At 34.8% G+C, this 50,611-nt stretch overlaps 3 protein-coding genes across 3 annotated transcripts; 2 read left to right on the top strand and 1 right to left on the bottom strand.

The window, feature by feature from the left end:
* Nucleotides 1-201: 201 nt before the first annotated feature.
* LOC111988063 (RING-H2 finger protein ATL58-like) lies at nt 202-3,263 on the top strand. Its single transcript, XM_024019819.1, has 3 exons — nt 202-366; nt 1,607-1,689; nt 2,969-3,263. Exons 1-3 carry the CDS (start codon nt 202-204, stop codon nt 3,261-3,263), a joined length of 543 nt encoding a protein of 180 aa, XP_023875587.1.
* Nucleotides 3,264-4,353: 1,090 nt separating this feature from the next.
* On the bottom strand, nt 4,354-9,544 carry LOC111988057 (protein SPA, chloroplastic). The gene is made up of 4 exons (XM_024019814.2): nt 9,311-9,544; nt 7,895-7,954; nt 4,780-4,826; nt 4,354-4,669 (listed from the first exon to the last, which is right to left on the bottom strand). Exons 1-4 carry the CDS (start codon nt 9,485-9,487, stop codon nt 4,582-4,584), a joined length of 372 nt encoding a protein of 123 aa, XP_023875582.1. The 5' UTR covers nt 9,488-9,544; the 3' UTR covers nt 4,354-4,581.
* Nucleotides 9,545-12,486: 2,942 nt separating this feature from the next.
* On the top strand, nt 12,487-48,132 carry LOC111988065 (phosphatidylinositol-3-phosphatase SAC1). The gene is given in 17 exon segments (XM_024019823.2): nt 12,487-12,954; nt 12,957-13,046; nt 13,143-13,259; nt 13,262-13,307; nt 13,592-13,814; nt 18,174-18,250; nt 25,805-25,992; nt 26,134-26,231; nt 27,415-27,548; nt 27,635-27,766; nt 39,109-39,493; nt 39,649-39,770; nt 40,200-40,310; nt 40,527-40,739; nt 41,579-41,767; nt 45,391-45,502; nt 47,574-48,132. Coding segments are annotated over 17 exon segments (2,778 nt in total). The 5' UTR covers nt 12,487-12,662; the 3' UTR covers nt 47,823-48,132.
* Nucleotides 48,133-50,611: the final 2,479 nt, after the last annotated feature.

Genomic DNA, 50,611 nt, shown 5'->3' on the forward strand with positions numbered 1-50,611 from the left:
ATACCATTGAAAATAAGTTCCACAAACAAGATATCAAAAATAAATAGAATTTTTTTTTTCATTCTTTATATAGAATTACAACACCTTTTCTCTTCTATTACTATTAAATCAATCTCTAGAGTTGATTTCTCTTCTATGATTTTCCTAAAACCTTTTCATGTCTATAAAATTTTAAGCTGTATTTGGAGTTCTCCAGTAGAGATGTCTTATGTCCATTCAGATCCATCTACAATGTCAAGATCTTCAACTATACAGAAGTGGGAACAAGCATTTATTGTTCTCGTACCAATCTCCATTGCTTCCATCCTTCTCCTCTTATTCTACTTTTACTACCTTCGTCGTCAAAGAGGCCTTGAGTCAGGATTAGCATCTTCATAAAGCTATAATAATGACATTTCCAAGGTATGATTAATTAGTATTTGTCTCAGTGGCAATTTTAGGAATTTTGTTTAGGGGGTTCATTAAGAAATTTAAATTAAAAAAAAAAAATTATAAAAAGAGAACTTGAATATATCAAGTAATCGACCCAAAAAAAAAAGTTTTACAATTTCCTTCTACAAGTTTTCAAATTTTGAATTGTTGCATAGTAGTTCATTATGAGTATTTACTACCAATATGGGTAGCTATGACAATTTTATTTTGTTAAGTTTGTCTAATATTTTTATTTTTATGCAGTTATTATTATCTATTAATTTGTCATTGTTTTTATAAAAATATTTTAAACTAAATGAATAAACTTAACTCATTGGCTCTATATTAATTATTGACGTACACAACCACACTCATTCATACATAAAATAATACACTACATGTCTACTTAACCAATTAAATGCTTAAACAATCACTAACTTTACAAATTTTCTTCTTGAATTTTTCTGATTTTATGACAAAAAGTTATTATAACATGATAACAATACACACACATGTAATAAACACTCTCTATTTCCTAATTATTAAATTATATAAAGTTATATTATATTTATATTGTACATACAAATATCCACGCACATTATTATTCACACCAATAACATTATAATAAAAAGTAATGTACACAATTAATATTAAACACACTCACACACAAATAATATAAATTTATAATAAAGAGTGACACTTACAGTTCACAAACACTTACTCATACTCTTAGAGTTGAAAAATACTTGTAATAAGGGTGTATAAGATTTAAAGTAGAGTGTGCAAAAATATTTTTAAGAATAAATTAAAATACTATTAAACTAACAAAAAATATATTATAAATATATGTGTATATATATATATATTTTTTTTTTTTTCATTTGAACCCCCTGAGCAAAGGGTACAGCCGCCCCTATTGTCTCTGTTCAAAAAGATTTGTTAAACTATTCTATGCGCAGTGTGAATATATGTGTAATTCTTTTAGGATCACACACTTTGTCACAACTTGATGATATATGTAATTGTGATTGATGAACCATCAATTGCACATGGAGTCATCACTTTTTTCACCACTCACACATATATATTACCAAAGTTGTGGTGAAATGTACGGCAAAGTGTGTGTCTGCATACTTTCTCAAATGTTTTTTTTCTTTTTCTTTTTTTCTTTTTCTTTTTTTGGGTGATTTAGCAGCCTGAATTGGGTTTGAAGAAAGAAACAAGAGAAATGCTACCAGTTGTGGTATACAAGGAGAGCTTCTCCATAGGAGATGCACTGTGAGTAGACTTACTTTATGTTTTTTTTTTTTAAAAGAGTTTTAACTTATAGCATTCGTTCATGATGATAACTCTTTATCATTAAATCAAAACATTAATCGGTTTTTTGGTATAGGCGAGGATTGAATCCTAAATTTTTTATTCAACCATCAAAGACTTTACCAATTAAGCTAACTGGAACCCACTTCTTTATGTTAATTCTTTACAAACATGCTACAGTAGTTAATATATGTAAGAATTCACTAATCACAGTTGCTAAAATAAAAAATTAGCAATACACACCTGGGTAATGCCTATTTTGGGTCTGTATGTTTGTAAAATGGCAATTTGGGGGTTTTACACCCCTAGCTAATGCTCTAAAACAATGTCATTTTCAACACATTAGGGAAAGAAAATTAGTCTTTTATTTTTGTTTTCTTTTTATTTGATTTTTTTGCTTTAAAAAACTCCACAACTCTAACCACCCACCACCAAGAACCATCACCCAAAACCCAAAACACAAAACTCCACTAACAAAAGCCCATCCAATCAGCCAGCGAGCTAGCCAGCCTTCACCTCCAATTGCACACACCCCCCCCCCCCCCAACAGAAAATCCACCCTACTTAGATCCTTCACACCACCATCACAAGTTGTTGGCCGATCAATACATAAAAGAAATAAAATTGAAAATCTCTATTAAGCCAAACGAAACATCAAATCTTATGAAATTCATATAAAAGCAGTTATAAATCCATAGAAACCTACAAATGAAGATACCTTCTATATATATCATTTTAAAATCTTGCAATGAACTCTAATAGTTGAAATATGTATGTATTTCATACAGTATATATCCCCCCTAATATTACTAAGTATATTAACTACTCAATTAGAATCTCTCCAAGAGGTTATCTCCCTAACAACAGTAGTAGTGCAATTGATACTTTAGTGCAAAGGGAGGTTGGTGAGAAAATGGAGGAAAAAAAAACTGAATGAAAAAATTAAAATGTGGTCAAAGAGTTAAGAAATAAAAATAAAAAATTTTTTAACCTCAAACAAAAATCAACATTAACCTAAATTTAAAAAATTGCGGGCCCATCAAAATTTTGTTGTGCACCACCCATATAGTTTATCTTTTTAGCAATTAGTGTAATTCATCTTATAAAAGTTATATATCAATTTAACTTTGCATAGTGCATACAATAACTTTTACCTTCAAATGGAAAAATAATAATGATAATAAATAAATAAATAAAATATTCAACTTCCTCCTATAGTCCTATCTTTTTATTTTGCTAGATGCTCCGTATGCCTTGGGAACTACCAAACAGATGACAGGCTTCAACAAATACCAGTATGTGGCCATATGTTTCACAAGGACTGCATTGGTTACTGGCTCACTACCCACACCACCTGCCCACTCTGCCGCCTCTCCCTCCTTCCTCCCACGAAAACAGTAGTTGAATCAGTTGATATTCAGTTAGAAATTAGTCACGGAGCTTTTGTTGCAGAGAACAATAATGAAATATCTCTTGAAGAGAATTCACAGGCTTGTAATGAAGGGAAAAAAGCTATACAATTCTCTCCACGATAGAAGAATCAAGAGAATTCTTCTAGCTCTAAAGGGTACTAGTCAATTATCATGTTTTTTTTTTTTTTTTTTTGGGTTTTGATTGATTCACATCCAACCCACACTCTTTTATATATATTATGTATAAAGTGAATATTCTTAAAAAAATATTGACACCTTGTGTGAATGTGTGGATATTATTTATATAACCAATAGTGTTAAATAATAATTTTCCTTTATATATTTATATTGATGAAGTTCTAATACATTTGGGCGTGCGTGTGCACTATGAAAAAGATTGAGAGCTAGTCTAACAGCCCACAATTTCTAGGATAATGATCGTTATATATATTTGCTCCACACATCATAACAAGGGAATAATTTAAATGGTATGACCTCTATTCTTTTTTGAGAAACCAAACAGAAACTTTTTAAAAAAAAAAAAAAAAGATTTTGACTAACATTGTTATTTTAAACAAACTTGGATGTCTAAAGGAACAACCTCCGTCCAGATAAGAATAGGATCAAAGAGAAGAGCTCGTCTAGTGAGCTGGTAGGCTACCAAGTTCTCCTAACAATGTATATGACATAACCTGGCCTCATGGCCGGAAAGAGGCCGCTAAGGCCTTGACACCGTTGATAATTGTAATTTCCATGATTCATACTCTCTTTTATGACATGTCGACATGTCGGTTCCTTTTTGCAGAGGCAAGATACGTAGTATTCAATTTCCCTTAAAATAGTTTTAGACTCAAAGCTGACATGAGCCTGAGATTACGCAGAGTCTCTTAAAAAGAGACAAATGAGTCACCACTTGGTTATAGGTCCAAGAACCAAAACATGACTCCATAAAGGTCTTTTTACCAAACTAAGTCTAGAGTTAGGATACAGGATGGAAAGAGATTAGACACCCCAAGCCTACCCAACCATAATCAGCCTTCATATATCATTGCCTAACTGGATGGAGTATAAGCTATCCTAAAAGCTCAAACATGTGTACACTTGTATCTAAGGCCTAGGTGTGAGTCTACATGTCATGTGAGACAAGCAAGGGAAAGCAGATAAAACATGCGATCATGGAAGCATAAACATACAGAGAATCAGACAACTCATGGCATCAACTCTTTCCGCTATGGTTCCTCATGGAAAACTAGTTTAGGTACTTGTCTTAGTTGGTACCAAAGTCTCATCAAACAGACAAAGCTTAGCTTTTAGAGTTTCAAATCATGAAGTTCAATATACAAATTCAATGTGCGTGCTAACAGTTTTCAGTATACAAGGAGTTTATGCCTTTTTTGTGTTTTTCCATCCTTTCAAATAACTACAAAGTTCTAATGCATTATTATCTCTCTCCTCTTTGCTCTGGTGTCAGCCCACCCTGCCCGCAGCTAGGGCAACTCTTTAGCCCGAATCCTTGGCAATCAAAACATCTATGCAAATGCACATTAAAAAAAGTAGAACTTATTTAGGCCAGGAAAGTTATAAATTACATATTCTTCAAATTAAGCAAAGTGATTTTTAAAAATAGTAATGAACTTACTTCCAGCGCTCAAAAATATTTCCATTCTTTTTGTTTCTTCCTGTGCCCTAATGAAAGATGCAAAAGGCGTTAGTTTCACAATATTGCAACAACGGATGAGTGAAAAAGGAAGGAAAAAAAAAATTCATCTTAAAATAGACTGCATTAGTCAAAAGCTCCATATAAACTATATTAACATTTATTTATATTGCAATTAGCTGTATTTTATAATTCCTACATAAGCTAAATAAGGTCATTATTATATTTTGTCAACTATTAAAAAAGCCTTGTAAGAATATTGTTTAATTGTATAAATTTGGTCTTTGTGTTTTGTTTTGGAGCCAGTTTTATAAACTATGGTTTTGATCATTATATTTTTATTCTTGGTGGGGGCATTGAGAAAATAAAAAATAAGATTTCAATTTTTAGAGACTAACAATTTTTCCTTTTAAATTATATTCTTAAAATTCAATTTTTTTTCTCTAAATTATAGGTTATGTTAATTATAATTACAATTTACGTTTTTTAATTATAGTTGTAGTATGATTTTATTCTTGAATTATCTTACTTAATTTAGATTCAAAATAATACTCACTCTTTCAAATGATAAGATTATTTTTTTTTAAAATTATTAAAAAAAAAAGTCTAATTGCTTTTAAAAAAATGTAAACTAATAGTTCAATATGCTATATATTCTTATATTAAAAAAATAATTAATTCTTATTGAAAGTGGTGTCACATTTAATATAAAACTAACAAAATTCTCGATTGTTGCAGTGAGTAATAAATACTTACAGCAAAATTAAGAATTAATTTGACACATACACAAAGTTAAACTTCATTTTGGAATTTATTTAGATTTTATCTCAACTTTAACTTTATACATATATATAGACACACACATTCAACATATGCTTAGTTTTTTCTGGACTTGTGAAAATCCCAGACCTTTTAATACGATGATACACTTCCAATCTATAAATAGGGAGTTAATTTGCCCTTTTTTTTTTCCTTATCTTATTTCCATTTTTTCATCTTTTTAATATTGGCACAGATACAATTTTCTTTCTTTAAATTCAACAAATTCCTTAAGCACAACCACCAGGAATAAGTTATAGGATATCAATTTTCAAACATGGAAATTTATGTCAGTATATATTTGACTGAAAAGGCACTTCGTTCCTCTTCTTTTTTAATGAGAAAAAAGCACTACACTCGGCTATGTATGAAAACCTAATCTTCTGATTAACTAGACTTGGTACCTTTCGCAAGAACATTGAAGGCCAAACATCTTTCCTAGTTCTCTTTTATTTTATTCCTTTTTCTTTTTTTCTTTTTTTTTGGCGTGAAGCAAAGTCTATTCATGATTTCCATGCGCATTTGTTAATGGAAAAGCAATATTAATCAAAGATTTAACATGAAGATTTAAAATGACAACAATACTACTCCTTAGTTCACTTGCTTAGATTAAGAATGATGCTCTAGAAAATGTAATAACCACGTCCAGAAGAATTAAAGACAAAAGTGACAAAACTGATTCTGAATTGATATCAAAGATGGGCCATTAGATTAGGAATATTGCAAGGTGTAGAGAGGAAAAATTCCCGATTTATCACAAGCTGACACATCACGCTACCAAGTCCATAAGATACAGCCAATTACAAAGTACCACGTATCGCTGCTAGGTTTTGCTATCATTACTTAGAAACCAATAGAAATTTGTCAAGTGTCATGCAAAAACCAATCACGAATCAGCGCATGTAAGCGATGACATAAGCAGCTTGCACGTGTAAACGATGACATAATCAGCCTCGCACGTGTAAGTGATGACATAAGTGGACCAATCAGGCTGTGACATGTGTCACCAATTAGACTCCGACACGTGTCGCTCATCCACCCCAAACCCCTATAAATAGAAGCCTTCCTAAAACATTTAGGAGGATACCAAGCCATCTAAAGTACTCAAAAGTCAAGAAGCTCCGTCAAAACCAAGCCCTAAAACCTCCAAGAACTTCAACTTCGAATACGAACAACATTCGAAAAAAAAATCATCCAAATCATCTTCCTAGATCCTAAAGTTTGCTGGAATCAAGCTCAAAAGCTTCCAAAAACATTAACAAATCACAAATCAGTGAAGCTCTACGGATTCAAGCCCCTAAGGCCTCGAAGAACTTCCACCACAAACCTTCAAAGACGAAGAACGCACGAAGAACACGAAGAACACACGATGAACACGAAGAACAAAGAATTTCTAACAAACTCATAGCCAGAGGCTCATTGTAATTCCGTTTCAACAATCTTCGATCCATCCCTCAACCAAATTGAAGGATATTTTGTGTTCAAGTCAAAATCACATTACCACAAATCTAATCAATAAGTCTTGCAAAGAAATCGAATCAAAGGATAACTCTTTTGTAATTTCAGAGAATTGTACAACACAATCATCAATACAAATCCACATTTGCGAAACTATTTTACTTTTTTGATTTATTTCAAACCGAGAAATTTAGTCTTCTACACAAGGCAAAACAGAAAAGCCATAACCTGCCATGGGTTCAATCACTTTCTTTGTTTGGTAAAGTTACATATGCAATGTTATCCAACAAAAAAGAAATCCAACACAAGGTCCAAAGTGCCAGTTTTGTCCACCATTTTGTGAAGACATCTTGTACCATCACCCCTATATATAGCCTAAGCCAATTTATTGGATTACCAATTCTTATGGTTCTTTTGGATCGAGGGAGAAAAAAGGAAAGTAGAGTAGAGTAGATAAAAATTGAACCAAAATTAGCCTATTTTTAAGTAACTCTACTCTACTCTCCTTCACTCTCTCTCCCTTCTCCCTCAATCCAAACAAACCCTTAATGATTTCACACAACAAAAAAGGGCCTTTTAGTCCCTAATTGTTAGTTGGAAGTATCTGAATTAGCTAGGTCCTATGTCTTGTAGCCTGGTCCCAAAATGAACAACACCCCCCCCCCCCAACTCCGAGAGAAAAAAAAAATTAATAATACTTATAATAGCAACAAATAACAAGTTAACTTGTACTAAGGACTCTAAAAAAGTAATTAAAAAAAGAAGAAGAAGAAGAAAAGAATAGAAATATGCACATAAAACGCATTATAAAATGACTTACCTTGCATCCTGAGCACTCTAGAGCACCTTTTCCTCCACATGTTTCACAACTTTTCAAGATCTGCAGACAATTAGAAAAATGAATGTAAATCTAAGTCCAAATATGCATTATACCACTAAAAGCAATGGAGAATCATTTGAAGGTCCTTCATGTTTCTTTCTGTTCATATAAATTTATAATCTAGTCAATCAAGCTTCCTAAAAATTTTGCTAGTTCTTTCTTTCTCATAAATTGGTGACCTGACCATCCATCTTATGTTCTTGGCCTTTAATGCAGAGATATGGCGCTTCCCTATTCATACCCACAATAAGCAATATCGAAACTATCACATGCTAGTCAAAACTGAGTATGCTTTTAGAGTGCTCTACATACAATTTTAGGTTAATTAGGCTAATAAATTAATTAATAAGTTTGGTATTGAGTACATTCAAGCTTATGTTGATATATTACCAACTGTGCCAATAACTTAATCAATATTCTAACCCTCTCCTGACCTAAACTTAGGGTCGAACCCAAGTTCTATTGCTTTGATATCATAATAAATTACTGATTGGGAATGTTAGGAAATGATAAATATAATCATTTAATCAATAAAGTAAAACTTAAATTCTGCATTAAGTTCTTCAATTAAATTCAAAAGACTTAGGGTCCATTTAAGAACAGTTTATTTAACTGAAACTGAAAACTTTTTACTGAAAATTCTGTAGATAAAGCTAAAAATTAGCTGAAATAGTAACCTTTGAATAATAGCAAAAATAAGCTAAATAATAAAATAAAGTGCATAAGCTTATCACAATACCTTAGTTTTCTTTTTCAAGGAAAATTAAATTCAATACAGCCAACTATTTGAATTTAATTCTAATTAATTCCGGTAATGAAGCATTTAAAAATATAAAATAAAAGTCCAGTTCATCTTTTTTTTTTTTTTTTTTTTGAGAGTGAGTAGTTCATCTAATTGATTGTAAATCATGAGTGAAACACACGACAGTACATATATATTCAAAGAAGAAGCCACATAAGTGGCAGTGATTTAATTCGAATACATACTAATTTTGCTGATCATAGGTGGCTCAATTTTTTTTTTAGTTCGTGATAGAATTTCAATCATCCCCTTATAATGATTTTTCTTTGTCATCATCTCAAGAAACTAAGGGGTGTTTACTAACGTCATTTGAATAACAGATTTAATTGTTTAAAAATACAATATGTATTTTTACAATATTTTTCACCACGCGTATTTTCACTTTTTTTTTTTTTTTTAAGAAGGCTTAAACCATATCTCTCTTATTTTACAGTTTAACTAACCGAAACAGACTAGTAGGCTCATCTTCAAAAGTAATAAATGTCATGAAACAAACTTAGTTTAGAAGAAAAAATATAACGTAAAGTAGAGCTATAAAATAAAAGAGAGTTTACCGAATTAAGTGAGAAACCACCAGATTTTGCAGCGAAAGCTGTAGTTGTTCCACGTCTGAGTGCTATGCCATTGCCACCTATGACGATCGGTATCCTTGGACTAAATTGATGAGGATGCTGAAATGTTGGTAGTGGCGGAGGAGTGAAGCTATTGCAACACAGAGAGAGCTCAGCCATTTAATTAATTTTAAGAATTTGTTGTTATTTCTAATGGATATTAATGAGAATTTCGTGTGAACAGTTTCCAGTTACCTCACCTTTAAACAATTATCAAGGTGAGTTGGCTTCTTTTCCTTGGAAGTTGAAGTTCAACACGTGTGAATAATGAGAATCTCGTGACACACACTCGTTGATCCTATAAGCTAAAAGGAGAGCCACTACTTTTTCTCCCTCTCGTAAGGACCCAAATATTTGTTGCCTAAAATGGAACGGGATGTCCATTGGTTTACAATTTTACATTAATGAAATCTTTTTATTTTCGGGGTTGATAAAAAGAAAAGCTTTATATTTAAGATATATTTGGTTGGGAGAATAAAATATTTTTTTGTTTTCATCATTTGTATTTATATATTTATTATGAATGATAGAAAAGTGGATCATCAAAATCCTCCAACATATAACCCAAATTTGGATCCTCAAAATTCTTAATTGTTCACCATTTGTCTTTTTCCATTCCTTCTCTTAACACTAGCCATATCTCATATCTTTTTATTAACTTCGTCTAATTTTTAGTTTTAGTTCTATTTAGAAGATTCATCATTTTTTCTCAAAAAAAATAAGAAAAAGATTCATTCATTTTTTCTAAAAAGATAAAACTTACATATAGTTTATTAAATTCCCCAATTAGCTCTCAACTATTTTAAACACAATAGGTTCTTGAAAATGAAAATGATGTTTGTGTTTTATTAGTCATGATAAATAAGTGGTTGAGTTTCATTAGGAAACGTAATATACTACACTTAAAAATGTTCCATATTTAAGTTTTTCATTTTCCCAAAACTCTACAATATGTCCTTTCACTTTTGAGAGATAATTTCAACCTATGATGTCTACTCGTGATTATTGCTCTTTATTACCAGACCAAAATACTAATTGGTTTTTTTGTGTAATCAAACTCTAGATCTCTTATTCAATAACAAAAAACTTTATCAGTTGAGTTAACTGGAACCCATATGCCCTTCTACTTGATCGTTTAGCTTGATATTTTAACTGCAAATAAGAATTACACTAATAAAAAAAAAAAGCTAATGCACGAAGACACATAAGTATATTGTAGTTGAAGTTTTCTTGAATTACAAATTAATATAATAGTTTTAGCTTGGCCTCCCCCAAACATAAATTCCTAACTCCACCCCTAGGAAAGATTATATTTTGTTGGCATGGGTGGAAAATCACCCACCCATTTTTCATCCCATCAATTTCTCTCACCTCCACCAATCAATGGAAAACACCTATTTTCTCTTTCCCCTTTTCTATCATTTCTCTTTTTCACCTCAACCAAACATAGCATGATAGTCCTTTCACTAATTTGGGATAGATTTAATTTTGAATTTTGATCCCTTTTAAAAGGATATGATTAGGCATTTTATCCATATTCCATCAATTGTTTACATACACATCTTACATCATGTTGATGTGGCATGGAAAATAATTAAATGCTCTCAAAGTACAAAAACATGATACTTCTTCCCTTCATATGAATGACAGATCTCACTATGATGTGAAATGAGAAAGTATAATATTGTTGTACAATTAGAATATTGAATAATTACTCAATATATAATAATAGTAAAACATTCGAAAATCAAACAAGTAAAATGTATGTGCAATAAGCCACATAGATGGAAACAGCAACACACACATGTGCATCATGCAATTGAATTCTTATTCTTCCAAACATATTATCTATCCTCAAGCAAATATCCACAAAAAGCATATTATGATACCCCAATTCCAAATTAAAAACAAACCCACTGGTGATGATTGATTGCAAGATCTATCAAGCGAGCTAGGTTAAGTTTGGATTCAACTCAATCGAGTGTGGTCAAATTTGTTTTGGCTCGGAAATTGGTTGAATTAAAATAGGTTACAAAACCTTTGACCATTACTCTATTTTTGACACTTTTAGTTAACTTGACATGACAAGTATATATTTTTTACATGAAATAAATAATAAATTTGAAGATGTTTTCTTTTTTCTTCCTTTATATATAAATAATAGAGTAAGAGACAAACAAAAAATAAAAAATAAAAGTTAAATAGTACATAAATTTATAAGTTTACAATCCATAAATCACTAGTCTAATAGTTTCACAAAACAATAAAAGAAAAAACAAATGTTATAGACCATATATCAACCTCACGTGCACTTATTATAGTATATGAAATGTGAACTAAAATTAACAAAATAATAACCAATATTTTTAATTTTAACAAGAAATACATGAATTATACAGTATAATGTTTGTTAGCCAAGTAATTTACACAATATTTAAAGATAAAATATATAGATAAGATAGCGTTTGTTTAATCCAAATAATGATTGAGTTGACCTATTTTCTACGAGACCAAATACTCCCTTACTTATTCCTGTTTTTATTTTCAAGTTAATACTCTCACGAAAACCAAAGTTAAATATAGATAAATAATAAAATTATCTAAGTGTATATGTGTGTGAAACTCCCTCTTGGAGACTTGAAGCTCGATTTTTGCCCCCTACACCCTACATCCCACAAATACTTATACTTGTGGAATGAGCACCACATCAAATATTCATGGTGGTTCTATAGAACTTTCAAAAATACTTTCAAAGCTACAAAAATGACCAAAATAATTCATAACAACCAAAATAATCAAAATATCCCTAAAACCATCAAAATTACCAAAATACTTTTGAAACCTCCAAAATTATTAAAATATCTCTATCAAACCTAAGAAATTGTAAAAATACTCCGAACCTACAAAATGAAGTTTAAGACTTTTACCTATTAAAATTTATTTCTAATTATGTTAATTTCTAAACAAATCTTATATATTTAAAATCTGATTAAGTTAAAGCCCAATCAAACCCAAAAATTTAAATTTAAATTTAAAAACTTTTGAAACTGTATTAAATTTGCATTTTAGCTTAAACGAATAAAAATAAAATAAAAAAGAGAAGAAAAAGAAAACGACGAGAATAGAAAGAAAACCTTTCGGACAGAAACTCGATAGAAAAAGTTACCCAAACAGGGGGTTGTTCAGTTCCTTGTATGAGCAGCAGAAAGAAAGAGAAAGTTCAATCCCATCACATGTCCAGTCCTGCAGCCCTTCAGGCCATTGTAATTCCTAATTCACCGAAAATTGCATTTGCATGGCAGCGAAATCCGAGAAATCGAATGTGCAGCAGCTGCAGGCATCGTCATCCTCATCCTCTTCCTCCTTCTCCGCCAAAGTGCATCCTTCTGAACTGGATCCCAACAACAACAACCACAACAACAACAACTCCTCCTCCTACTCTCTGGAGAAATTCAAACTCTACGAAACCCGACAGAGATTTTATCTCATCGGAAGCGATCGGAACAAGAGGGTGTTCCGCGTCTTGAAGATCGACCGTAGTGAGCCCTCTGATCTCAACATAAGTGAAGACCCAGTGCTCTATTCCCCAAAGAAATCAAAAACTTGCTCCAGCGTATCGATGAAGGCAATCGTGCCACCGGCGGCCTCGCCTTCGTCGCTAAGGTCTACGGTATTGCCGGTAATTTTATTTAATTTACCTACTTTTTTTTTTTTTTAATTTTTTAAATTTTACTATGTGTGCGATGAGGCGACTATTTTTAATATTTGATGACAGGTTGCATTAAATTTCTGGAGTCTTATTATCTGATTCTCGTCACTAAGCGTCGCCAAATTGGGAGTATTTGTGGTCACGCCATTTATAGCATTGATGATAGCCAGTTAATCACAATTCCTCAGTCTCGGTTCAAACTGATTTGGCACATTCTAAAACTGAGCTAAGGTAAACTCTTTTTTTTTTTCCTTCTGATTGAAATTGGTTTTTGTTACTAAGTCCACTAGCATAGTTTGCAAATGAAATTGAGGTGTTTGTATTTGGGTAATTCAAACCTACTGAATTGGCTTTGGCTATGTTGTTGTTAATCAATGGACAACAGTGACTATCCTTTTTTTTTTTTTGAAAGAGTCTCATTTCATACTGTGAATAACTACTTTTTGCTAATGGGTTTTTTTTTTTAAAGGATTTTAGTAATACTTACTTTTTACTGTTTCATCATTTAAATGCAGGTACAAGAAGCTTTTATCCAGTGTTGAACTGACCAAAGATTTTTTCTATAGCTACACCTATCCCATCATGCAAAGTTTGCAAAAAAATGTGCATTTTATGGGTGAGCAAGGGATGCCATATGACAACATATTTGTGTGGAATGCTCATCTAACAGAAGCAATTAGATCAAGATGCAATAACACTATCTGGACGATAGCTTTAGTTCATGGGGATTTTAAGCAGGTATGTGATGATCGTTTTGTTATTTTAATGGTTTTGTATCTCATCTCATGTGAATGTGATATTTGTATGCCATCCTTGTTGTTTACACATAAGGCCCAATATTTTCATTTGGATCTAGTTTAGACATATGTCTTGCATTTGCTTCTTTCTAGCTAAATATATGTTCTCTAGCCCTTTCAACTGGTTATGTCTAAATCTAGAAATTGTATTCAAAGTCACATTCAACCACTTCAACTTGTCACTAGTTTGTCTAATAATGATACTTTTGCATCTAGAAACCCATTATCTCTTTTAAACTTTGAAATAATTCATATATATATATATATATATATATAAGATCCAAGAAAAAGTATTAGCTAATCGGTTGAAATTGATCCTAGATAAGGTGGTGTCAGAACCCCAAAATGCATGTGTTAGACAGAGACAGATTTTGGATTTAGTGTTGATTGCTAATGAGTGTATCGATAGTCGCCTAAGATCCGGCATTCTTGGGGTATTGTACAAGTTATATATATATATATATATTATGTTTTTCCTTTTATAAGTAAGAAAGCTTTTATTAAAAGTTCAAAAAGTAGAGCATGTACACAGGACTTGTACATAGAGTACAACAGTCTAAAAACCAAACGAATAAGTATCAAGAATCTCAAAGATATTATCAAAGGAAAATTGAGAGGAAGCATTCATCCACTCAAATAAAGATTTGAGATGAAGAAGCTTAAGATCATGCATTGATTTCACCCGTCCCTCTAAAGTCCATGCATCTCCCACCATAGGCACCACATGAGACATTGGGGAATCACGCTCAAAATCGTGTGACTTCTAGTTCCACCTAGCCTTTGGTTCCAACTATTAAGGAGATCCTCCACCCTTTCTGGTATGACCCACACAACTCTGAACAATGCGAAAATATACTCCATAGCTAATAAGCAACAGGGCAATGAAGAAGCAAAATGGTTTATAGTTTCTCATGCTAATTTGCACATGCAACACCAATCAATGACAAGGATCCTTCATTTCCTTAAGTCATCAACAGTTATAATTTTTCCCATATCCTTTGTCCAACAGAAAAAAGCCTAGACTTTTGGTCTCCACAAGCTTTTCCAAGGAAAAGATAACCGAGCGGAAGAGTGAAGCAATCTATAATAAGATTTTACTTCAAACATACTCCTAGGAGAGGGATTCCAACAAATTTCATCCATGCCACTCTGATTGATCACACTTGAATTAATGAGATCCATGAAGTTTGCCACTGATTCTAGCTCCCAATTATTTATTGTACTTGTGAAATTGATATCCCAATGGTGTGTCTTCCCTTTGAAAATGAAGTGGTCTGCCTCCACCAAAGCTTCCACACCCCTTGCTATTTTACTCAGGAACCTCTCTCGTAGCGGTTGCCCTCAACACTAGGAATCATGCCAAAACTTTATTTGAGTTCCATCCCCCAACTTGTAGCTAATGAAATGAACAGACTGATCCCATCCTGCCCTTATGGTCTTAAGACTAACCCCATACATTCCTCTAACCCGGTGAGGACACCAATCACCTCACACATTACCATATCAAGTTAGATATGGAGAAAGCATACAATCACGTGCGTTGGAATTTCTTGTTATACATACTTTGGCGATGTAGATTTGGCCTTAGATGGAGGAAGTGGATTTTTTTTGTGTATTTCCACTGTTTGTTTTCCTATACTTGTGAATGGCAGTTCGTTTTTTGGTACTTTTGAATGGCAGCCCGAGTGTCTTTTTTCAAAGCTCACAGGGTGTTGAGATAGGGAGACCGGAGACCCTCTATCCCCTCAGTTGTTCATAATTTTTATGGAGGTACTTAGTAGATTGTTGTTTTCTAGACTTGTTGTTTTCAGTTAAAGTTTGGAGGATGCAAAAGACATGATGGTATGTTTCCTTTCTAAAAATATGGAGTTCACAATGTTAAGGAAAGGAGAAGTGAATTTATTATTTCCTTGATGTAGTATCTGACAGGTGACAGTACCACTTGGAGTTGCATTCTCCACCTGGGCTGCAAATTTGGGTAAAATTTTGATGTTTTGCAATTTAAGGCGGTGGAACAAGGTAATACTAGATTAGTGTTGTATGTGCTAAAACAGTGTTGAGACTGTCAATCTTCTTCACTATTTATGGTGCGTCAGTGAGGGGAGTGGTGAGGATAAGATGTGTTGGAAACCATTAACCAGATAAAAAAGAGTTTTAAGGTTAGTATATTGGTGTTGTATGTGCTAAAACAGTGTTGAACTTGTCAATTTTCTTCACTATTTATGATGCATCAATGAGGGGGAGTGGGGAGGATCATAAGATGCGCTGGGAACAAATAACCAGATAGGAAAAAGGGTTTTAAGGTTAGTGGCTTCTACTGAGTCTTGCTGCGTGCTATTTGGTTTCTATCGGGTATTGTTGCATACTATTACTAGCGATCAGTCTAGAGTTGCTTTCTTTGTTTGGACTGCAGCCTTAAGGAAAATTTTGACAAGTGACAATTTAAAGAGGTGGAATGTATGGACTCTGGATTGGTGTTATGTGCGAATGTAATGGGGAGTTATTAGACCACCTATTAATACACTGTCCTATTGCTACGGTTTTGTGGCTTTTGGTGTTGGGTTTGTTGGGTGATGTGAAAGTCTGTTGCTGAGTTACTAGCTTGCTGGCAAGGACAATTTGGGCATCATAGGAATGGTTATATATGGATGGCTGCCCCACACTACTTGATGTGGTGCCTTTGGAGGGAGAGGAACAACCAGAGCGTTGAAGATATAGAGAGAAGTCTGCCTGATCTAAAATTATTACATAGTCAATCCCTATGTTTGGTTAGTTTATTTTTTTTGACAAGTAAGAAAAAGTTATGTGAAATGAAAGTACTACTTCATACGAAAAGAATGAAGTAGCCTAAAAAATATGTACAGGAAAACAACAAAAAAAGAGATTATATACAAAAATAAAGAATCTAGAACAATGGAATGGAATCACTAGAAGTGATTCCCCAAGCACAAAACCAGTCAAACAAAGTCCCAGCAAGCAATTCTTTGAGCTGTGCCTCCGAATGTCCCAAATCATCAAAAGTATGATTATTACGATTATTTGGTTAGTGACTTGATAAATTTATGTAATTTGCATGATTAATTGTATGGTCCCTAGTCGTATACTCCCTGTATACTTGGGTGACTCTATTTTTTGAAATCAATAAAACTTTATTACTTATCCAAAAATCTTCTTCACTGTTCTATAGCAAGATAATTGTGGTCATCTGTTCTCTCTTTGGGGTAGCATGGGTCATGCCTTGCTAGGTGCTAGAGTTGTTAGCTTGCTGGAGATGCTGTTTAGGTAGACTTAGAATAGTTATGATTTGGAGTGTTAAACCTCTTTTTCTTTTTTCTTTTTTTTCTTTTTTTTTTTGTATGTGGTGTATTTGGCAAAAGCAAAATCTTTGTATATTTGAGGGTTGTGAAACTGCAATTGTAGAGATAAAGCATATGTTTATTAGGTTATTTGGATGGAGTTAAATAAATTCACTGTATTTTTTATTTTATAGGGGCTCTCATGGGTGTAGAGCTGGTATACTCCATTGGTCCCAGTGTACTCTTTGTAAAATCTTGTTTAAAAAAAATGACTTTACTAATATAAAAATACGTATTTGGATGGATTGAGGTAATGCATTATTTTTCTTTCTCCAATTTGTTGGAGTTTTTAGAGTTAGTACACTTTAGATGTTAATAATTTTTGTTTTACTCTTTTATACTTCCCGTATATTTAAGTGGTGCACCATTTTTGCACTCTAATTGTGTTTTATTACTTATCAAAACATACAAAACTAAAGGAATTTTTTTATATAAATACAAATCCAACAATGTTAAATATAAAATTCCCTTTGGCTCCAAAAACTTAAAATCAAGATTGCCATGTTGAATCTACTGCTGAATTACAAATTGCAAGGCTTCACAGCAATGAAAATTTATTTAAAACTTTGATGCTGCGTGACTGAGATCAATTGAGGGAGTAATGGTGCAATTATTTAGTGATGGCCAAATCTATGTATAGGTGGCAATACTAGAAAATAATTTAGTATTGTTAGTATGTGACACAATGTTTCAATCTTGTACATAGCATGTAGTATGCAACATTGTTTGTTGATTATTATGATTTAATTATCATTTCTATATTGTGGTCTTTATTCTTTTTACTAATTATGGGTGACTAGGTATGCTATATCCTTCCATTGTAAATGCCTCTTGAAATTTTATTTCATGGAAGCAGAATATTCAAAGGTGATTGTGTCTATTCACCACAATATGTCCCCCCACCCCCCCCATTCAATCAATTTTATTAAACGTGATGGTGGCAGACGAGGCTATCAATTTTTGGGAGGGACTTCAGTGTTTCTCTGGTTTCAAGACGCTCTCGGCATTTTGCAGGGACACGGTATGGTTGAATATCTTAAATTTTCTTTGGTTCATCTTATTCTTTTACTTAACAAGCAAATGAAATTGTATTTAAAAAATTTAGTTAGAAAAAAAAATGATTACTAAGATTAGTTTTTTAACTTCTAGGTCCTGGACTTATGAAATTTTTTTGCCTTTTCCATATAGTATGGTTTGATTTGTCCATCCACAATTGGTTTTTAATTTTCTTGTTGTATTGACCATTTCTGGATAGATATGACTTTTGCACCCATGCAGTTATCATTTTCAATTTGGGAGTATCTAATCAAGTTGAGATAAAAGAATTTTTTTTTTTTTAATTACTGTGGTTGAGTTAAAGGTTGGAAAAACTGTGTTGATGTTGAGTTAAATTAAAATTGACCCTGTAAATAAGAAATCAAATGCTGAAAAATAGAATATAATAAAAAAATATGGATTATTATTAGCCTCTGGAAAAACATCTGAAGCAACTTAAGATAGTGGACATGCCAGTCATGTGCATGCCATATCATCTATTCATTGGTCAAGTTGGCAGAAAACATGCTACATCATTAAATTCTGCAATAACAGTAGCACCTATGAACATACTTTAAAAAATCGAAGGGTTCTAATTGCACATGTTGAAACTTGGAGGACCCAATTTAAATTTGTAAGGACCAACAAGTGTTCTAGACTAAATAAAATGCAGTTGAATGGCTTAAAATTTGTTCCTCCGATGTGATTTCTTTATGTTAGGTTGGTTAGTTTTGATGACTCTTGGAGCATCAATGGTATAGGCAACTAATACTGTTGAAAGTTAAGGGGGTGAACTGCAAAATAGAGTTAATGCAGGCAGTTTTGTGGATGTTGGAGCACCTACTTACTTTGATAGGTCTCACTTGGCATTACTTTTTTGGGTGTTTTCTTAAATATTTGTTTCCTTTTTATAGTGCGTGTGTGCGTGTGTGAGTATATGCATGTGGGTGCGTGTGTAATCCACAATATATGATCTTTACCCCCCCCATAGATGTTTATCTCTTGTGGTTTGTTCAGGGAAGGACTGAAGGAGGAGGAGCAACAAACCAGGTTAGACTTTCTCTCTCTACCTTGCTCTCTGTCTTCACATTGGATTCCTTCTTTCAAAGTTTGGCAAAACTGTAACTGGAGATTTTTTCTCTCCCTTTACATAAGTTTTTCACAGAGAACCTTTCTTTTCACCTTTTATCCCCTCATTTCTGGATGTGTTGGTTTGTTTCTTATGTTTTTGCAAATGGATCTTTAATTCATTTTTTTTCCTTTTCCTATTTTAATTCTCTCTCTCTCTCTCTCTCTCTCTCTTATATTTACCCTGATATGATCTTCTGTTTCCCTTTTCAAAACTCTTGGTTTTTGGAGCTTCTATTTTTTTAACAATCTCATTGATCCTGTCCTGTGTATCTAATTTTTAGGTTTTTCTTGAAAAAATCTGGATTTCTCTCTCTCTCTCTCTCTCTAGCTATCTTTAGATGTAGAATAAGTAGTTTAAGTTCTCTGGCTTCTCAACTCTTCTGTTTAGCAGCATCCTTTTGTATAATTTTTTCTTTTCAAGTTTTTGTGTTTGTTCTGGCACTTCTAAGGCAGTTGTTATTATTATTATTCTCTCAGTGTCTGCAGCTCTGCTTGTTCAAAGGTTTTTTTTTTTTTGCTTTATTTGCATCCGTGAAAAGTGGTAGGAGTGTATTGTATTTTCATGGGGTCTTGAAGGGCATGCCACCAGGAGGGTTAATGCTAAATCATTATAAGTTGTGGATAATTGATGTAGAATAGGTTTGGAAGCTTGCTCACAATTGATTATATGGTGGTCTCCATGCTTTTAAATCTTGTGGTTTTAGGCTTTAGATTGTAGAAGAGATTTTATAAATTTTGTGGAATAATTATTTGTTAGAGAAGTTAGGAAATAAAACCAACAGGCTAGTTTTTTTTTTTTTTTCCTCCCTACTCCTTTTCCCCTTATAAGGTGGAAAAAAAGAGGAGCTGTTTTCTTTCTTTCAGACTTAGAGATTGAGGAAGATGTTGCCATAGAAAATGGGCAATGTAACGATTTGGTGCTCATGGGGAGGGCAGATTGATAATCGGGCTGAAGAATGTGAGAATGCAGGAACATGGGACGAGTTATCTGTTGATTTGGAATCTGAGGGTGAGATGTTGGACTATTCTGGGGAGCTGGTATGTTGGTAAATAGCCACAGCAAACCCAGAAGTGGTGAAGAAGACTTCTGTGAAAGAAGATGAGGACAAGGCCAAAGGAGATAGTGTCTAGTTGTCACAATGGGTTACTAGGAAGATCAAAGCTCTTAAGAAAACTGTGGTACTTCTTTTGAGGGTCTTGAGGAGGAAGTTATAGGATTTTTCTTATCCTTAGAGGTGAGGAGAAAACAACAGATGCTAGAAGAAAGTGCTTAGAAAAAACTGGCGAAGGAGGGATTAGAGGGTAATCAGGAGCTGAAAAACTTGTTGAGTTCTTGGAATTTTGAGAACGGGTCTGCCAAGCCAAGAAGTGTCAATAAGAAACGGGCCTTAGTTGTTCATCAATGAATATCAAAATCATTTCTTGGAATGTTAGGGGGTTGAACAATAATGATAAAAGGCTTCAATCAGGAATATGATCAAGACGTACTTATCGAAAAAAAAGAAAAAGGAATATGATTAAGATGTGTAGGCTGATATAGTTTCTTGCAGGAAACAAAAATGGATTTAATAACAACAGGAGTGATATGATCTCTATGGGGCTGCCAGCATTTGGACCGGTTATTCTTAGGCTTTGTTGGTTCTTCGGGGGGGTGTTCTAGTGATGTGGGATAGAAGGGTTGTAGACAAGATAGAGGAAACTGTAGTTCGTTTCTCTGTTTCCTTTAAGTTCAAAAATGTGGTTGACAATTTTTGAGTGGGCATTTATTGGGGTATATGGCCCTAACTAAGATAGAGATAGAAGGCACCTTTGGGAGGAATTGTTTGGGATTAGAAGTTGGTGGAATGTGCCTTGGTGTGGGAGGTGACTTAACGCAGTGAGATTTCCATTAGAGCACCTCGGTGCTGAGTATTTTACCCCATGCATGAATTTTTAGATTTCATTGCAGATAATGGTTTGTTGGATCTACCTGTGGAAGGGGGTGCTTTCACATGGTCTAACTCTTGATTGGATGTTTAGATTTCTCTTGTCGACTGATTGGGAGAAGAATTTTCCCAACGCATATCAGCATCCATTGATGAGGCTGCTCTCTGATCATTTCCCGATTATGCTTGAAGGAAGGAATTTTTAGAGAGGTGGTAGGCTGTTTAGATTTGAGAACATGCGGTTGAAGGCAAATTGTTTTGTGGAGGAGGTGAGCTCTTGGTGGGAATCCTATCATTTTCAAGTTTCTCCTTGTTATATAATAGCTAGCAAATTAAGAGCTTTGAAGAATGATCTAAAGAAATGGAATTGGGAAGAATTGGCAGTGTGGAGGAGAAGAAATACAATCTATGGAAGAGCCTTAATGAGTCGGATCCTGTTGAGGAAATTCATTCTCTATCTGATGAGGAGACATTGAAAAATACCAAGTTTTACTGGTCTCTCTCTTTTTTTTTTTTTTTTTTTTTTTTTTTCCAAGACATGTTCGCATATTTTACAAGTGGATATTATGGACTTATTTCAGAATTTCCTTGCCAAGCTGTTTTCGAGAAGAGTTTGAATGCAACTTTCCTTGCTCTCATTCCAAAAAAGTTGAAGCTATGGAAGTGAGATATTTTAGACCAATTAGCCTAGTGGGTGGAGTTTATAAAATCAATTCTATGGTGTTGGCCAATAGGCTAAGGAAGGTGTTGTTGGGAATCATTTTGGAGTCCCAAAATGCTAATGTGACAGACAAACAGATCTTGGATTTGGTGTTTATTGCAAACGAGTGCTTAGATAGTAGGCTGAAGACAGGAGTTCTAGCATGTTGTGTAAATTGGACGTGGAGAAAGCTTATGATCACGCGTGTTGGGATTTTCTTATGCATATGCTCAAAGGTGTGGATTTTCAAAAAGATGGAAGAAGTGGATTATGTTTTGTATTTCCAATATCCGCTTTTCCATATTGATTAATGGCAGCCCTACTGACTTCTTTGGGAGCACTAGAGGGCTCCGTCAAGTTGGCCCTCTATCCTTGATGTTATTTGGCATTTTGGTGGAGGCTCTGAGTCGCATGTTGGATACAACGGTCAATGATGGGCATTTGTCAGGTTTTGCAATTGGAACCACCCTAACACGGCAATGATGGTGTCACATCTATTGTTTGCAGACAATACCTTAATTTTCTGTGATGCTAACTCTAGTTATATAGCAAATTTGCATGATATCCTCTCATACTTTGAAGTAGTGTCAAGGTTGAAGATCAATTTGGGAAAATCGGAGTTGGTACTAGTGGGGAAGTGAACAACTGGGAGAATTAGTGGCTTTGTTGGGTTGTAGGCAGTCATTGCTCCAATGATACTTGGGACTTCCTTGGGTGCTAAATTCAAGGAGAAGATGATTTGGAATCCAATTATTGAGAAGTTGGAGCAGAAGTTAGCGGGATGGAAGTGATTATATTTATCTAAGGTAACTTTGATTAAGAGTACTCTCTTTAGTTTACCTTCCTGTTTTCTCTCTTTCCTATTTCGTGGAGGTGGCTAAATATACTCAAAAGTTACAGAGAGATTTTTTATGGAGTGGGATTGGTAAGGAATCCAAATTTCATTTGGTAAATTGGGCCAAATTTGTGAGCCGATCCAANTTCCTATTTCAGTGGAGGTGGCTAAATATACTCAAAAGTTACAGAGAGATTTTTTATGGAGTGGGATTGGTAAGGAATCCAAATTTCATTTGGTAAATTGGGCCCAAATTTGTGAGCCGATCCAGAATGGAGGGTTGGGTAGAAGGAATTTGAGAAGATTTAACTAAGCATTGCTAGAGAAGTGATTGTGGAGATATGGTACTAAGAGAGAGTTACTTTGGAGGAGGGATATAGAGGTGAAGTATGGGAGTGAATGGGGGTTTGGTGTACAACAGTTGTGGCTGGTCCTTATGGTGTTAGTCTTTGGAAATTCATAAGGTGGGAATGGTTGACCTTCTCCCTATATCTTCAATTTGATGTGGGAGATAGTTCTAGAGTGAAGTTTTGACATGATATGTGGTGTGGAGATTGCCCTCTTAAAGTGGCTTTCCCAAAGTTATTTAATATCTGTCTCAATATGGAATCCTTAGTAGCTGAGCTTATGCAACTCTCTAATGGGGTGACCCTTTGGGATGTTCATTTCTCAAGATTGGTTCAAGATTGGGAGCTTGAGTCTTCGGTTAAGTTTATGGAACCTAATCTATTCCAAGTCGGTGAGGGATGAGGGGTCGGATAAACTTTGTTGGAGACTTGCCAAGCGTAGAGGTTTTGAGGTACGAGGATACTACCAGTCTTTATCCTCGTCCAATGGTATTGCATTTCTGTGGAAATTGGTGTGGTGCTTGTATATTCCTCGTAGGGGCCTTCTTTTCTTGGACTGCTGCCTTAGGGAAGATTTTGTCTACATATAATCTTTGAAGGAGAGGTGGTATTGTTTTGGATTGGTGCTGTGTGTGTAAAAGAAGTGTGGAATTGATGGATCATTTTCTTCTTCATTATCCCATTGCTTATGAGCTGTGGACTATGGTGTGTTGTTTGTTTTTGCAGCTTGGCAAGGTAGTTTCGGCAAGCACAAAAACATTGCATTTCGGAGGGTTGTGCTACACTGTATCATGTAGTGTCTTTGGCGGGAATGGAATGCTAAAAGCTTTAAGGGTTGCGAATGGTCTATTCTTGAAATTAAATCTTTTTTTTTTTTATTGTACTTTACAGGATTGGCAGATTTTGATTTTGGATCAGTGTTGTATGTGTAAAAGAAATGGGGAATTAGTTGACCACCTCCTTATCCATTGCTCTATTGCTTTTGATTTATGGTCTATGGTGTATACTCTGTTTGGCATTCATTGGGTTATGCTGAAAACAGTGGTGGAGCTGTTGGCTTGTTGGCAAAGAAAGTTTGGGAGGCATCGGAATTCTGCTAGTTGGATGGCTGTGCCCCATTGTTTGATGTGGTGCTTTTGGAGGGAGAGGAATAACCGGCATTTTGAGGATTTAGAGAGATCAGTTTTAAATCTTAAACTCTTCTTCCTTAAGACTCTTCTGGACTGGGTTACAGTGTTAGGCTTTTGTTCTTTTTCTTCAGTCCATGATTTCATGAACTTTTGTACTTTTTGCACTTGATTTGTTTTTGTCCTTGATGTGTACTTCCTGTATACTCAGGTGACACCCTCTTCTTTTTAATATATTTTTATTACTTATCAAAAAAAAAAAAAAGGATTGGAGTGTTGACTTTCAGTCTGTTCCCCGTTTCTCTTTCTTTGATATGTTTCACCTTTTTTTTTTTTTTTTTTTTTGAGAGGCTGATACTTTTCATTACTTATAAAAAAAAATTATTTTTAAATAAAAACTGCTGGCAGGAAAATTTTGGCAGCAGCTATTTCGGGTAAGATAGGAAATTTGGTTGGTTGTTTGCTAGGGGAAACTTTGGTTTTGAAGGGTCTTAGAGGATATAAGACGGGGCCATGGTTTTGGGTTGTGAAGAGGAAAGGAAAGAGATGTTCAAGGGGGCTTCTCTTTGGCTGTGAACAGTATCTAGTGACTGGTGATAATGCGCCAGAAAGAGGAGAGAATACAATATTGCCTACATGCTCAAAATCGAATTCTTTGAGTACTTTGAAATTTACTTATAGAGAATATTTTTCTCTACAATACCAGGACGAGGACTCAATGGAAGTTACCTAATGGACACTTGATGGCTTAATAATCATGTAAAACAATCCTAAGTGCAGAATAAGCATAATTAATTAAATACCCTAAAAGTTTTGTCACAAGAATTTGGAAATTTTGTCTCTCACTGAAGTGCAAAACAGTAAAATATAATTACCTTTGACTAAAGTTATTGAACCAAATTAAAATTAAAACTGTTTTAACGGTTGACTGCTTGTGACAAAACCTTTAAAGCTATATAAGACTCATCTTCCATAAACTTGATAAGAAGTCAACTAATAAGCATAATGGTTTGATGTTGCACAGGGTGCCATAAACATGAATTTGTCTAAATTATAAAGTAGTACATGTAATAGCAATAAACCCATAACTTATTAAGGAACAAAAAGCTGAATCCATTTGTTTGTTTGTATTCTTTTTTATTTACAAATTACAGACTAAAGTGTCATTGAACAAGGAGTCGGTAGTTGATTTGTGATACAACTGAAAAGGACATATAGATTAGATAGAATGTCCTGAGAACTAGGGAGGGATGAAGAGATATAACTCTCTTAACACAATGCCATTAGTTTTATTTATTGCAGTTGTTAAGAAAAAGAAACAATTTCCTTTTCTGCTGAGTTTCTTTATATAAATCACTAATATTTATTTTAGGAACTATGTATTCAGTTCCATAATACATAGAACTTGTTTCTGTCTGTATATATTTAGGAAACTGTTGTATTAAATCCTTGCCAATGGTTTTCATAAATTGCAGTTACTTGAAAAGGGGAGTTAATGATCGTGGAAGGGTTGCAAATGATGTTGAAACAGAACAGATTGTCCTTGATGAGGAAGTTGGGTCGCACAAGGGAAGAATGAGTTCTGTTGTTCAGATGCGTGGTTCAATTCCCCTTTTCTGGTCGCAAGAAGCTTCCAGATTTAGTCCTAAACCTGATATAATCTGTATGTAGCTTTTGTTGTTGATTCTTATGGGCACTATTTTATTGTTAGCTTTGCAATTTTTTTTATTTTTTATTTTCATAAGTAATAGAAGTTTTATTAAAGATGAAATAAATGAAGTGCATGTTTCCTTTTTGACTTCAGTACAGAGATATGATCCCACATATGAGGCAACCAGATTGCATTTTGAAGACCTGGCTGGGAGATATGGCAATCCAATTATTGTTCTTAATTTAATAAAGGTTATCTTTAAATGCATTTTTAATGTCTTCCAATTAAATAGTCTTTTTTTCAAATACAAGATATTGGATTCTTCACGTGCATGGGGCTTTGTTGGTGGTATTGATTCTATTGAGTTATTCTCATATTGGCCACACAAAAAAACTGGAGAAATAAAAAGGTTTCAAATTGGGGTCTTTATTCTTTTTCTGATGTTAGATCTAATACCTAGTGCAATCTGCTACTTTTTCACCCTGTAAAATTTCTTGTATCAATTTGTTTATAGCAAATTCAAGGATTGGCAAACTCCCCATCACTTTCTTTCCAACCTGCTGTGGTTGCGAATTTGCATCAAGGTACAGCTAATGTATAATGACTGTTGATGGATTTTGATAAATTTCCATTTGTCCCAAAAGCTTAAGCTATTAGGAAATGGTGAATTTAATCATTTAGCCATTATTCTAACACTCCCCTCTCATGTGTGGGTTTAGATTGGCTTAATATTAAGGGAGGCCCAATATGTGGGATTTTTAAATTTTTAAATGAGAGGTAGAGTGGAGGTAGATTTTGAACTTAGGGCCACCTACTCTTATACTGTGATAAATTACCACTTGTTTTAAAAGCTTAAGTTGTTAGGAAATAGCGTATTAAATGAGGTTTTTTGATGTAGACAATGTATATTTAGAGTGACTTTTTAATGAGTAAAACTAAGAACAATACATGTAATATAATGATTAAAGCATGTTACTCCTTTGAAGATTTTTGAGATTTTTGAATTTTGATGAGCCAAAGAGTTCTAGCTTAAATGAAATCTGCTTCCCTTTTGTAAGAACAAGATTGTGAAGTGAGGTTGTGGGTTCAAGTCTTCAAGATCTACCTATGTAACTTACAAATAATATATTAAAAAAAAGATTAAAATAAAATGAAAAGACGAAACCATTTTTGATGATATATGGATGCGTGTATTAAGCTCTCTCTCTCTCTAGTAGTGTCTATGCCTATGACAAATACCTGGTACGATGGAAAGCTCTCCTAATATATATATATATATATTGATAAGTGTATATTTGGATACTATGTTTACATTGCACATATATACAAGCATTGTTTCATATGCTTACAGCCTTTTATTTTCTCAATTGCCGACTATTTAGTGTTGAGTTTAATGTATGATATTCCTTGAACTAATTTAAATGTCAAATTAAGACCGTTGAAAAGAGGCCAAGGGAAATGATGCTAAGGCGCGAGTTTGCAAATGCGGTTGGGTATCTGAACCAGATTCTTTCAGAAGAAAATCATCTTAAATTTATTCACTGGGACTTTCACAAGTTTGCAAAGAGGTAAGTAGGTTGCTTCTTCTTCTCTGTCTAGTTTCTATTATTTTTGAATTGGAGCTAAGCATTCTGTATTTCTGCTGTTTCCAAAGCAAGTCTGCCAATGTTTTGGCTGTTTTGGGTGCTGTGGCAAGCGAGGCACTGGATTTGACTGGTTTTTACTATAGTGGTAAACCTACAACTTTTAAGAGGGCCAACAAAATTAGTCGGACAAACACAGGAAGGTATGTATTTCTTTCTAAACATATTGATCTATATCCATTTAAGCGCAGCAATGCTCTTTTTTGTTTAGCTTACAAAGTGGTATCTGATTGATTGTCAATGTTGAGATTTTATTATGTTATTTTGCTTTATCAAGAACGTTTGTACAAATGTCCAAGTCATTGGATGTAAGTTTTAACACAAAAAATTTGATTAAAGCTATATTACTAAGGGTGCTTCTCTTGTTTGCTGAAGAACAAAAAAGATAAACCCTTGGAATTAACATCAAATGGTGGAAAGAGGAAAAAATTCTAGAATTCAACACCCAAGGTTGCTTAGAATCATCACCAAGTGGTGGAAAAAGGGATAGATCTAGGAGTTAGTGTCTAAGGTTACTTGAAGTCAACACCAAGCACTAGAAGAAAAATTTCCAACCAAGTTGTCAATGATAGTGAATATTGAGGCCTTTAAATAGGGTACCCAAATTACATCAAAGAAGGAAAATGAAATAACTTCATAATTGATAAACTACCATTTGTTCCAAAAGTTAAAGTTGTTATGAAAGGTTGAATTTAATTATTTAATCATTATTCTAAATTATTCTAACACTATTCACTTGTGGGTCTAGACTCCCTTTTAATAAGTAGGACCCAATTTGTGAGATTTTTAATTTTTTAAATTATAGATTGGAGACAAGGTTCAATTTGAGGATCACCTATATTGATGCCATGATAAATTCGCTTGTCTCCCATTTAGAGAGAAAGTGGTAATCCCGTGAGATGGAGGCTGAGGAGGAGTGATGGATTCAATAATCACTCTTTCTATATTGCTCTAGGGGGCTCAAGTGGTTCTTTGCCCTTGGAAAGGCATTTGGGGGGTTAAGGTCCCGTAGAGTCTTATTTTTGGACATTAACATGGGGGAAGATACCCACGTTTGAGAACCTTATCAAGAGGGGTTATACAATACTAGGTTGGTGTTGCATGTGCCAATGTAGTAGGGAGACAGTGGATCATCTATTGATACACTGCATTGTTGCGTTTGATTTGTGGAGCTTTGTGTTTAGATCCTTTCGGTTTTACTGGAAAAGGTCATTGATCTAATTTCTGTTGGAGAAATTGAGTTGGAAAGCATTTTGTCGGATATTTTGAAAATTTTTCAATTATGTTTGATGTGGACTGGGTTCAAAACCTCTAGCTAGCAACTTGGAGCCATCCTCAAGGGATTCCTCCCGTAATAACCTGGTGTGGTGAGATGGGAGGGAATAGTCAGGTGTTTTAAGAGCATGGATACCTCGTTTCTAAAAAAAAAAAATAGTTTGATATGAACCGTATAAGGGAATGCAATTGATGCACTTTTGAAGATGCGGTAAGTATGAGGATTCAGCTGCTAGCAACGTTCACTAGCTAGCTCCTTATATGAGTGGTCTCACTCTGGGGGTTTTACAACTAGCTATTCTATTGCATCGTTTATAATGTTGTTGCCATTTTGTGTGTAATTTTTTTTTACTGTAATTCTGTAGGCTACTTTGTGTCCTTTGTATATGAAGTAGTCTCTTTAATAAAATTATTATTATAAAAAAAAAATTCAAGGAAGGTCACGCAATAATTTTTAACCAATTACATTAAAAAAATAAAAGCAAATAAAATTAAATCCTAAAAAGTCTCATTATCTTTCATCATCAATTAGCTTACTTATGACCAACTAGGTCAAAAAAAAAATTCAAGGAAGGTCACACAATAATTTTTAACCAATTACATTAAAAAAATAAAAGCAAATAAAATTAAATCCTAAAAAGTCTCATTATCTTTCATCATCAATTAGCTTACTTATGACCAACTAGGTCAAATGGAATCATTCAACATAAATTGTAAATTGAGTCCAACGGGCATATTTGGTGTTTGCAACCACTCTCCCAGGGTGGGAGATGCTCAGTTGGCACAAAGAGAAAATTCATTGCAATTACTGCACACCTATTTATGTTAGGATTAGGAGAAGCCGGCAAAAACTGCGAAACCTTATCTTTGGAGGGACTTATGGTTGACTTGTCACTCAGAATAGTCCCATTGGCAGTCTCGTCCCTATGAAAATATCAGTCGATTCTTTTTTATCCAATTGCTTCCAAACTTCTATGGCTGCTCCTCCTGATTGCCATGCACATGGAAAAAATAAATGCATGTAACCACCAATAGCCAAATGAATGAATAATAATCCTTCTGTTAAGACGTTTTGTCTGGTCTTTCTTTGGAGGTAGAGGCTCCCTCAAAATAGTACCATTCTTGGAGATGGTGACTCTCTCAAGGTAGTCACAACTCACTGAATCCATCACCATTTGCATGTATTCCATCAACTAGATCCCTCACCAGCCAAAACGCTAATCCATTTCCACTTCAAGAACCTTCATCAAACACCTAATCATCCCATTCTCAAGCCACGCCCAAACCCTTGGGGCAAACCCTAAATCTAAGACTCTGAATCTCTAGCATCCACTTGAATCCTCTCAAGGAGCCCGAAACCCAAGTGTGTTCCTAAAAATTTAACTAAAATCACATTAAATTTGACAACCATCCCAGTTGTCCATCAAACACATCCTATTCCAAGAAGTCAAGATCCACTCCACTGAAAGACTGAAACATGGTGGCAGAGAAGATGGCCTTGAAAAAGGTAGTGAGGTGAGCTGAAGGCATCATGCAGGTCCTATTGAAAGAACTTGTAGTTCCACTGGTGTGAAGCTATTTATGAAAATTATGGGGAACAAAAAAATCAGGAAGCTTGTACCAACCCAAAATGAAAATTTCGCCCAAAACTTGAAAAATTTGCTGCAAATTTTGATGATTTGGCTGAAACAATTTGAAAAATTGCTTGGTATGTGAACCAGTATGTTTCAAGGGATAAGTGTTGGAAGTTGGGGCTAGCAAAAGTGCATTCATCTAGGTTGCACGGACATGCCATTTTTGGCGTCGTGTTGGGGTCGGACACCGGAATGGGTATGACTCGCCGTATTCTGGTGTCTGGCGAGTGTCCTTTTTTTTTAATTTATTATTATTATTATTATTTTTTTCGTTTCTTCGACACGCGCCGACTCGGCTCCGACGCGGCTCTGACATGCCAGCAGTGAAGAAAAAAAAAAAAAAAAAATCAAAGATTTAGAGTCTGAGAAGTCATTTTGAGAAAATTTCAGCCTATTCCGGTGTGTTTCGGGCGATTCGATTGATTTCAGTAAATTCTGACCGAAATCAAAGATTCGACCGGCACGCATTTTGGGCTTATTTCCTCTTATAAAAAAGAAAAAAGAAAAATCACTACCACTGGATATTCTATAGAGGAGATGAAAAAGAAAGGAAAAAAAACAAAGAAAAAAAAAGAACGGGATGAAGGGATGAAGCAGAGCCGGTGTGAGATAGAAAATACAAAAGAAGAAGAAAAGGAAAAAGAGGAGAAAAGATACTGAAGAGAGCACTTGAGCCACTGAAGATTGAAGAGACGTGGGAACTTTGGAAATGAGAAGAAGAAGAAGAAAAAGTGGTCAGGTGAGATGAGAAGTAAATAGTGTAGGACATGTGAGTGATGAGAAGTAAATAGTGTAGGACATGTGAGTGGGTTGGGAAATGGGAAAAGTTAGTGGAAGGAAACTTCTTGGAAGTTCCTTCTAATTGCCCAACTTGTTTCTTTTATTTACAAAAAGACCATTACTAATTATATTTTAATAACAATTATAATAATCTACTTACTTTATTTTATAGGGAAAATCATCTGCTTACTTTATTTGAGATTTTTTTATATAAAAAAGTGTGTGTATATATATATATATACACACAAGGTAATATATATTTATTAAATATTGTGTATTATTGTACTACTTTGGATGTTAGTTTACTTATTTGTTGTTCTTACATAATTTAAATTCTAGACATAAACATATTTTATGTCTAAAAATATTTAAAAATATGCCTAAATATAAAATATAATTAATTATTTAACTGCTGTGTCGTGTCCTTATTTTTCAAAAATTGCCGTATTCCCGTGTCCGTGCAACATAGGCATTCATATGAACAATTATATGAAATATTTGGGGATGCTGTTGGGAACTTCTTTTAAGACTGCTTCGAAATGGAATCCTATTTTAGAGAAGATGGAGAAGAAACTATCAGGGTGGAAGCGTCTCTATATATCTAAGGATGGTAGGCTCACGTTACTAAAGAGTACTCTCTCAAGTATTCCAACATACTTTTTATCTCTTTTTACTATTCTTAAAGCTATGGCTGCTAGATTGGAAAGTATTTAGAGGAATTTTCATTAGGGTTCTTCTGAGGGGAGTTTCAAATATCCTTTGATGGCTTGGAAAAAGGTGTGTTACCCATCGAATTGGGTGGTTTGGGGATAAGAAGTGTGGTGTCGTTTAATCAAGCTTTATTAGAGAAATGGCTGTGGAGGTATAGTCATGAGGTTACCCATCTTTGGTGGAGAGTTATCTCCACAAAATATGGTAAGGGTCAAGGGGGGTGGAGTACTAAAGTTCGTAGGAGGACTCATGGATGTGGCTTTTGGAGAAGCATTCATGAAGGGTGGGACAGCTTTTCTAAGCATCTGTTTTTTGTAGTGGGTGAAGGCATTCGTATCCGCTTCTGGCATGATAGGTGGGTTGGTGATAATACCCTAAAAGATTTCTATCCTGAGCTCTATGTTTGTTCAGCTGCCAAGGATGCTTATATCTTTAAGGTTTTGTGGATCTTGGAGGGGGTACCGTTAGAGTGTGGGATTTAAGGTTTTATAGAGGTTTTGAGGACTGGGAGCTAGCTGCATCTTATTCTCTACTTCAGTTTATCCATACTCGTATTGCTCGAGGTGATAGGAGAGATACTCTTTGTTTTCGGCTTAAAGGTGATGGTAAGTTTGACACCTGATCTTATTACCATGCAATTTGGGGTACACCGAATTCTTTGTTTCCTTGGAAGGGTGTTTGGAAACCAAAGGTTCCTAAGCGAGTGGCTTTCTTTTTGTAGACAGTTGCTCATGATTGGATTCTCACTTTGGATAATCTCATGCTTAGGGGTCGCCCTTTGGCAAATTGGTGTTGCATGTATTGTTCGGTTGGAACAAAATCATCGCTCCTTTGAGGACAATGAGAAGACGCTAGATGAGTTAAAGGTTTTATGCTAGCGTAGTCTTTTTGAGTGGTCTTGTTGCTGGGGTTTTGTTGTTGGGGTTTTACTGATTATTCTTCTCTCTTTGAGCTCATGCTTTCCCTTAGATTAGTTTCCTGATTACCCTCTTCTTTTGCTGTTTGTTTTATCTTTATCTTGTTGTTCATCATCATGAACAAATTGTACTCTTCCTTATTTACTCATTAATAATAGTTCTCTGATTATCTATAAAAAAAAGAAAGAAAAGAAACAAAGGTTAATGTGTCTTGGAAAACTTTATGCTTACATCCACAAATGACAACAACCAAAATACATTATCAATATTCTGGATTACAAACACACCCAACAAAATATCACAAGCAAAACTCGCAAACTCTTACAAATGAAAACAAACAAACAAACACAAACTAATAGAAATCATTTTAAATCACAACTAAAAAATTCATAATAAGGCACTCAAAATCACGTATAAAAAAAATAAGGCACTCAAAATCTGAAAACCCTAATACATCCAATGGTGTTTTTGAAATAGTATACAAACTATCTACTTACACACATGGGTATCTTTGAACACCAAAAGAACTACCAAACGACTCTTTGAAGAAACTCGCTCCATGTTCTTCTAAGTCTTCTCTTCTCCCAATGTGGGAAGGCCACTTAAGCCAAAGCCACCAAACTCTTTGTTGTTTATTACAAGATTCTAACTCGTATTATTCTGTGGACAAGAAATACTATTACTTCTTTAACAAAGAATGAGCTTTGCTTTCACACCAAAAGTACTTAAATGGTTAATCAAGTCCAAATAAGAAATTGAGTCAATTTCTAACAATATGTGTATTGGATTGGTGACAAAGATGGTTTGGTAATGTGCAAAGGAGATTGGTTAATGCACCGATGAGAAAGAGTGAGTTGATTAAAATCGAGGGAACGATAAAAGCTTGAGGATTGCCTAAAATAACATTTGTAGTAATAGTAAAGTAAGATATATCAATTAAGGAGGCAACAATATGATTTGGATATGGCCAACCTTGATTAGTCTATTGAGGGTCTATAACCAACCCCAAAGTATTGGGATCAAGGCTTGGTTTTATTATTGTTGCAAGGGTCTGTTTAGATATTGCTTATTTTACTGAAACTGAAAACTTATTGCTGAAAGTACTATAAATAAAGGTAAAAATTAGTTGAAATAATATAGTGGGGCCTATGAATAGTACAAAAAAGTGCAGTGGGGCCCATGAATAGTAGCAAAAATAAGCTAAATAGTGCAATAATTTTCATTTTTCATTGGTATCCAAATGGAGGCTAAGTGTATCAGATTGGTAGCCAGTACAATTTTTATAACTTTGGTTTGATGTGGGTTGATTATGACTGGCCTAGATGTGTTGTGGTCCTAGCTTCTAGGCCCACCAAAGAACACTATTGGGCCAAGGCGTGTTAGTATTTGGGATTGCTCGCATGGTATAATGGGTTATAAAGCTGGTTCGAATGAGGCATTCTTTGTTTTTTGGTTTTATTTTGAAAGCTAGAAATTTATTCACCATGAACAACAAAAGGATTCTGCATTGACTTGTCAAACACTTTGTGGTAGACCATGATTAGGGCAGTGACATGATGACATGACATGGTGATGATTGCAGCGGCACATTCTGTCTAGGGTTGTCTGGTGCAGTATCAGAAGCAGCATATAGGGATGTGAAGACAAGCGAATTGGCATAAGGCCTCAAGCCACATTGTTCTTAATATTTGCAAGTCTTACATTGTTGATGGAGTTGCTTGAGGACTTTGGAGGATGGGTCTCAACTCTCAATAGCAATTTGGGCTTGATGGTATAGCTTGGTGCTTTATGGTTTGGTATTGGGGTGGCTTGTCTTGGCCGAAGGATTGATGACCTGGTTGTTGTACTTGGGTCGTTTTTGTGCATTTGGGCTTGTGCATTTTGAATGACGGTCCTAGGTTTGAATTTTTGAGGCTTGGTTGTGGTCTAGTGGTTGACGCGCTTTGATGGTCGTTGGATTGATTCATCAGTGGAGGGTTTAGTTGCCACAGCTTGAGAGTGACAAAGGTGGCTGTTGGCCTCAATTGGGAGTGATCAGGCCAAAGGAAATTTCTATCTTTTCTTTTTATAATATTACTTGTATATTAGAAAAAGAAAAAAGCACAAAGGAATTGGTTCCATGAACATCACTTGTGGATGCTCTTTTTGATAATTCAAAAGTTGGGGGTGGGAGTATTTGAACTCTAGATGTCTCTATTGAAAACACCAAGAGATGACAACAAGTTAAGCTACAAGGCTCTTGGCAACTTCATTTGCGGATTCACAGGGTAGTTCTATCTCACATTCTTATAAGTAGTGTAATGGTTTTTTTTTTTTTTAAACTCCTAACTTTGCATATAAATAGTATACAAACTATCTACTTACACACATGGGTATCTTTGAACACCAAAAGAACTACCAAACGACTCTTTGAAGAAACTCGCTCCATGTTCTTCTAAGTCTTCTCTTCTCCCAATGTGGGAAGGCCACTTAAGCCAAAGCCACCAAACTCTTTGTTGTTTATTACAAGATTCTAACTCGTATTATTCTGTGGACAAGAAATACTATTACTTCTTTAACAAAGAATGAGCTTTGCTTTCACACCAAAAGTACTTAAATGGTTAATCAAGTCCAAATAAGAAATTGAGTCAATTTCCAACAATATGTGTATTGGATTGGTGACAAAGATGGTTTGGTAATGTGCAAAGGAGATTGGTTAATGCACCGATGAGAAAGAGTGAGTTGATTAAAATCAAGGGAACGATAAAAGCTTGATAAAAGCTTGAGGATTGCCTAAAATAACATTTGTAGTAATAGTAAAATAAGATATATCAATTAAGGAGGCAACAATATGATTTGGATATGGCCAACCTTGATTAGTCTATTGAGGGTCTATAACCAACCCCAAAGTATTGGGATCAAGGCTTGGTTTTATTATTGTTGCAAGGGTCTGTTTAGATATTGCTTATTTTACTGAAACTGAAAACTTATTGCTGAAAGTACTATAAATAAAGGTAAAAATTAGTTGAAATAATATAGTGGGGCCTATGAATAGTACAAAAAAGTGCAGTGGGGCCCATGAATAGTAGCAAAAATAAGCTAAATAGTGCAATAATTTTCATTTTTCATTGGTATCCAAATGGAGGCTAAGTGTATCAGATTGGTAGCCAGTACAATTTTTATAACTTTGGTTTGATGTGGGTTGATTATGACTGGCCTAGATGTGTTGTGGTCCTAGCTTCTAGGCCCACCAAAGAACACTATTGGGCCAAGGCGTGTTAGTATTTGGGATTGCTTGCATGGTATAATGGGTTATAAAGCTGGTTCGAATGAGGCATTCTTTGTTTTTTGGTTTTATTTTGAAAGCTAGAAATTTATTCACCATGAACAACAAAAGGATTCTGCATTGACTTGTCAAACACTTTGTGGTAGACCATGATTAGGGCAGTGACATGATGACATGACATGGTGATGATTGCAGCGGCACATTCTGTCTAGGGTTGTCTGGTGCAGTATCAGAAGCAGCATATAGGGATGTGAAGACAAGCGAATTGGCATAAGGCCTCAAGCCACATTGTTCTTAATATTTGCAAGTCTTACATTGTTGATGGAGTTGCTTGAGGACTTTGGAGGATGGTTCTCAGCTCTCAATAGCAATTTGGGCTTGATGGTATAGCTTGGTGCTTTAGGGTTTGGTATTGGGGTGGCTTGTCTTGGCTGAAGGATTGATGACCTGGTTGTTGTACTTGGGTGGTTTTTGTGCATTTGGGGTTGTGCATTTTGAATGACGGTCCTAGGTTTGAATTTTTGAGGCTTGGTTGTGGTCTAGTGGTTGACGCACTTTGATGGTCGTTGGATTGATTCATCAGTGGAGGGTTTAGTTGCCACAGCTTGAGAGTGACAAAGGTGGCTGTTGGCCTCAATTGGGAGTGATCAGGCCAAAGGAAATTTCTATCTTTCCTTTTTATAATATTACTTGTATATTAGAAAAAGAAAAAAGCACAAAGGAATTGGTTCCATGAACATCATTTGTGGATGCTCTTTTTGATAATTCAAAAGTTGGGAGTGGGAGTATTTGAACTCTAGATGTCTATTGAAAACACCAAGAGATGACAACAAGTTAAGCTACAAGGCTCTTGGCAACTTCATTCGCGGATTCACAGGGTAGTTCTATCTCACATTCTTATAAGTAGTGTAATGTTTTTTTTTTTTTTTTTTTTTTAACTCCTAACTTTGCATATAATAAAGTCTATTATAGTACGTGGTCCCACAAATGACAGAAAACTTGAAAACACTGATTGTTGTGGTATCAGATGTCATCTAACTTCTTAACAGGGAAAGCAGTCCATGAAACTTCTGTAGATAGCCACTTATCAAAAAAGAAACTTCTGTGGATAACCATATAGTTATTTTACAACCAAAAAAACACCATAACAATTGCATAAAAAAATGATTGAATTAAGTGCTTTTGAATTTAATGGTGTTATTATTTACAAAAAGAAAAATTAAATTTGTGATTATTACTTATCATATAATGCTCTTTCTGGACAATAAGTTGTGTATCAGCAATTTATTGACCATGTATAAATTCATGAATGTTGAGGCGGGTGGGCCCCGCGGGGGGTGGGGGGTGGGTAGCATGGTATAATGGGTTATAAAGCTGGTTCGAATGAGGCATTCTTTGTTTTTTGGTTTTATTTTGAAAGCTAGAAATTTATTCACCATGAACAACAAAAGGATTCTGCATTGACTTGTCAAACACTTTCTGGTAGACCATGATTAGGGCAGTGACATGATGACATGACATGGTGATGATTGCAGCGGCACATTCTGTCTAGGGTTGTCTGGTGCAGTATCAGAAGCAGCATATAGGGATGTGAAGACAAGCGAATTGGCATAAGGCCTCAAGCCACATTGTTCTTAATATTTGCAAGTCTTACATTGTTGATGGAGTTGCTTGAGGACTTTGGAGGATGGGTCTCAACTCTCAATAGCAATTTGGGCTTGATGGTATAGCTTGGTGCTTTATGGTTTGGTATTGGGGTGGCTTGTCTTGGCCGAAGGATTGATGACCTGGTTGTTGTACTTGGGTCGTTTTTGTGCATTTGGGCTTGTGCATTTTGAATGACGGTCCTAGGTTTGAATTTTTGAGGCTTGGTTGTGGTCTAGTGGTTGACGCGCTTTGATGGTCGTTGGATTGATTCATCAGTGGAGGGTTTAGTTGCCACAGCTTGAGAGTGACAAAGGTGGCTGTTGGCCTCAATTGGGAGTGATCAGGCCAAAGGAAATTTCTATCTTTTCTTTTTATAATATTACTTGTATATTAGAAAAAGAAAAAAGCACAAAGGAATTGGTTCCATGAACATCACTTGTGGATGCTCTTTTTGATAATTCAAAAGTTGGGGGTGGGAGTATTTGAACTCTAGATGTCTCTATTGAAAACACCAAGAGATGACAACAAGTTAAGCTACAAGGCTCTTGGCAACTTCATTTGCGGATTCACAGGGTAGTTCTATCTCACATTCTTATAAGTAGTGTAATGGTTTTTTTTTTTTTTAAACTCCTAACTTTGCATATAATAAAGTCTATTATAGTACGTGGCCCCACAAATGACAGAAAACTTGAAAACACTGATTGTTGTGGTATCAGATGTCATCTAACTTCTTAACAGGGAAAGCAGTCCATGAAACTTCTGTAGATAGCCACTTATCAAAAAAGAAACTTCTGTGGATAACCATATAGTTATTTTACAACCAAAAAAACACCATAACAATTGCATAAAAAAAATGATTGAATTAAGTGCTTTTGAATTTGATGGTGTTATTATTTACAAAAAGAAAAATTAAATTTGTGATTATTACTTATCATATAATGCTCTTTCTGGACAATAAGTTGTGTATCAGCAATTTATGGACCATGTATAAATTCATGAATGTTGAGGCGGGTGGGCCCCGCGGGGGGTGGGTGGTGGGTGGTGAGGTTTAAGTGGTAGTTGAGGGCCCCATTTTCATACAAGGGTATTTTGTTTGTAATAATCATCAAGCCTGGTGAGGTCTCATTTAAGGCACCTACTGGTGCTTGTTTAACTTTGAGGCTCCATATTGAAGATTACTTTTGAAATAGTTAATAATCTTGGTGTGGCCTTCTGATGTTCTTCTGTATATATAGCTCATTTTCATCTCTTAACAGGGATGCTTCACTTAGAGATTTAAGAGCTAATTCAACGGAACTAGCTAGGATTGGAAGCTGTAATGAAAATCTAAATTCTTTAGTTAATCGAGACAGAGAGACTGATTTTAATCAACAGAATGGAAAAAATAATTGTGGTGGGGAAGCACCTCGTTTTCAAAGTGGAGTTTTGCGCACCAACTGCATTGACTGCTTGGATCGCACAAATGTTGCCCAGTATGCTTATGGCCTTGCAGCTTTAGGCCGCCAACTTTATGCAATGGGTTTAACAGACATTCCCAAAGTGGACCCAGAGAGTACCATTGCTGCAGCTCTAATGGATATGTATCAGAGCATGGGGGATGCTCTTGCCCAGCAGTATGGTGGATCTGAAGCTCATAATACAGTAAGTTTTATTGTGAATTTGTCTTAGTTTATTTTACTTTTGTCTATTATTAAATTTGCACATCTACATTTTCTTTTTTTCTGTTCCTTTTTCTTAACTATGCAGATGAGATTTTGTTTTCATTTCCTGAATCACTGTTTTGTTATGAGCATCAGGTCTTCCCAGAGAGGCAAGGAAAGTGGAAAGCTACTACCCAATCTAGAGAGTTTTTGAAGTCTATCAAGCGATACTACAGCAATACTTACACTGACGGTGAAAAGCAAGATGCAATAAATCTGTAAATATTCCTCCCCATTATGATTCCTATTTGATTTTTATGAAAATAGTATTCTATTTCATTTTTTTGAAATACTATTTTCATTCCTTTTGTTTTTAATATATGAGATTTATGAAGTTTTGAATTCTCATTCTACCAATGAGCTCTAGCTTAACTGGCACCTCCTATCCTTTTAAGTGCTAGGTGGAGGGTGAAGTCTTGGTTCAGGACCCATCGGGTGCACATGTTATTTACCAATAAAAAAATTCTCATTCTGTAACTTCTCACTTATGTAAAGAGATTTAAAATATTTTTGGAAAGCTGGGTTGCCTCAGTTTTTCTGACTCTTATCATTTATAATTTCCTTGTTTATCTGTTATTGTCTATTTTTTTTTTGTGCTCATTTTATTTAACATCCTCTCAAGCTATCATCATTTGGTTGTTGTACAGATTTTTGGGTTACTTCCAACCACGGGAAGGGAAACCTGCTCTTTGGGAGCTTGATTCAGATTACTATCTCCATGTGTCTGGGATGGGAGATGATTTTTTCCTGGATAAGTGGTAAGTCTCCATGTACACATGCAAACATTGTACACTTATGATTGTTTTTCATATTTTTCTTACTATATTATCTCCATTGTTTTTTATTTTTATTTTTTTGGTTTGGTGCATTTATTTTAAATAGAGTATCTAATCTTTGTGTTCCTTACTCTTTTGCTCTTGGTTTATTCATCCTTTAAAAAAAAAAATAAAAAATTATGGTTTTCAACTTCACAGTTTGCTAGCAAATGCCAGGCCTGTTGGAGGTGCTAGAGTTACTTTGGCCCCTATTTCAGCTTGCAGGGAAGACTTCTTGCGGATGAAGTTGACATCATTTGATAAGTTGATACAAAGGACATGTAGTTTAGTAAGGAATGTAAGACTTTGTAGAGAAACAGATCACAGACATGGTTCTGGCACAGGAAATTCCAGTGTGGCACCTGATGCAGCGTAATTATTTCCTTTTTATGATTCGTATCCTATGTTTACCTCCTATGATTATTCAACTTTCTCTTGGTTGCTTGCACACAATGCATTCTCTCTCTCTCTCTCTCTCTCTCTCCTATATGCTGCTGATTTGTTGGTTCTGCTGCTATGTTGATCTACAAAACTGAAATACTGTTCCTGGGTTTCTTTCATTATAGAAGAAAATTTGTAGTTAGTCTGAGTATACTACCTGTTGATAGAGGTTTTAATAATAATTCTTCATTAGTTAAATCAAATTCTTGGTTTTCATGCAGTCTACTATTTTCTAAGTCCATTGTTTGTGTGCGATTTGTGGTGCTTCATGTCACTGACCTGTTTGTTATACTCTAGAAATGTCACGTGCTTGTCTCGTGTCCTTTCTTTATTTTAATAAACATTTTTGTCCCTCAAATATTATTTTGACCACACTGATGTTTGTGCAAGTGTGTTCCTTTTTCTTTTTCTTTTTTTCTTTTAAGGAAAGGATTTAGTGTCACAAGGATATGTGGAAGGTTATGCCTTTTCTTGCATTTTAGCTTCCATTTTTACATCAAACTGATTAAAGTTCTGTGTAAAGTCATAGTTATATTCTAAGTATTACAATAAAAAAGTTATAAATAATAAATAACACAAATAAGTTCCCTTTTTTAAGTCTGCATGTTAAAGTGAATTTATAAAATAGTCTCCAATTTCACACTTCTTCGAGTTCCAAGGAGTCATAATTTTTTTTTTTTTTTCATTGTTGGGTGGTTATGGTGCAAAGTAGTCTGTATATCCTTGGAAACCTAGTTTCCATTACTGAATCTTAGCATTTTTTTGTCCAGTGAAATACAGCTCAAAAGCCCAAATTGGCTTTTTGGTCAGAGAAAGCATGAAGGTGCCTCTGCTCCCATAGTTTCTTCGCATGAAATTGCAAGTGGAGGATCTCAGGCTGACAGAAGAGTTGATGGTTTATGTGACCTAAATTGGCTTTCTTCTGCTAGTGATACCAATGAAGAGGAAATTTTCCAGAGGTATATCTCTTGAAAGTCCATTTTCATTTTTTGTAGAAATCTCCTTGCTTGTTCAATGTAATCAACTAGCTGAATCAATCAGATTTTTCTTGTGGCTGGTTCAACAGGTTACTGGCTGTGAGAGAAAACTTAAGGCTGTGTTTGGTTTAGTGATTTTCATCACTCATATCTCAATTTCCATCACTTGTCACCCAAAAATTGCGGGTCCCACTAGTGCAAGGGTTGTTTGGTTTGATTCTCATCACTCATTACTCAATATATTGAGAATGAGTAGTGAGAATTGAGAACAATTTTTTTGTGTTTTCAGATTTATGATTTATGAGTTTTGAGTTATGAGTTAAGTGGCAATTTGGTAATAAAACATTAGTAGTGGGACCCAGTTGCTAGTGTTGTCAGACTCAAAGTCAGACACAAGTTGCTTAACGGCTCTTTCTTTCTTTCTTTATTTCTTCATCTCCTCACACCAGTGCTTCTTTGTTTCTTCTTCAAGCAAAACACAGCACACACTGCACAAGGATCTCACAGCCTCTTGGGGCTTGTGCTGAGAGAGATGTGAGCTGGGTTCTTCCTTTATTTTCTTTGCTTTTCTGTGGCTGAAAGCTTTAGTGATAAGAGAATTAGAGATACGTACATCAAGGGAGCAACTGATAGTGGTGACAATAGCAGCTGTGAGATAAGAACGGGGTGATGATAGGCATTTGCTTGTGCCATTCCTCCACTGCCTGAGCCATTCCCTACCAATTTTTCTTGTTTTTCCCTCTAGCAACTCAGATTCTGAGATTTTGAGGAAGACAAACAAAAATGCAAAATTGAATCTTTATTATTGGTTGGAGAATTTGGGTGATTTGAGTCTTTGACAGTGATAGAAGATTAATTGAGAGAGAGAAGGAGAGAAGATGAAGACATGAGGAAATCTGAGTGGGTTTTGGAAGAGAGAAAAAGCTATGAGTAATGGAGTGCCAAACACACCAATGCGTGGGTTAGGAGGAAATTGAATGTGAGATGTGATTTAAGAGTTATGAGGTATGAGTTAGCATCTAGGCCTGGCTTGGGCGGGAAAACCACTAGGAGTCAACACTTAGGGTAGACCTGAAGTTAGCACTAGACCAAAAGAGACCAAACGGCCATTTTTTCATTCATCAAAATATCAACTATCTCCTTAAGGAGTACAATAGGTTGCTTATAAAGGATTGCTAAACCCTAGTTCTAATTGGCTAGGAAACCTTAATTGCCTTATTACAAAAATAACCTTGTTTCTAAATTAAAATATTAATAGTCTAATAAACTATTAGGACCTAAAACAGAAAAATACAATTGACTTACAAACATAAATAATACTAAATAATAATTTCCTTGCGTCTCCCGCAGCAGGCGGGTTGTGAGATATGAGTCATTGGCTAACCAAACACAGCCTAAATCTCTGTATATGCCTTGTGAACCAATTTTGAGCCTGAAGTTACTAAGTTTGAGAACTGTTTACTCTATACTCTTTGAGTTTTTATTTTTTTTCCATTTTCAATTGGATGAAGGTTGACTAGTTTGAAGTTGGAGTGCTTTTTCCTGATAAATTTCAGTAATTATGAACTATGAAATGAACAAAAGTATATTTGTGGTGTATGTATACTAACAGAAAGACATTGGAACGTTTAGGTCTAAGGAATTTAGTAAGATTAGCTCCATTGTAACCAGCGGAATATTAAGGAGGGTAGAAGGGAAAAATATGTTTATCATTTAATTATATTGTATGCAGTTTCTCCTAAATGTCTCTCCAAAGGGCAGCCACTGAGGATATATCCTCTGTTATGCCAATATGGAAGCAAGTTTACCACGGATGATGACATGTCCAATGGCAACCTTGCTTGCATAGAATGGATTAAGGAATGATATAATTTGGTTTAATGATGCCACATCTTTTTTGTTAAGATAAAATGCTTAGGATTGACCAATTTCTAGATGTGACTAACCATTAGAATATACTACATGTGCATTAAATATCATTTGAATCCATCATATTCTTTTCAGCAGACTTCCCTTCCCGACTAATTGACATAGGAAAAGAACCAAAACAGATATCACTAAAAATAGAAAACAAAATAAACTTAGGTATTAACATTTAGTCTTGCTTGGAATTTTCACACCAAGCAAGAGAAAACAAAACATAGGAATCAGCACCTAGGGTTGCCTAGAATCAACAAAAAATATTGTAGGAAAAATTTTAACAATAAATTTTTTTACTCAAGCTTGAGTACAATAGCCTGCTTTTATAAACAACTAAGACTGTAACCTAGTCATAATTGACTTGGGTTGAAGCCCAATGTTTGTAATATTTTATTTTCCTAACATGTTTAAATGGCTTCAGCAAATCCCTGTAAATAATTGGATAGCATGGGCTGGGTTAGTTTTTGGACAGATTTGGGCTTCACTTCTAGTTGTTGAGCAAGTGCACACAAGATAATCCAGTTTCTTTAATTTATTTATTTGGAATTGTGTAGACCTTACTACATAAAAATCAAATTAATAATTTGGTTGTACTTTTATAATTGATGTTGGCCACCGATATTAGGGAAATCATGTGCCTGTTTGATAACACAGTTCAAACTGCAATTTTTAAAAGTACAACTTTTTCAAACTTCACTTTTTTCTTCGTATGGCTTTCTCAAACTCCCAATTTTTAAAAAGTTGAAAATTAGCTGTACTCAACAGGGACTTTATTTAACTGATCTCAAGCTTGAGGATTCACGTCTAGTGATTTCATTCCGTTGTTTTTAGATTCTCTTCTTTTTTGTACATTGTTTTTTCCTTCTGTTTTTTTGTATATATTTCTTTGTTACTTCATGCTTCTTGCATGAATTAGCCTTGTTTAATAAGATTTTTCTCACTTATCAAAAAAAAAAAAAAGGCACATGTATCTCATGTTGTATCATTATTTGAAATTATATCATGGAATACAGTGTTTTTCTTTTAATTTATTACTTTGGTTTTTGGGTTTATTGCTTGATGAGCCTGATTTCTTGTGATAAGAACTTCTCAAGAATTTAAGATATTTGTAGTACTTATCAAAAAATAATTGTAAAATATGACCAGAGGTATGTGTCCAATCTGCACACTTTGTGATAATTGAAATTAAGAAGGGTGTGCATGATATGCTAAGTTTTGGTAGGTAAATACAACCTAGGAACCTGCACAGGATTGAGTCTATGCTCTCATCCTTTACCCCTAATTTATGTGGGGAGGATATGCCATTTGGTCCAAGGTTTGTTGGCATTATATACTATTTTTGTAGCTTTGGACATGTTTACTGTTAGGGTTGAACTTAGCTCAGCTTTCAACAATCTTAAGCTGAGAGACGGCAGGAAAGGAGAGGGCAAGGGTTTCTGAAACCTTCATAATTCCTCTCGCCCCCATAAACATAGGGTTAGCTGTTGTATTTAACTTTGCAGATGCATTTTTAAGTGACAAAATTTTGTACTACTTTTTCTTTGTCAGTTTTATTCTGTGACAATTACCCAAAAGAAAATAAAACATAATTATTAGGTAACAGCCTGTTAAAATGGAGGTTGTTATTAATAAATTCTATATTTTGTCCAGTTAATTAATGCACATATTTGTTCTTTGATTTTCAGGTACCTTGCAATGACATCCGTTGATGAGGGAAATGGTTGGTATGGTGGTACGCTGCTTGGTGATCAAGACAAAAACAGTGAGATATATAAGCATTATGCTGCATTATGTCAGGTAATAATACTTGCCATTTCTGATAATTTTATCTGTTAGTCGTAGGTGCCTTATAAGATTCAAGGCAATTACTTTTAACCAATCTTGGAAGGAGGTTCTCTAATTAATTCTATAGAAGTAATGGCTGAAATTCACATGTAATCTATGATGGTATATAGAGAAACTAGGTTATGTCTGGTAACCCTTTTTGTTTTCTATTTTCAAAAACTTGTTTTTGGAAATATAAAGAAAAAAACAATTTTCTTGTATTTTTGAAATAAAAAACATGTTTGGTTAGTTGAAATTAAAAAAAATGGAAAATATTAAAATATTTTGTTATTAGGATTTGTACTCTAATGCTAACTCATTAAATGAGACGGATTCATTAAATTAAATGCGTGTTTTCATTGACTTTTGAAAATTAGAAACTGAAAACAAAGCTAACTCATTAAATGAGACGGATTCATTAAATTAAATGCGTGTTTTCATTGACTTTTGAAAATTAGAAACTGAAAACAATATTTTGCATGTTTTCAGTTTTCTTCACAAATTGAGTTTTGAAACAGTTTTTGTTTTTTGTCCATTTTGGGTTGCCAAACAAGTTTTTTAGTCTCAAAAATAGAAAGTTGTTTTTGAAAACAGAAAATAAGGAAAAAAAACAGTTGCAAAAAATACCTGTTTTAGCATTTTTAATGTTTGTGTCAATTTTTTTGCATTGTTTATTTTTGATAAGTAATAAAACTTAATTGAAAAAAGAAATTGAATACAATGCACCAGAGCACACAGGCAGTGTACTAAGGATCCAGGCATCCAGCAAAACAACAAAAAATTAAAGAGCAAAGAGAGTACAACTATCTAACAAGTCAGCCAAAGAATTAAAAGAAAAAACACCCGAAGCATTTGTCCACTCTAGCAACGTCTGGAGGAAGAGCAGCTTCATATCTTGAATCGATCTCTCATTTCATTCAAAAGTACAACCTTCCTCTCCCGTCAAATACCCCACATAAAGCAGTGAGGAATTATATTCCAAATCACCAGTCTTACATTTGCCACATTTAAATGACTAGCTTGCTAGAAGATCCACAACATGGGTTGGCATGACCCAGTGAACCCCAAATAAAGAGAACATCGTATTCCACAGCTCTCTATCCACATGGAAATGTAATAATAAATGAAGAATGGACTCCCATCCTTCTTACACGTGCAATACCAATCTATGACAATTGCTCTATGCTTCTGCAACTTATCAGTAGTGAAAATTCTCCCCGAAGCTGCGGTCCACAGAAAAAAAAAACTAACCTTTGATGGCACCTTTGGCTTCCATAAAGCCTTTCAAGGGAAAGAAGAATGGGTAGTGGTATATAGTACCTTATAAAAGGATTTGTCATAAAAAATCCCCCTGTAAGAAGGTTTCCAGCATAATTGATCCACTAGGGAATATAGAGAAGAATTTAGGAAAGCAATTTGCCAGGAGCTTTGTAGCTCAACTAGTTGGCATCTCCTAGAGTCTCCAACAGAGATGGTTCAAATCTTCCGACTCCCAACTATTGAATTATGAAAAAATAGGGAAGCAATTCAACATCTTTTTCCAATATGAGAATATGCCTCTAGTTTGTATATCTTGAAGATTGTTTTCCAAGGCATGATTTTACACCTCATTTTTTGGATAAATCATAAATATATGTATGATTTTACACATTAATCAGCATGTGTTGAAAGTTATGGGCTGCTTGTGATTCTTCTAGGAGTTTTGAAGTTGAAGGTTTTTTTTATAGATGGTCATTTGACATTTGGTATTTTCCTGAAAGTTAACTTTTCACTAAAAGCATCTACCGATAAACAAGTTACATATGCCAAGTATTGGAAGCCTGTTTGGTAGGAAATAAAATTTGAGATGCTGAACAAACCCATAAAGAACTAACCCCTAGGTAAGTTCAGCTGATGTGTCTGATAAGTAATTTATGGAAGTTCATCAATGTTACTGTGTTCGTCCAGTTTGCCTGTTGGATATGTTGGGATTCATCTGATCTTTGTGTGTATCTTGTGGTACATGTCATATGATTGGTGTCTATATATATGTTGGAACTTGCAGGGCCCTGCAATGGAACCTGTACAAAATGATACTGAGTGGGAGGAGCAATATGCTGATGTCCTACACTTGGGCTCAATCGACATTGTAGATGATAATGCTGTTGAAGCAGAGATGGCAGCAGCACTCAAGGAGTATGATCAAATCGGTGCAGATCTTGGAGTCATCCCTTCGACGTGTAAATACTTTACTGAAGATCCAAGCTGGTTGACAAGATTGATAATTGGGGAAGAGGAGGTGCCAAGAATCTGAAAAGAACTTTCCAGTCTTGCAAACATTTCTGGAAAAGATTGTTATGTACAGTAGAGGTTTTCTATTATTTTCTTTATTCCATTGTATTGATTTTTTGAATTGTGTCTGGAATCCTCTAATTTTTTGCTTTGGGTTAAAAGTTAATTAACCCTAATTCACACGAATTATGTATAGGCTTACCCAAAATACCATATGATCCAAATACCCTTACCATTTAAAGAACATTACTCATAACAATCCTCCGTAAACTGGAGCATATATATTGTTAATTGATGATGTATAAATGACAGAAATGATGTGTTGGAATTTCTGCTCTTAGCCTTCACCTTATTCATTTCTTATAAAGAAAGCATAAATACAATAGGACACGAATATTCTTCAAAGGGACAACTGGTAGGGTGAGTTGATAGGAATAGCTCCCTCTTTAATTTTGGGAAACTTTCTAACCTTTTATAGAAGAGTACCACCTATACAACACAAGGTACAACCATAATATATCTCCACCTATTTATCTAACATTCCCCCCTAAAGCTGAAACATATATCTCATATAAGCTTAGCTTGGAACATATTGACTCTATATGATTTCTCCATAATGCCTTTGGAAAAGATATCAAGAAGTTGATCTCCAGACTCCACAAATGGTGCAGTTATATTTCTCCACTTAGAATCTTGTCTCGGACAAAGTAACAATCTACTTCGATGTGCTTGGTTTTGGCCTCTCACGGACTACATGATTGGAAGCAAAGTGTATGACAGCCTGGTTTTTACTAAGAGACGGTACATTGAAGCGTAAGTTTTGAAGGATGTGTTGTGGCCACGTTAGTTTACTAGCAGTAAGACGACATTGCCAATGTAAAAGAGAAGTGGAAGACTGGAGTGCTGGTGAAGGAGAAGAGCAACAGAATCCAAGTAATAGTCTCTCAACTTCATGCCCCCCATACAAATCATTCGCTTTGTCCGGAGATCCTAAAAGACACAAATGGACGGTAATAACTAACACAACAATTAATAGCTTTGATGAGTTTACTAATGGACCAACATATTCATGGAAAACTAGGAATTTGTGCAATATATAACTAGTGAAGGGAAGGATGGGAACTAAGGCAAGTGGATCCACACCATTGAATTTTATTTTTAGCATTATGTGATGATGTAGCAAGTTAATAGCCAGAGAGCTGAGTAGACTCACCATTCATATGCTCAGTGTCAGTGGCACCTGATCGGTAATCCAAGGAGTGGAAGTTGCTGAGAAAAGACAGTGGGATGCAATACCTGACTAGGCTAGAGTGGTTGTGGCAGAAGGAGTGACAAGCTTCTAATGGGCAAGCAACTAAGCATAATTGTCTTTGGGAGTAAAGATCAATCCAGTGTTTGGGATATCGATGGATGGTTCAGGGACTTATCCTATAAGTGAATGCTTAATTAGTAGACCGTGCATGCTCAAAGCACGTTGAGGTGAGATACCATTGATTAAGATTTGTTGTTGAGCAACATTCATTTAAATTGAGAAGATTCATACATATAAAAATTCAACTGATATGATTATCAAGTTTATGTCTAGAGAGAAGTTAAAACTTGTGTTAGATTGGCCTGCATGAATTCTAAGTGAAGAGTTGGATAGAAGATTTCCTCCTTCCGTGGGTTGGAGGGGAAGATTATTAGGTGCTTTGCTCTGTGTGGGTCCAGCTCACTTGTTTGTCAAAGCTCATTTATGACATTGTCTTCTTAAGCTTTACTTCAAGAGCAAGTTTTAGGTACAGTAGTTAGGTGCTATTCCTTAGGTTCTCCTTTTAAGATTCTGTCATGTGAATTTTTTTTCATGGATAGAAGTATATTTTTTAGTTAAGTGGTCACATGACTAAATCTTAAAAGGAGAATCTAAATAACAACACCTAAAATAATGTATCTAAGTTTTGTTCTTACTTCAAGTCAGCTTTTGATTTAATGAGAAATGGCTTAGGCACGTGGGACACGCTGAAGTAAAAGAAAAGGCTGAAGAAACATTGAGGCCATTCGGCCTTAGAGAAAAAGCTAAAGCAAGATAGAGTCATTCGGCTATTGTGAGAGAAACACAAAAAGGAGAGAGCTTCAAGAGAGGTGCAGTCCAAAGAGATAGAGAGAAAATACAGTGAGAATGAAAAAGAAAAATGAGATATTTTTCTTTACTCAAGGTACACACAAAGAAGATAAACTGGTGGGGTTTTCTTGGAGTTTTTGAGTGCTACAACTATGGAGAGTTGAAGTGTTCAAAGGAAGCTCTTTGCTACTAGTTTTGTGGCGAGATTGTATTTACTCTTTGAGATTTATTTGTTGTATATCAAATTTATTGTTGACTCAAGTTTGGCATAAAATTGAGAATTGTAATTGTAAAGTTGTGATTTTTAACTATGTTTTGTAGACTTTAATTCCATGTCAAATATAATTGTATTCTGTCAATTTTTTTGCAATATGTTTGTGGGATTTAGTGTAAGGATTGAGTGTGAGAGTCTGGTGAAGAATTGTGAAGACAGTGAAGTTCATGACTTGCTTGCAATTGTCTTGTGAGTGGACAACTCGCGAAAGGTCACGTGAAAAGCACATACTGGAATTTGTACAGTCTTTTGCCAAGCTATATTTCACGGGTCACTTCGCAACTTGGCCAACTTGCGAGTGACTATTGAAACTCTCTACCTAGATGATTTTAAAGAGTGCCCTCCTTATTTCTTTACACATACTATATAAGCTCACATTACCCACGAAATTGTAAGGAGACTTTCAGAGAGAAAACCCTTCCAATACACATGAGAG

This window comes from Quercus suber, unplaced genomic scaffold (assembly GCF_002906115.3).
Source record: "Quercus suber isolate HL8 unplaced genomic scaffold, Cork oak 2.0 scaffold_385, whole genome shotgun sequence".
NCBI classification, from domain to species: domain Eukaryota; kingdom Viridiplantae; phylum Streptophyta; class Magnoliopsida; order Fagales; family Fagaceae; genus Quercus; species Quercus suber.

Excerpts from the sequence above, each read along its gene's own strand:
- LOC111988063 (XM_024019819.1), top strand. The coding sequence starts at position 202 with ATGTCTTATGTCCATTCAGATCCATCTACAATGTCAAGATCTTCAACT. Across the intron at positions 367-1,606 it reads GAGGCCTTGAGTCAGGATTA|CCTGAATTGGGTTTGAAGAA; the intron begins GCATCTTCATAA and ends GTGATTTAGCAG. Across the intron at positions 1,690-2,968 it reads TTCTCCATAGGAGATGCACT|ATGCTCCGTATGCCTTGGGA; the intron begins GTGAGTAGACTT and ends TTATTTTGCTAG.
- LOC111988057 (XM_024019814.2), bottom strand. The coding sequence starts at position 9,487 with ATGGCTGAGCTCTCTCTGTGTTGCAATAGCTTCACTCCTCCGCCACTA. Across the intron at positions 4,827-7,894 it reads TAGAGTGCTCAGGATGCAAG|GGCACAGGAAGAAACAAAAA; the intron begins GTAAGTCATTTT and ends ATCTTTCATTAG. Across the intron at positions 4,670-4,779 it reads AATATTTTTGAGCGCTGGAA|ATGTTTTGATTGCCAAGGAT; the intron begins GTAAGTTCATTA and ends GCATTTGCATAG.